General features: G+C 40.5%; 3 protein-coding genes across 3 annotated transcripts; 2 read left to right on the plus strand and 1 right to left on the minus strand.

Moving 5' to 3' along the window:
* The first annotated feature begins 20,236 nt into the window (after positions 1 to 20,236).
* Positions 20,237 to 22,283, plus strand: LOC121986055 (alpha-1,3-arabinosyltransferase XAT3-like). Its single transcript, XM_042539833.1, has 3 exons — positions 20,237 to 20,586; positions 20,680 to 20,760; positions 21,020 to 22,283. The coding sequence occupies exons 1-3, from the start codon at positions 20,469 to 20,471 to the stop codon at positions 22,231 to 22,233; spliced, it is 1,413 nt and encodes a 470-aa protein (XP_042395767.1). The 5' UTR covers positions 20,237 to 20,468; the 3' UTR covers positions 22,234 to 22,283.
* A 205-nt stretch (positions 22,284 to 22,488) lies between these two features.
* LOC121986056 (probable beta-1,4-xylosyltransferase IRX9H) lies at positions 22,489 to 34,818 on the minus strand. The gene is made up of 4 exons (XM_042539834.1): positions 33,893 to 34,818; positions 24,060 to 24,288; positions 23,092 to 23,280; positions 22,489 to 22,800 (listed from the first exon to the last, which is right to left on the minus strand). The coding sequence occupies exons 1-3, from the start codon at positions 34,522 to 34,524 to the stop codon at positions 23,101 to 23,103; spliced, it is 1,041 nt and encodes a 346-aa protein (XP_042395768.1). The 5' UTR covers positions 34,525 to 34,818; the 3' UTR covers positions 22,489 to 22,800; positions 23,092 to 23,100.
* A 31,792-nt stretch (positions 34,819 to 66,610) lies between these two features.
* LOC121986058 (phospholipase A1 PLIP3, chloroplastic-like) lies at positions 66,611 to 71,355 on the plus strand. The gene is made up of 5 exons (XM_042539835.1): positions 66,611 to 67,654; positions 68,346 to 68,843; positions 68,949 to 69,008; positions 69,664 to 70,080; positions 70,683 to 71,355. Exons 1-5 carry the CDS (start codon positions 67,037 to 67,039, stop codon positions 71,208 to 71,210), a joined length of 2,121 nt encoding a protein of 706 aa, XP_042395769.1. The 5' UTR covers positions 66,611 to 67,036; the 3' UTR covers positions 71,211 to 71,355.
* Positions 71,356 to 72,089: the final 734 nt, after the last annotated feature.

Below are 72,089 nucleotides of genomic sequence, written 5' to 3' on the forward strand. Positions count from 1 at the left end.
TGATCTAGTGATCTACAAACAAACTCATCCGATATGGAGGAAGGCACTCAGAGTCAATGCGCAAGTTTGTTTGCATCACTTACAAACTAGTAATGGAGACCGTGAAATTTATTTAAAATCCCTCTCCCACTTAGTTATTTAAAATGAGGAATTTTGACTATGCTAGTTTACTTAACATGCATACTAACAAGCACACACAGCACAACATAAAAGCAATAAATAGAAAAACTAATTTTCAACTATTATGGCTTTTATCTATTGTTGTCCTCCGTGTGTTGTCATCCCTAGCTGCTGCCATTTTTGGCCACCGCCACCGGGTCTAGTTGTCGCATCCATCTTGCTCCTTGTTCCGCTGCGCCTCTAGTCCTCAAAAGGTTCCACGCCTTGCAAGATTCGATCCGTGACGTAAATAGAATTTTACATTTTCGATCCTATATTCCTCGAAGGAATGTACATGTATCTAGATCAAAAATAAAATCCTAATAAAACTAAATACAACTCCTGCTGTATTTTATAATACAATCATGCATACACACAATAAAATGTCCTTGACATGTCCAAGGGTCCAATCACACACACAATAACTATAAGCCATAATAGTTGGATCCTGCATCCACAAAGTTAGCACATCCTACTATTATTCTGCCTAAATTATATATGACATGTGCATAATTAAACTAATACCAAATACACAGAGGTAAAACCCTAGCTCTGATACCAATTGTTGGTTGCTACTCGAAAAATCTATCGGTTCCACTGTACAAAAATTTTGTACAAAGGTCTGAATCTTTTTCTAGCTACCATGTGTTCTTTTAAATTAAACTTGGATCGCCTGCGGAACTTAACATGTTTGATCCTAAGTTTAATTTATTTGTTCTTTTAGGTTTAGACTTGGATCTCCTGCGGAACTTAACACGTTCGATCCAAATCACCTAGGTCACAAAGACAATTAAATATCTATTTCCAAAATCAGCTTCCAGTATTGCATGGCGAGGCACATGGCCTTCTTGGATATGGGAGTAACCACCACCGACTAGACAAAGCCTTTTAAGGAAATTAAATATTTAACCTTCCCATAGTAACCCTAGGTTAACCGCTAAGAACAATAAAATCACAAGGAAAAGAAAAAACAAAAGAACACAACTTCGAAAACTAATTCAAAAAACTAGAATCGCATGCCTCTTGTATTTGGTATTTTTACAAAGAAACAAAACTAACATGATGCGGAAAACAATTATTAGTTATACCTTTCTTTGTGAATAATAACCTCTTGATCTTCTACCGTATTCCTCTTCTAATCTCGGACGTTGTGTGGGCAACGATCTTCCGAGACGAGAACCACCTAGCACCTTCTTCTTCTTCCTTCAAGTTTCGGCCAAGCACAAAACCTCCAAAGGATGAAGAACCTTTTCCACCAACCAAGCTCCAAGGGATGCAAGCTTCCTCTTCTTCTTCTCCAAGCTAGGATCCGGCCACCACTTGATCTTCAAGAGGAAAAGGAGGTTCGGCCACAAAGATGGAGAGAATAGAAAAGGGAGAGGCCGACCACACCAAGGAAGAACAGAGGGAGAAATAGAATAGAGGTTGTGTCCATGAAGGCACCCAAACCCCCTCTTTTATAATCCTTAGCTTTGGCAAATAAGGAAAATTTAATAAAACCTTCCTTAATTCTTTTGCCATTGAAAAAGAAAATTTTAATTAATTAAAATTAAAATCCTTTTCTTAGTGTATATGGCCGGCCACATCAAACAAGCAAACAAGGAAATTTTTCGCTTGGAAAATTAAAGCTTCCTAATTTGCTTCTGGAAAAATTTTAAAATAAAATTTCTCTTTAATAATCCCTTCATGGTTGATGCTATAAAAGGAAATTTCTATAATTTTAAAATTTATCTTTTCAACATGTGGATGATTTATAAATAAGGAAAGTTTTTTTTACCAAAATTAAAAATAACCTTTTAATCTACAAATAAGGAAAGAGAATTAACTCTTCTCTTAATCTTTTATAGAATCTTATAAAAGGAAATATTTTAATTTTTAAACTCTCTTTTAAATCATGTATTCCACATAAGAAAAAATTTAAAATTAAAATTCCTTTTCTATTTTTAATGGCCGACCACACATAGGTTGAACCCATGCTTGGGCTGGCCACAATCAATCCCATCTAAACATGGTTTGGCCAGCCCTTGCTTGGGCTCCAAGCAAAGCTTGGTCGGCCCCCTTTAGATGGGTGTGAAGGTGAGTATAGGTAGGTATAGTACTCTATAATTAAGAGGCTACGATAGGAATCGAGAGGAGGAATTGGTTTTGGTCTCCCAATAAAATTAAGCATCCCGTGTTCGCCCCGAACACACAACTTAATTTTATCAATAATAATTCATTCCACTAGAGAACTATTATTGAACTACCGCACCAATCCCAAATTATATTTTTGGGCTCCTTCTTATTATGAGTGTGTTAGTCTCCTTGTGTTTAAGATGTCGAATGTCCACTAATTAAGTAAGTTATTGACAACTCATTTAATTAATATTTCAGTCCAAGAGTAGTACCACTCAACCTTATCATCATGTCGGACTAAGTCCACCTGCAGGGCTTAACATGACAATCCTTATGAGCTCCTCTTGGGGACATTATCAACCTAGATCATTAGGACACAGTTTCCTTCTATAATCAACAACACACACTGTAAGTGATATCATTTCCCAACTTATCGGGCTTATTGATTCATCGAACTAAATCTCACCCATTGACAAATTAAAGAAATAAATATCAAATATATGTGCTTGTTATTATATTAGGATTAAGAGCACACACTTCCATAATAACTGATGTCTTTATTCCTTTATAAAATCAGTATAAAAGAAACGACTTCTAATGGTCCTACTCAATACACTCTAAGTGTACTAGTGTAATTATATAGTTAAGATAAACTAATACCTAATTACACTACGACCTTCCAATGGTTTGTTCCTTTCCATTTTGGTCGTGAGCTACTGTTTATAATTTATAAGGTACTGATAACATTATCTTCTGTATGTAACATCACATACTATGTTATCTACAATATAAATTAATTGAACAACTACAAACAAATGTAGATAATTTGACCAAATGTGATTCTTTATTCAAAATAAATGTCTACAAAAGCTTAGGCTTTCAGTATACACTCTAACAATTCTCCCATTGGTTGTAGACATGTTCCCCAATTGGTCCTAGACACGTGGTCATGGACACGTTCTCCAATTGGTCGTAGGCACGCCTCCGATTTGTCCGTCGTACGATTTCCCTGTAGACCATGCCATGTGTCAGCAACGTCATCTCTCAAAAGTCTATCCAAATACACGTCAGGGTTCTCGCCGCTCGGCCGAGTTCTCCTCTGCTCAACCGAGTATTCCTCTGTTCGGCTACTCTTCCCTGCGACGACGAGTCTAGATAATATGTTCACGCCCGATCGAAATAGCGATCCGGTCATCTACACATGCTTCGCTTGACTCATCCTATTGCCGCCGATAGGACGACTCATGCCCGGTCTACCCTTAATATAGGGCTCCGCTTGGCTCCGGTGTCAAAAGGATTCAATTGCCTTCCCTAGTCAACTTGCAAATTAAACATTCTGTTTGCTCCATAATTATAACAGTTGACTTTCAATCCATGAATTCAAATCATATCATGGTATATAGATCAATAGATTGTACATGTACAACATTCATATATATATATATATATATATATATATATATATAATCCTCACAATCATCATGGTATCGATTAGTTGAATCCATAGTTCCTCCAGTCAATTGATCTCATACTATGATTCTGAATTCATTGGAATTTAGAGTTTTGCAATCACCATGTGTAACAGTCGAATGATACACCATGATTCAACCAATCTATTAGTTGAATCTCCTTAGCATCGAGTCTACCATCATTCTGCTATTACAATCTCTCAAAGCTCTCAGTTTCAAGAGTGTTATCTTATATGCCAAATGACCTCCATTTCGTATGGACTTTTGTGCCTAGAGGGTTCTCGTCTTTAAATCTTCATCTATTTAGCATTAAGCCTTCTTGGCCCATCAAAACTTTTTGTTAGTATTAATTTTGATACTAAAGGAGAGGGGGAGTGCGAATAGCAGTTTCATATATATCTACATGTCAATCTTCATGAAAAAGACAAACGCTCACGTTCTCCATTTCTTCGTTTGTTCTTTTCTTCTTTGCTGATTGGAAAACCTAATCATCATTAATTTCCATTTTGAAAAAGTCTGGTAGAGTATTTCACGTAACCTCATCTAAGGAGGTAGGTGGGGTTGTTGGAATGGTCCATAAAAGGGGCGAGGAGGGAAGGAGAGGAGACGTGACGAGAATAAGAGAATTTATAGCTAGTTAGGAGTACTGTCTATGCTCAGTTTACTAACACCGTCATTTTTCTTTTCAAAAGAAAAACAGCAAACTAGATTCAGATTCAGTTGAATTAACCTTACGCTACAAAAAAATTCAGCATTAGAGACGGAAAATTCCGTCGCTAAATTAGTTTAGCGACTGATTAACGACGGAATCATTGCGTCGATACAAATTGTGTCGCTGGCTGTATTTAGAGACGGAATATAAATTCCGTCGCTAATTAGCGACGGAATTTATATTCCGTCTCTAACTTTAGCGACGGAATATATATTCCGTCTCTAAAATATTAGAGACGGGAATTTAATCATCAGTCGCTAACAATAAAATCTTCTCTCTGATTTGATTAAAATTACGTCTCTAATTAGAGACGGAATTTAAATGTTCCGTCTCTAATTAGAGACGGAACGTAAATATTCCGTCTCTAATTAGAGACGGAATTTAAATATTCCGTCGCAAGGCATCGACATTTCAAACAATTTCAGGGCAATCAGCGACGGAAAATTAAAGTTCCGTCGCTAGATATCGTTATAACAGTATTTTCCATGGTGAAATTAGAGACGGAATTTTAAAATTCCGTCTCTAATACATAGAGATTTCAGCAGCACATTTCTGTTCCTGCAGTCATCCTTGTTTACATTTTATAATAATCTAAACCATCACATACAAACAACACAAAACTCACCAAATAACAATACATTCATACAAAAAACTTTATCCAAGCACAAAACAATAATCCAAGCACAAAACTTAAACTAAACATCCAATCAAAAAACATAGATAAATATCCAAACATCTCCAACCATAAACACCTGATTGTATAGTACTACAACATCTGAAATTTAAAATCACAATACAACACCATCTAGCAAAGAAAATCTAATCCTAAGCTAGCAAGTAGTAATCAATCCTGCAAAAATGTTAATACGATAGATTACTAATAAAACAAAGAATAAACTAATTCACAATTATGAATAACATATTAAATTTAATATTATGAATTTATTTTACATACCTGAAAGTTAGTTTGGTTATATGATGATGGTGTTGTATAGGCATCAACGTTCCTGAAAAGATATAATACAATGTTAGACATAGTTTCATTAGTGAAAAAAAAACTTAAAAAGTTAAACATCAAGATACCTATCACAATCTATGGATCAGGAGGATTATTAGGGTCTTGAGTCTCCTGAGAGGCAAAACGATGCGACGTTGCACTCATTTGATCCAAGAAGGCCTGCATATCCCGCCCAATTTTCTCAAGATCCAATCGGGATTGCCGCTCTACTCGAAATTCAGCCTCCAAGGTCGAGAGTCGAGTCTTCAAATCTGCGTTTTCCTGTTCTAAGACGTCTACTCTAGCAGATGATTCGGATGCACTCGATGATGTGCTGGGACGACCCCTGGCCCTCGGAGCCATCGCTTGATCATATACAACTCTCGCCTGAGCCCCAAGACCATATAGGGTGGAGGTCTTTTTCCTTCCACCAACCACATCATAATAAATTTCATTTATCTGGTCAGTGGATAGAGTCTGCTCCTCACCTCCCTCTAAACTAGGCTGAGACGTCTGTGCAACCCTAGCAGCAATTTCTTCCTATTTACATTAAAAAAATATTATCAGATATTTACTAAAATGATAGATAATCATTGTTAATAGTTATATATATATTCAAGTGTAGAATCTTACGTCTAATGCCGATGATCGACGATCTATAAAGTTGTCATCTTTTGACTTGTGTGTCTTGGTAAATATCTCACAACAAGTAGGAGGTCACTGTAGATCATGTTCCTGAATATTAAAGAATGTAAATAATTCCATTGATATAGTCTAGGTACAAAACTCTTATAGAATTTTAAAATTGGAAACTAACCAAGTCTAAGGCATGCTCAACGATCGATCGGGATCCAGCGGTATGTTTTGTTGCTCCGGTACTAGGGCCAGCCAGCTCACTCTTTCTATTGGCTCGAGCTTTCATTGCATTTTCCTGCCATCTGTCTGCAGCCCAAATGACTCGCCATGCATCCCAAATGTTCTCAGGTACATAGGATGGTTTTATTCCCTTTTGTCTTGCTTTATATAGCATGTCTTTGTATAGTTTGGCACAAGCTGCGTTCCAGGTAGCATAAAATTCTGCCTCGTGCTCTGTCTCCCAAGTATATCTTTTGTGCAATAATACATTCACAAATTATTATAAAAAACATAACAAAATCATGATAATTAAATTGGCTTACAAAAAACTCATCGTAATAAAATTGCTTCATATCTGGGTCTACCCGCTTCCATGTAGTACCAGCGGGACTAAATCGCTCTTTAAATTTCGAGGTGATGTATGCAGCTACTCTATGACCATCTGGGGTAAAACTGCATTTAACAAATAAAATAAACCAAATATGTTTAAAAAAATAGATGCAGCGAATAAGACTAATAACACCAATACTTACCAATCCCCGATAATCCGTAGAACAATCTGGCCACCAACATCAGACATGTCTATATCTGCAGAATTACATTATAACACATACGCATGCACACTAGGTTTAATCAAACAAATAATAATGACTAATAGAGTAAGACAAGTGATATAACTATGAATATTTAGATCTAAAATTTAACTGAACAATGCTTAATCTGGATATATAACAATTTTAATCATTAACATTTTGGAGATCCTCCTCACTAGACTCTGTATGTTCAATAAGCTCCTCACTGCTGGATATTTCTCCATCATCTATCTCCTCATAAGGTACATTAACATCTACAAGTAATTGAGATGTTGATTGAATCTGAGAATCTACTGAATATATCTCTACTGTATCATTTTGAAATGCATCGTGGTTTTGGTACACGATAGAGTTGGGCATTTCTATGGTAGAGCGTGGCTTTGTTCGGCAAACTGCTAACCATTCACTAGCTCTTCTCCTCTTTGTGGGATATTCAAGATAGAAAACCTACCCCGCTTGTATCACAAAAATGAAAGGTTCATACTTGTTGAAGCTTTTGTTTGCATTTATCTCAACTAAATTGTAGTTTCGATGTATTCTGGTACCTGTTCTTGGAGTCGGATCATACCAAGAACATTTAAATAACACACATCTTTTGATGGATAAAGCAGGATATTCAACTTCTATGATTTCTTCAAGTCTCCCATAATAATCAAACTCAGAATTATTGTTGTTGATAGATCCTTTCACACAAACACCCGAATTGAAAGTTAGTCTGCGTGAATCCCGTTGTGTTACGTGAAATTTAAAACCATTAACATAGTAGCTAGAGTAGACTACTATCTTACGGAGAGGTCCTAATGCAAGATTGATTATCCTAGAATCTTGCACATTTGATATTCTTTGATCAGACACCTATAACAATAGTAGAATATAAAATAAGCCTCTGATAATTTAATATGGATGTAAGAAATTAAAACTATCCTCTAACTTACATAGATTTGAAACCATAATGCAAATTCCGTCTCTAACTTTTCAGCTATCTCACTTGCACAAATTGATGGATTTTGTACTTGTAGTTGTTGTTCATACAAGCTGGAAAATAAGCTAATTTTTAGAAAATGACAATATCGGGAAACAACTTTTTTTTTGGATAAATGTTTGATTCCAGAAGTCAACTTACTTTATATAGGGTTTGACTTCATCACAGTTTAAGAGTATGTATGTCCTCGCAGCATGATATTCTTGTGGAGTTAACCATCTAGAAATAGATGCTCCCATTGGCTTGCCAGGAAACTTGAAAATAGAAAGCATAGATGGATCTATAGGTTGTGCATCATCTGAATTTCTAGGACACGATGTCTGGTTTTTATATTATCAGCAAAATAATAGGAGCAGAATGAGGATGCTTCTTCAACCAGATAAGCATTACAAATTGACCCCTCAACTCTAGCTTTGTTACGAACATTATTCTTTAATTTCCTTAAAAACCGTTCAAATGGATACATCCATCTGTACTGGACAGGACCAGCTATTCGTGCCTCGTATACTAAATGTACTGGTAGATGTTCCATTGAATCAAAAAAATTGGGTGGAAAAATACGTTCAAGCTTACATAGTATGAGAGGAATGTCTGTTTCTAGTCGAAGAATATCATCCATCATAATACACCTCGCAGTCAAATCTCTAAAATATAGACTCAATTCTGTGAGTGCTTGCCAAACATTTTGAGGAAGTAAGTCATGAAAAGCTACTGGAGTAAGTCTTTGCATGAATACATGACAGTCATGACTCTTCATTCCAAACATCTTTAACCTGTTCATATCCACGCATCGAGCCATATTCGAGGCATACCCATCTGGGAATTTGATTTCTTTCAACCAATTACAAAAAACTTGTTTACTGTCTTTGTCCAATGTATAACGAGCCTTTGGGAATTTATTGGTTGTTTCATCCTGATGCAACTCTGGTCTGCTAACTAGTTCTTTTAATTCCTCGCGTAATTTTGCAGTGTCTTTAGTTTTTCCATGCACATTCATCACAGTGTTAAAAATATTATCAAAGAAATTTTTCTCAATGTGCATTACATCTAAATTATGTCGAATAAGTAGATACTTCCAATATGGTAGCTCCCAAAAAATACTCCTTTTCTTCCAACCACACTTGCACTACCTAACGATGTATTTATTTATCTCATCAGAATTAGTCTCAGCTACTGATAGAAAACCATAACTGTCTATTTGGTCAAGGATTTCTTCACCTGACTTGATTGTTGGAGGAAGTTTTCTAACTACAACATTCCTAATGAAATTTTTCTTATTTCGCCTGAAAGGGTGGTCAACTGGTAAAAATTTACGATGATTATCAAACCAAGATACCTTCCCACTGCAGGGTAATGAAAATGCATCAGACTCTGTCATGCAATGTGGGCATGCTAATTTACCAGACGTGCTCCATCCTGACAACATTGAGTATACTGGAAAATCACTGATCGTCCATAATAATGTAGCATGCAATCTAAAATTAGTTTTACTTGCAACATCATAAGTTACTGACCTTATATTCCATAAATCATTCAACTCGGCAATCAGAGGTTGCAAAAAAATATCAATCTTCTCTTTTGGATTAGTTGGCCCTGGAATAAGTACAGTAAGGAACATGAATTCATCTTTCATACACATCCATGGTGGTAAGTTATAAGGTGTTATTATAACGGGCCAAGATGAATATTGCTGTCCAGACTGACCAAAAGGTTAAAATCCATCTGCAGAAAGTCCGAGTCTCACATTACGTAGCTCCATTGCAAATGAGGGAAATATTGTATTAAGATGTTTCCATGCAGGCGAGTCACAAGGATGACACATTATACCTTCTTCGTGTACATGCTCATGATGCCACCTCATGTAGCTTGCTGTTGCAGTAGATGCGTATAAGCGTTGGAGTCTAGCAGTTAACGGGAAATAATACATAACTTTCCATGAAACCTTTTTATTTTTCTTCGCTGGAATTCGACTACTATGCTTATAACGAGGGTGAGTACAGATTCTACATTCAATCAGTTCACTGTCTTCTTTCCAAAATATCATGCAGTTATTAATGCAACAATCAATCCTCTCTACCGGCAAACCTAAACCTCTCACAAATTTTTTTGTATTGTAGAAGCTATCAGGCATTATGTTATCCGCAGGAAGTAACTCAGACATCAATTGACAGATGTCATCGTAACATCTTTCTGAAAAATGATGCTCTGCCTTTATGTTCAATAATCTTGCAATAGCTGATAATTGAGAATGACCAGACGGAATCCCTTCCCACACTTCTCTTTCACTAGCCTTTAACATGTCATACATTTGTTGAACTTCAAGTGTTGGTACATCATCTATATTTGAATGATCAACAGCATTAATAGCGTCATAAACCATTGATTGCATTGCATTCTCATTAGATGATGATTTCCCTAAAGGAGTTGTGCCTGATGATGAAGCATCCGAGGTTCCAATACGGTGAGACAAATAAGGCTCTCCATGACAGTACTAGTTGTAGTAATTTGGAACAAATCCTTTTTTACATAGATGTACTTTGACAGTATCCTCGTCATGAAAAGCTTTATTTCTACATTTGGAATGATTACACGGACAACGTAACATGACACCATCCATACATTCTGGATGACTCTTCGCAAAGTTCACAAACTCTTCAACTCCAGCATAATAGTCATCTCGGATAAATCCATTTTCTAATCTATTGTACATCCAATCTTTGTTCAAGTACATTGAAACTTGTAGGTAAAAGAAGGAACCCCCGAATGGGAAAAGATTGCAAACGAGGCTGCAAGGACAATTCCTGGAAGGGAAAATGGAGGGAATTGTGACATCAAAAATATAAGTACAGGCTCAAAAGTGTATCTTCCAGTATTAGTGGAAGGAGCAAATACAAGTACAGGTGATATGCACTTTTCGCAAGGAGATGGTGAAATCACATTTTGTGGAGCAATACAAATGAGTGGATTCCTATAACTCAAGTAACTATTCAAACTCTCAGTTGCATTCTTGTTTATATGATTCTACATATACATGATTTCAATAAGCATCAAATATGAAGTCATAAAAGAAAATTTAACCAAAAGCAAGAAATATGGTAGAAATGAGTACAGCTGTTGAACATAACCATTGAGCAAAACTGGCATGTGATGAATTCCAAAAAAGCTTGAAGAATAAATTTCCCATTGGCACAATGGCACATTAAGAATACTCAAAGGCAAGCATGTAAGGAGATAATCATTAGTATCTTCATAGCTTAGTCAACTTAGAGTGTTAAGAGTGTTTACTCTTATCAGTAAACAAATATTTTCATATCGATGAGTGCTGGCCGTAATGCTTTTGTGATATGCATTTGTAAGTGTTCTAATACATTTGAAAACAACTATGGTGAAAAAAAACAATGAATGTGTGAAGAATATGATTTAGTAACTACTTCAAATTTATACTGAGACTAAAACATTGTTAGTATCTTTAAAGGCGGACATTGTTTTTACTGACTTGTAATATGTAGGTGTGAGATCATAAGAGGTGGCACAACAAAAAAAAGTAAAAGAAGGAATTGTGGTACTAGATTAATAACTTAGTAAGTATGCAATTAATAGAATAGAGGTACTAAGTATGCAATTAATAGAATAGAGGACCAACCAAAATCATACCATGAATACAAAATATTAAGTATATAATTAAGAAGTTGTCCTTAACTACTAAGTCCATGCTAAGAGTCTAAAGTAGGTATGTTTCACAAGAAATCAATTATTCTAACCTAAAACTACAAGTAAGAACCTAGTAAGAGGCATAAAAGTTCTCCAAATCTCCATTTGGCAATCAACATACAAAGAAAGCAATTCTCCAAATCAAAATTCTCTAAACATGCTTAAAGAGAGACATTCAAATTAAATGAGATATAAAAATTACCAGAGGAGTAAACTAGCTTAAAGAAACTGGCTTAAAACTAAACCTAGCAAAATCAAATGAGGAGATTACCGATCACACTTCTGGCAAGGATTTGGGAAGGAGACGAGCTGCTGCGGAGAGGAGATGAAAGCACCGCTGCGTTCTGTGGAGAGGAGGAGACGAGTGAGAAGAGAAACCAAGGTGGCACCGATGAGAAGAGAAGAAGCGAAGAGGAGAGGAGAAGGAGGCGAGGGCGTAAATTGCTGCGAACTAACCGAGAGGGAATTGAGAAGGAGACGAGCCGCTGCGGAGAGGAGATGAAAGCAGCGGAGAGAAGGAGAAACGCGAGGGATCGCCGACGAGAACACAACGCGCGTAGAGAGGAGCGCGAGGGTTCTGTTCTGTGCCCTAAATCGCGACATTAGCGACGGAACTTTATTTTCCGTCGCTAATTCTTCGCTGTCTAATATAATTTCATCCCTGATTAGAGACGGAATCAAAATATCTGTCTCTATTTAGAGACGGATAATTTATTTCCGTCGTTAATATTTACAGATTCATTTTTTTTCAAATTTAAAACAACCGAAATTCTCTAATTAGAGACGGAATTATACTTCCGTCTCTAATTAGAGACAGAACTATAATTCCGTCTTTAATATCGTCGCTAAATGCTATTTTTTTTTTTTTTTTTTTTTTTTTTTGTGTGTGTGTGTGTTATCTGTTTGCTTATGTTGAGTTATTTTCTTTCTTTTACTGACACAGCAAGTGTGGCTGCATCATAACACGACAAAATCGATAATATGCAAGTGGCACTAGTCTCAAACCAATAATAAAAATAGCTCTCCATAGCCCCGGAAATAAAATGTCTCTGGATAATGTGACAATAGATGATTTGTTATCGCAGTGCTAATTAATAAATAAGAGATAAATTATGGAAGATTATTTATCATTAATATAGATAATAAGGTATGATAATATCTTATGTTTTAATCATTATACCATCTTGAAGAAATAAAATGTCTTTAGATAATGGTATAGTCTTTTAATATATTAATAGATAAATTTTTCTTAATATGTGATTATCTAAAAATATTAGATTAATTAGTTGTTCTGTTGTGAATGATTTTTAATTTAAATTAAATTTTTTCATGAGACTGAATCAGTTATCTTCATAATTAATCAACCTAAATTAAATATATGGTACCAATTAAAAAAATAAAAAACAAGTAAAAATTGCATTTTTCTTCTGCACTATAATGATTAATTCTTTGAATGCAACTTTTAAAACGACAGCCCAATTATCATATACAAAATGGTCCTTCTTGTTGTCTTATGTATGGTTATATTCAATGATCGTACCTTTGCGCCGTCTCAATCTTTTTTTTTAGAAAATCCTAGACACAACAAATATTTAGAGTCTTAACATATTTTTCAAAAAAATTAAATACTAGTTTTTAAACGATAAATTTTTGCATAAAAATTAAATTTTCTGATTTTTATGTAAAATTATTAATTAAAATTTTAAATTTAAGTTTTTATAATAAATTTTTTTCAAATGATAAAATTATTAAATTATTTAATCTTTTTAAAAATATTATTGAGTGTAAATAAAATTTTATTATTTTATTTCAATTTGATAATACTTTAAGTTTAACACTATTACATGCACAAATACAATAAAATAATAAATAAATATTAATTTTTATTTGGACTAATTAGAATGAGCATCAATAAGAATGAGTATTTCAAAATAATTAATCCAAATTAAAAATATATATCAGAGATTATTTTGAAATATTAAAAAACGACAAATATCTAGAAACTTTTTCAAGAAAGAGATCACGCGGAGTAACAAAATAAAGACGCACAAAAAGAACAAATACCAAGAAGGAGAAGGAGAAAAGGAAGAAAAAGGTTACTATGATTCGGCGACATGCCTACTTAAAAAAAACAGCTAAAGCTTTATTAGAATTCTCTCTTCACAATTGAATCATATTCCATAATTCTTGTGATTGTACAATTGCTTTACAATGATTCCTATAAATAGTATATAAATTTCAAATCCGTTAAAATCATTACAGAATTTTATTAGAAAAAATCACAACAAAATTCTGTTATAAAAAACTATAACATAATTCTGTTATATAAAATTGTAACATAATTTTATTAGAAAAATCTTAACAAATCTTTCTTTCATGACATCTATTGGCGTTCATCCAAATATAAGTCACCCATCAACAATCTCCACCTTAACGAATATTTACCCCTTCGAAGAACACGAGTATCTAAACAAAACTCTACCTCGATCTCTGAGTCTGGGTTTCCTTTTTCTAACATCTAAAGATATGGATCAAGTTCAAGCAATACTTGAACTTCTTTGTGGTCACTGGCTTTGTCAGTATGTCTGCAGCATTGTCTGCAATATGAACCTTCTCAAGTTGAATTTCCCCGGACACAATCAACTCTCTAATCTTGTGAAATCTCACATCAATATGCTTGGTTCTTGCATGATACACTTGATTCTTTGCTTAATAGATAGCACTTTAAGTATCGCATAACAACTTGACTCCACCTTGCTAAACGTCCAGTTCTCTGACCAACCATGTAAGTCATAAAGCTTCCTTCGCTGCTTTAACTACTTCCATGTACTCCGACTCCATAGTAAACAATGCAACAATAGATTGTATCATAGATTTCTAACAAATAGGTCCCTCTGCCACAGTGAACATGTATCCTGTAGTAGACCTCTTGTTATCTAAATCTCCTGCATAGTCCGCATCTACATACCTAGCAACTGAAGAATCTTTCGGTTGTCTACTGAACATGATGTCATAATCAGTTGTATTTCTCAAATATCTGAAAATCCACTTTACTGCATCCCAATGCGGTCGACTAGGATTTGAGAGAAACTTGCTTATTATACTAACTGCTTGCGCCAAATTTGGTCTTGGCATACATCAGGCAACCAACTGCACTGGCGTAAGGAACCTTTAACATCTCTTAGATCTCGTCATCTGTCTTTGGACACTGTGTACTGGATAACTTGAAGTGATGTGCCAGGGGTGTGCTCACCGACTTTGCACTCTTCATGTTGAACCTATCCAGCACCTTCTCCACATAGCTACGTTGAGACAACTATAACTCCCTTTAGCCTTATCCCTATGAATCTCCATCCCAAAAATCTTCTTGGCCTCTCCCAAATTAAATTCCTTACTCAATAGCCTCTTCAATTTATTGACCTCTTTCATCTTTTTTACAACAATGAGCATGTCATCTACGTATAATAGTAAGAAAAATCAGTGATTCATCTTCAAGGCTCTTCACATATATACAATAATCATACTCACATCTCTTATATTCGTTTTGAATCATATATGAATCAAAACGTATGTATCATTACCTAGGAGATTATTTTAATCTATAGAGTGATTTCTTCAACTTACAAACCAACCGCTCTTGTCCAGGCTGAGTAAATCCCTTATGTTGTGATATAAAAATCTACTCCTCCAAATTTCCATGAAGAAATACTGTTTTCACATCCATTTGCTCCAGCTGTAAATCGTGATTTGTCACCAAAGCCAACACCATTCTAATTGACGTATGTCTTACTACTGGAGAGAAATTTTTTTCATAGTCAATTTCCTTTCTCTGTGAATTCCCCTTTGCTACCAAGCGAGCCTTGAACTTCACCTTTTCTCCCTTTGACATTTCTTCTTTCTTCTTGAATATCAACTTGCACCTTATAACTTTTTTCCTTCAGGAAGTTCCACTATATCCCACGTTTAATTCTTATACAATGACTTCATCTCCTCTATCATAGCACTCGTCCACTTGTTCTTCTTAGAGCAGTGTATTGCCTCCTGAAAAGGTGTAGAGTTTCCGCTACTAGTGATAAGTGCATAAGATACCAAGTCTTCGAATCCGTATCTGGTGGGTGGTTTTACGACTTATCTTGTTCTGCCACCAACTATAGTGTGATGCTCTGTGTGCTCTAAGCTAGGATCATCGGAGTCATGAGTCTATAGCTCCACCTACACAACATCTTTCTCCTTGTTACTCTATGGTGTTTTTTTCTATCTTCCTAAGTACACTATAGCATAGCCTTCTCGCCAAACACTATATCTCTGCTGATCACCACCTTGTTTGTCTTTGGATCCCAAAACTTGAAGCCTTTAACTCCTTTTTAATACCTCAAAAAAAATGCACTGCTTTGACTTAGCATCTAGTTTTGATCTTTCCTCACTAAATATGTGCATATAAGTTGGACATCCCAAAACTCGAAGATGAAAGTAATCTACTTGGTTTCCAGTTCATACTTCCTCTGATACTTCACCTTCTAGTGCTGCTCTTTATGATCTATTAATGAGATAACGTGTCATGTTAACTATTTCCACCTAAAAATTTTTTGCTAGCCCTGCATTTAGTCTGAGACATCTTGACTTCCAAATGATAATCTTGTTCAACCTTTTCTCTATCCCATTCTGTTGAGGTGTCATGTGAACCGAGAAATACCTCATTATCTCATGTTACTCATAAAATTTCTGAAACTTTGAATCTGTGTACTCAGTCCCATTGTTTGACCTAAGACATTTGATCTTCCTTCCGGTCTGGTTCTCCACTTCAGTTTTCCACAGTTTAAACTTTGCAAATATTTCTGACTTGTGACGCATAAAGTATACCCAGACCTTTCGTAAGTAATTATCAGTAAAACTAACAAAATATAAGTGTCCTCCACGTGATGTTACACTGGTTGGCCCCCAGATATCCCTATGTACACAGTCTAGAATCCCCTCTATCTTATTTGTTGTCATCTTGAATTGCATTTTACTATGTTTCCCAAGAACACGAAATTTGTAGAATTCAAGCTTGCACATCTTGACACCCTTTAATAAATCTCTCTTGTGAAATTCTAGCATCTCACATTCACCCATATGTCCTAGCGGCATATGCCACAAGACAGTACTATCTAATTCAAACTCCATCGAGGTGACTCCACATACAATTATAGTCTCTATCAACTTATAGATGTTATCTGCTACCGTTTGTCCTTTCATTACTGTCAAAGCTCCCTTACTGACTTTCATTACCCCACTTACTGATTTGTAATTACACCCATTACCATCTAGTGTACCTAGCATGATCAAGTTCTTCCTTAGCTCTGGTATATATCTGATATCACATAGGGTTCTGATTACACCATCAAACATCTTGATTCTGACGTTTCCTATGCCGATAACTTTGCATGACGCATCATTTCCCATCAACACTGATCTAGAATCCACTGCCCTATAGGTGTCAAACCAATCCTTGTTTAGAGTCATGTGATATGAACATGCAGAGTCTAAAATTCATGCATTCGTCATCCGCTTCGAACTCAACATAACTGATAGCATATCTCCCACCACTCTCTAAATTTTCCTCTTCAACTATCTTTACAGATTTTGTCGAACTACCTTTGTTCTCTGCAACATGTTTCTTTATCTTTGGCAATCTCTTTTGATATGACCTTTGTCTCCACACTTATAGGACGTGATCATCTTCTTCCTTCTTAACTTAGAACAAGCATTGTTGTTGTTACCGAATCCATGTCGAGATTTGCTCCTACCACGCTCTTGGTTGTTATTTACCACAAGTCCTCCCTGAGAAACTTCATCACTTGTTTTCTTCCTTTAGTGAAAATCTAACAACGCACCTGTGATTTTCTCTAATTTGAGAGTTTTCTTATCCTACATTAAAGTAGTAACTAAATTCTCGTACGTAAAAGATAAAGGTAGAGAATTCAACAGCATCAGCGCCTTATTTTCATCTTCGATATTCACATCAACCTGCTTTAGATCACTCATAATCTGGTTGAATACGTTGATTTGCTAGATCAGATCGGTTTCTTCTATCATCTTTAGCTCGAATAATTTCTGTTTAAGATACAACTTGTTTGTCAATGACTTTGACATGTACTGGCTTTTCAGCTTTTGCCAAACTGCCACCAGTGACTCCTCGTCCATGACATGGTATATCACATCATTCGTAAGACAAAGCCTGATTGTTGCCACTAGCTTCGCCTGAAGTTCTTCCTAATATGATCTCTCTATGTTTTCTGATTTTCTTTCTCCTAGCGCCTTCATCTTGCTTTGTTGCATCAATATGTCCTTAACCCTTCTTTGCCATAATTCAAAGTTCCCAGTTCCGGCAAACTTCACAAAAGTCATCTCTGATATGTTGAAGAAATTTGTAAAAACTTGTAGCTCTGATACCAATTATTACGTAAAGAGAGGGACAAGATCTCTCAACCTCTAATGCGGAAGAAGAGGAAGAGAGAAAGAGATCACGCAGAACAACAAGACAAAGACACACAAAAGGAGCAAACACGAGGAAGGAGAAGAAGAAGAGGAGGAAGAAGAAGAAGAGTTACTATGGTTCGACGACGTACCTACTCAATAAAAAAACAGTTAAAACTTTATTAGAATTCTTTATTCACAATTGAATCATATTCCATTATTCTTGTGATTTACAATAGGTTTACAATGATCCCTATAAATAGTGCATAAACCCCAAACCAGTAAAATCATAACAGAATTTTGTTATGAAAAATCACAATAGAATTCTGTTATGAAAAATTATAATAGAATTCTGTTATATAAAATAGTAATAAAATTTTATTACGAAAAATCTTAACAAATTTTTTTTTTCATGACATCCATTGCATTAACCCTCATCTAAATATGAGTCACCCGTTAATAGTTACTTTGTGGCAAATGGATGAGAAATCTTATTTTCTATTTCTATAAAGGAAAAGAGAGAGTAAGGAAGGAAAACTACCGACAAAAAAAAAAGGAGAAAGACATCCTTTGAAAGTCGAATCATCGACAAGAGAGGGGAAAGGAGGGGGATTACTAACAAGGGAAGGAAAGATCTGGGATTACCATGAGGAAGCAGAAAAATTTGGGATCACTATGACTGTGAGGGAAATGAAGGACATTTTTTTAGAGGTTCACTGAAAGAGAAAGAGAAAGAGGAAATGTTTATCCATTTTTAAAAAATAAAGTATATAATTAAAAAAATATAATAAAAAAACATTTAAAATAATTAAATAATAGGTCTATGCTTTGAGTCTCGTTTAAGATGAAAATATTAAAAATAAAGTCAAAATTATACCTATTGAGAAAAATTTCTGAAAGACATATTGAAAATGGTACGAACATATACTTAAATAATAAATAAATACTCCAATTAAATGATGTGAAACTACAATAAACATGTATGTCAAATGAGTAAGAGGAAAATTAAAAAAGATTTGATTAGTAATTATAAAATAAAATAAAACTTATTTAAATATAGATATGATATTATAAAAGATAAAGTTCAATAAAATAAAAAGATCTATAATCGACCTATCTACTAAGATAAAAATTAATTATTATTATTATTATTATTATTATTATTATTATTATTATTATTATTGTTAAGCTGGCCCACATCCTAGTCACGTTCTCTAAATAGGTTTTCCATCCCATTTAAAGTAGAAGTTTTTTTATGAGACAGACAAATTGGGAAGGACTACGGACCTGTTTAGCAAATTGGTTAGCAGCCACTCGAATTCCAATAATTTTTAAAGAGTAGTAGAAATCAAAATCACCATCTTTTTTTAATAAGAGCATCTATTTTAATTTATTTTACCAAATTTGACCCTTGTCTTCTTTTCTTATAAAAAAATAAAAAACTCAACCGAACCTCTTCTCGTCTAACACACCGTCCAAACTCATATAAATCTCACCCAAACAATACTTTTATCTCTTCTCCTTCGTCCTGGAGTATGCTGCAACTGGCATGTTGTCTCTGTCGACTATCACTAGACTTCTCTCTTAGATCTACACACTCATTTTTCTTCGTCTATATCTGTTTTCTTAGCCTGCCCAGCCCCTTTAAAGATTATCTAGACCAACCAAAAATTTGAGTAAAAAAAAAACCATTGTCCAAACTTTTCTATATACTAAGTATTTAAAAAAATCTTGAAATAAATAAATCCTTAATTGGAAAAAAAAAAAAAATCAACGGTGGCGTCCTTCTTCAACTCTGCGGGTCCTTGCTATAGATCGTCAAAGTCAATCATAACCAGCGTATAGTATAAATGACAAATTTAATTTGGTATGCAGATGACTTAAGAGAAGTCAAAGCAATGATAAACTTAATAGTATCTTGTTACACCACTTACCAATGACTAAGGGTAAACTAATCAATCACTAATCAACACCGGAATAATTAATCCTCCGAGACATTTTAATTAAACGTATTTTCCGTCTTCGTGTGAAATTCCCCATTTCTGAAGTATCTCCAGCCAATCCTCCATTGCCACGTAGCAACACGAGCATTCAATCGTCAAACGATTCACGTGAACTGGAGTCGCCAGTTTGTTCGAATCCCCCAACTTGATCAGATGACAGCAATTGACGCTGAACTTATTCCCTCGCTTTAAAAAAAGAAAAAAAAAAAAAAAAAAGAGAAAAGAAAGAATCGAACGGTTAAACAAAGGGAAGAACAGACAAGGCTCCTTCCGTGGAATTACACAGCCGACGGAAATCCGGTGCAGCATGCTGTCCTATCCCTCGTTATAATATTCCTCCTTTTATTTTCTACCTTTATTCCCTCCGTCGCTTCTGAGAGAAGTGGAACGAAGTTTGCTTCCGACCTTCAGGATCGATGAAGTTGGCCAAGAAGCTCCGGCCGCCGGTCGAGCCACGGAGCTTCGGGACGGGTTTGATCGTCGGATGCTTCCTGGTTTCCATGACCTATTTTATGCTGTCGAGGAAGCAAATCGGTTAGTATCTTTTCTTCTCGGAGCTTTGGTTATGGTACTACTATACTCTTAAGGAAGTTTTTCGCCTGACTCTGACTGATTGCGTCTTTGCAGTGAGTTGCTTGCCATCGTTGCTGACTGATGCGGATCCGACGAGTTCTGCAGTTCAGAGCAGCGAAGAATTTCATTTTTCAGGTACGATCCATCTTTCAACCATGAAAAAGTTCTTCCAGTGTTTGTTTGTTTTTTTTTTAATTATCTTTGGAACAAATTAAACAAAATATTGAAACGAACAAGCAAGGTTTTAGTAAAACTAAAAAATGTTTCGAAAAATTTTCTAAAACTCACAATAATTGAATGTCAAAACAGAGTACAGTTACTGAGACAATAATTGAAGCTAAACGAACAAAACGTTCGAAATTAATTTAGTAAATTTTCACTGTGTTGAATGTAGATGGAGAGGAGGTAATTGAGGCTGGTAAACCAATGTGCGATCGCTCCAGTTTCAGAGTCGATATCTGCGACATGGAAGGCGACGTCAGAATCGTCGGCAGCAATTTGTCCTCTGTTACGCTCATTGCTCCACCTGCCCCAGCCAGCGGCGGCGATGGAGGAGATTCATCCTGGCAGATGAAGCCGTACCCTCGCAAATACGACTTCTCCGCCATGGCCAAAGTCCGGCCGCTCAACTTCAGCTGGCGCCGAGAGGAAGAAGCCGCCCTCCGATGTGCAGTCAACCACAGTGTCGTCGGCGTCCTCTTCTCCACCGGCGGGCACTGCGGGAACTGCTTCCACGACTACGCCGACGTGCTCATCCCACTCTTCCAAACCGTCTCCCCGTTGAAGCGCCGCGTCCAGTTCATCATCTCCGACTACCAAGGTTGGTGGATGCACAAGTATCGCCCCTACCTCACCAACCTCTCCGACTACGACGTCATCGATTTCAATTCCGACGACAGAGTGCACTGTTTCCGGCGGTTGATAGTGGGCCTGAGAGCCGAGAGGGACTTAATAATCGATCCGAGTCCTCCGAGCCACTGCTGCTCCATCTCCCACTTCGTCGAACTAACGCGGACCGTCTACTCGCTGGGGCGTGACAGAGCATGGCGGCGGGAGGCGTCGGCGGCGGCGGCGTCCGCGACTAGGCCGCGGCTCGTGTTCATCGCGCGCGGCGGGACGAGGCGGTTCGTGAACATGGAGGAGTTGATGGCGGCGGCGGAGGACGTGGGTTTCGAGGCCGTGGCGTCGGAGCCGGACTTCTACGACGTGGCCCAGTTCGGGCGCGTGGTGAACTCGGCGGACGTGATGGTGGGCGTGCACGGAGCCGGCCTGACCAACTTCCTCTTCCTCCCCGCCGGCGCCGTGTTGATCCAGGTGGTGCCGCTGGGCAACCTGGAATGGATTTCGCAGCATTTCTACGCGGAGCCCGCCATGGCCAGGAATCTGTGGTACTTGCAGTACAACATAACGCAGGAGGAGAGCACGCTGATGGATTTGTATCCCAGAGATCACGAGGTGTTCAAGGATCCCGACGCCATTCACAAGCAGGGCTGGTTTAAGTTGGGGGACATCTACCTCAAGCAGCAGAACGTGAGGCTCGATGTGCAGAGATTTAGGCCTACGCTGGAGAAGGCCATGGACCTTCTCTATCAAAGGAATTTACACTAGAGCACTCTGTTTTCTTCATTAACTATGTTGAAAATCAATTAAAAGTTTTACATCTGTTATAAATCAAAACTATATATTTTTTTCAAAAAGAATTGGATTTTTTTTTTTGAGAAATATAAAATATATATATATATATATTTTCTGAGGGCGACAATCTGCCCTCAGATTGGACTTTGATCAAGAGTCTTAGACACAACTTGACCGAGTCTCACCTCCTAGCTAAGATAAATTTTAGGTCACTGCGTTCATGGGCTCTGAACACAAACAAACAAAATAGTTTGTTACCCACAATAAGGTATATACGTTGATATATCTGTACATCAAACTTTCTTAAATGAATTATGGTGCTCTCTCCACTTAAAGAATAACAAATGCAGACTATGCAATTAATGGAGTCTACAGGAAAAAAGCGCATCAATGATTGAAAATTTTTACTGTGATCTCCTAAAACCCGGGAAACAAAAGTGGCCATTTTCAGGCATCAGTCGCACGATTGCGGATGGATGTCCAGATTTCTTGTAGTGTGAACAAATGCTCTGCCGGGAAACCAAGTTCTACAACGGTTTCCTGCATCAATCATGAAACAGTCAAGAGACAGTGATTAGAGTTTATTAAAATAATTTCCATATTTTTTGTCAATGTTGCAACTTTCCAATATTCCCTATTTCCAACTACACATGGAGCAAAAAATCTATTTTATTTATGTTAATTTATTAAATAATTGTTTTGTTTTTCCATCGTTTTTCTCTTCTCCGAATTTCCAGAATAGGTGTTTAAGGATACCTTAGCTAATAGCAACAAAATGCATTTGGCAAAGTGGTCTACTGCAATAAAACTTAGGCAAAATAAGAGCTGAACCTGAATAAATTAGAATTCCTGATTTAAAGGAATAATGCCATTAAGGTTCTTTGAGATTTTCCACCCTTTAGGATAAGCAAGGTGTTTAGCTTCCAATTGTAAACGCCAATGCATAATCCTTGGGCAATCACGAGGAACAGCTTCCATTTGATATTCATCTTCAATTATCTGCTCAAGAAATCCTGTATCCTGCAGCGATATTTAGTAAGTCTGAAAGGCTGAATGACTATTTAGGTAGTTAACAAATGGCAATGCAAATTGTGCTAGTATAGGATTCAAGCAATAAAAAAAAAATGGAGGGGGCTTTAATAAGATTAAAGAGTTGGCATGCTACAGGATTCTATCAAACACTCATCTTTTGTTTATTAATTTTCATTTCAACATCTGACAAGCTTAACAGACAAATTTTGCCTATTTGTGCTCAAAATAATTCTCAAACTATTGATAATTCAATTCAGTATTGATGTTCAAGTAATAGAAAGAAACAAAATACAATTATCTCTCCATGTCAAACTAAACTCATACGCCATGATGATGAAGATTAAGGGTCACAAGTTATAAAGGGTCAACTTTGACTAAAGAGTAATATAACATTATTATCAAGAACAAACTCATATTTTTTAGCAAGCCAAATACGTAAGAACTGCCCACACATTACCTTGTAATCAGTTAGTCAAATTTTCAGTTCAATTACTAAATTAAAAAAGTGGAGGGCTTTTAACATTACAGTATAAGGATAAATAAAAGGAGAAACACAAAAGGAAATAAATTCATAAAAAGATCATCAAATCGTTTTAGCAAGTAAAGCACCTGAACTACTAACTATGTTTTGTTTTTATACTTCACATTGTGTTTTATCATAGTCTTCACTCTTAATAAACCTTTTTCTTTTACCATGTTAAGAATTTAGTGACAGTTCTGCTTGCAGCTAAATGCTACAATTAAACATAAAAGAGATGAATACATACTTCAAAATCATCTGTCACGGTATCCAGAAGCCTAATGACATCTTTTGGATGCCAAAGTATGTTGCTGTTGAATGCAAAACCTGACATATCAACAGGAAATCTTTGTAAAGTGGTGTTTTTCTCATTTATGTGCCACCCTACCACTCGGCGTCCATCGCATACTGGTCCTTCTACAGCAATCTTACTTTTGCTTTGAAGAAGCATTGCCACAGGCCAGGTGCCAAATCTCCTGTATAAGCAAATAAATTATTTCCATGAAAAAAAGTTCATGAAAACATATGTTCATTGCTTAGGAGTGAAAGTTAATTGATAGTTAATTAATCATAATTAAATTAAAATACCCAGTAATTTCATATGACTAATTGCACCTGAATGAACAAGACTGCACGACGTCACCAGTAATTTCATTTAAAGGATATTCCACATTGTCCCTTTCTGCCTAAGGTAGATATATTCTTTAGTAGAGTAACAATAACCACAAAAGCAGCAATCACAAAGATACTAGTACGACTACTTTACAAATCTTTCTTTAACCATGTAGAGTTCATTCTGGGCGTATTCTTATCATCCGTTACTCGGAAGCAACTCTCATTTCACCTATATGTATTATTAATTCATTCCTAGCATTTTTCTCTCTCAACTCTCAATTCACCTCATATGTATTATTAATTCATTCCTAGCCTTTTCCTCTCTCATTTCTTGTTCTGAATCAAAAACTACTAAAAAATAAGAAAAGGCATAACCCCTCTTAGTGAGATCATGCTCTAATCAGTTGTGTTCAAAAAAGGTGCTTTGATGTGTCGAACAAAGGGTTTAAGTTAATCTACTTGTAACTATAATATGTGTACATTGTGTAGGGACTTGGCTCGCGGAGCTAGACTTGGTGCTGACTCAATGGTTCAAAGGTTTGTTGGAGATCAAAGAAGAATGGAATGAGGCATCTGAGGGCCCCCAAGATGACAAGCATCGAGTTGGCAGCTTTGATGGAGCTAGAAACGACAAACTATGAAGATGAACGAGTAACGAATGTCACATGGAACAAATTGAGGATCGGTGCAAATGAGGGACTAACAACCTAATCGGAGATGATCGTGTGGGTGAAGTAAAGCTACAAAAGTAAGCTCTAACATGAGTTGTGCGAGTTGAGTGACTTGTAATTTGCGTTTCAAATAGTACGGACTTAGGAGATGACTCGACAAATAGTTTAGTTGTAATGAACGATCCAGTTGACTGAAGGGTAATCCCAATCAACTGGTATGTTGAGTCAACTTGGGAGTTGAGTCAGGCTGATGTACTTTCAAACAGAAACCACTGATAGTTGACTACTGAATGCTTGACAAGAGTCAGAAACAAAACCATTGAGCGAGCAGAGCAAAGTTGTAACCGTTAGACTGCTTATGTAATAACAAGGTTGAATCAACTGAAGTAATTGTTAACAGGAAAAGTAGTAGAGTGAAATTAAATTGATTCGACTATGAGATTCATTGTTAGGAAGAAGGCTGAAGTGAAAAAATAGTCAAGTCAACTCGCTTGCTGCAAAATAGAAAAGTGAAACATCTTTAAGGCTATAAATAAAGAATCAAAGAGAACTTGCAAAGGCTAGCAAATTGTACTTACTACATCCCAATGCTCTTTTGTTGTAATTCTAGCTTCAATTGTTGTGCTTACTTGCCTTTCCACATTGTAAGACAACCTCTTATAAGAGGTTTTTGTGCCTCTAGAAGATCCGAGAAGGAAAAAATTAATGGGATTCAATAGTGACTCACCTTAATCATCATATGCCATGGAATAGGAATCAGGGTTTGAAAACCACGTAAACTTATTGTGCCAGTGCTTGCGTATTTCCACTGCATTAATTTGTTTTTTTGACCATGTTAAGTATTAGTTAGAGTAAAAGATTGTTTTTTTTTGTGGCCCCGGGATTATGGTGCAGCGAAAAGGCGTCAAGTAGCCACCCAGTCACCATGGTTCAAGGAGCATTTGCAGGATTTTTCCTCCAAATGGGGCGCGCAACCACGGGATGCTAGACTTTTGGCCGCCCGCCGCGAGCACTTCCCGATTCCTGATTTACTCTAGTGGCTAGTGGGAAACTTCTATAGGGCCGGGCCGGTCGCCCCAAGTTCGGTGTTACCTAGTTCATCATTTCATTTTTAGAGTAAAATATTTTTTTTTGTCCCCGGTCTTGGTAAATGTATGGTAGTTAGTCTCACGAAATGCATCACCTATGTTCGTCTCTCCATACACTTAACACCTATGCTCCTGATGAACCTCCTTCCATCGACGTGAGGTCGTCGTGTGGGGGGTCGTTAATGTGGCAGTTCCACAATTTTTTCTACAGTCAAAGATTTTATGTGATGTAAAAAAAAGCCTTTGACAAGTGTTACTCACACCTCTCCCACTCCTAACAAGCCCTAGAGACCAGGAATTTGTTTCATTGTTGACTAGATTGAGATATAAGCAAAAAAAAATCACTCAGACATGTAAAAAATGTCAATTCAAACTATGGCCTAGATGATAACCACTTCAAACTCGAGAGATAAGATATTGATAATGCAACCTTTCCACGCATAGTTGGTTACTTGGTTATTCAAGAAAAAAAAAAGGAAATGGTAATAAATTCTGGATTTATAATGAAGCAATGATTAGTAATAACTAAAACATACACCTTATATATACACCTAGAGTAATTCAAGTTCAATTAACTTTTGGGCCTGTAACCAAATAAAAAAATTAAGGGTTGCTTTATGATTAAATACCCAATGTTAAAAATTATCTAATGATATGAACATGAAATTTATTTTTTGTCTAGACATAAGCTACCCTCAACTATGCTGCTACCTAGATACACAGAGTGGGCAAAGAGGTCGCTTAGAAAAGGCACATTACACTGGCTGCTCGACACATTATGCTGGCTGCTCAGTTGTGATGCAAAATTAATAAACATTCTCAAATTGTTGTGGATAATGCAAGTAAAAAAAAATTAGCCTACAATTATAGGTTTAGGTTAGGAACTTGGAATATAGAAATAATTCTTACTTGATCAAAATTAGGAGAAAATAATCATAATATGCCATATTATAGGATACAGGTTAGAAAGGTTCAACAAATAAGTAATATGGGCATCAAATTTGCTATATAATATATATATATAATAAAGTAGGTATTATGTAAGATAAGTATCATAAGTAAGATTGTCAAACATAAGAGATTTAGAGGTAGAATTATTTAGCAAAAAAAAGATTTTTGAAAATGAGATTGCTAAATATTAGTGCTTATGCCCTGCACAATTGGATTGAATAATCAAATCCGAAAGGAAGATTGGGACCCTAGGATAAATTCAGGGTGAACCTATGAAATGGTTCTTATTTATGATAATGTCATTAAGAAATAATAGAATATTTATTATTAAAAAATATGAGCATTTTTATATACAATTTGGGTTTAAACACTAAAATTTATGGTAAATTTAAAAATCATATATTAGTTAGTAGTATTGAATTGAATAAGGTTAAATAAACTTTGTATAGGTATATATTTGTAAGATGTTTCGGTTAAAGTTTTAAAGAGTTTATAAGATGATGGTATAATTTTATTCATAATTTCAAAGTTCCAACTGAGAATCAATAATGAAAGGTAAAGCCCAAACATATAGTTCCAAGTCATCAATATGGGGAAAATATCAATGTGTCAATCTATCACCCATGTTGATACAATTCATATCTTAGTTGATACAAGATATATTTAGGAAGATACTATCCAAAATGACCAAGAAAGGAAGATTCTATAGTGCAATCAGTCCTAAATTGGTCTAGTGTAACATCCGGGTTTGATGTTTGGGGCGTGATTTAAAATCCCGACCCGTACCAAGGTTGAATGATACACTTTCGTTACCGTATCGTGCTGATATGGTTTCGATATATATATATATATATTAAATTAATTGGATAGCTTTATTAGGGATACATTAAGCCTATTTAAATTGCCTCTATTATAACTACGAATTGATTGAAATTATTAACCTAAATTTTATTTAATTAAAAGCTAATTTCCTGCCCCTTCTTGTTCTGCATCGCCAATGATCATGGGGCTCGCCCAATGTCACCGTGATGGCGGCGGCGACCACTCGGCTCTCGCGACAAGTTTGCTATAGTTGCGAGCTCACCCGAATTGTCCGCAACAGCCTCAAGGCTCGCACGACGCCTCCGCAGCGACAGCGGAGCTCGAGCGACGCCTTTGTGGCAGTCGCAAGGCTCGTGCGGCGCCTCGGCGGCTCTCACGAGATTCACGCGACAGCTCCGCAGCTATCGCGAAGCTCGCGCAATGCCTCTGCGGGGCCGCGAGGCTTGCGTGACTCCTCTGCGACGATCGCGAGGCCTCGAGACCTCAGGCATGCTGATGCTGGTCAATAGGCTGAACGAAATGTTTCTCCTATATCGAACGATTCAGCACAAAATTTTAAACCATGGTTTGGGCAAAGAGTTTAAGATATGGTTTGTTTTGTGATTTGATATGTGTATTTGAGTGTGTATAGATTTGGTGGATATACACATGGAGACAAATTGATGTGGCAAAGGTCATGGTTACTAATAGCTCAAGGTTTGCTCAAATTGGAGAAGGATGTATGAGACATTCGAGAGACCGCAGGATGAGAAACAACAACGTGTTGTTGCGTCTAAGATAGCGGACTACATAAGTAGAGAATGAAAGATGGCATGGGGAGAGACTTAAGGGTTCGGTATATTCGAGAGACAAGAAGCTTGATGGGAGATGGATGAGACGGACTACGTAAGTGGAGCGTGAAGGTAGATCTCAATTATTTGTGAGTCATGGGGAGTAAGTCAATTGTTTGGTGCACCCACCTGGGGGCGAAAAGCTTGACAAGAGATAGCCCAGCAACGGAGAAAGCTATATGGTGAGTTGAGTGTTGAGAGCAAATGTACTCAAACGAAGGTAGATCTCAACTTAGGCAGACTTGTAATCAAGGAGAATTAATGGTCTAGTGCCTATAACGAGTGGAGCTCGAATGAAACGGTCACCAAAGGAAACGGTTGTAATCTATGGGAAACAATCAAGTGTGATCAATTAGTGGTGTATAGTAGTCGATTGATCGACAACGAGTCCTATTACCAAGGTTATAAAAAGGGAATCTACAGAGACTATGTAAGGTGAAATATAGTTAGTTAAACCCTATTAGAAGCCTTCTTTGTATTAAGCTCTCTTGTATTGCTCAAGTGTAATTGTGATCTTGTAAGAGGCTTCTCCACTTTCGGTACTTGACCATGAAAGAGAAAGCGGTTTTCTACGAGTGATCCACTAATAGATTACAAGTCATGGAATAAAAGCCAAGGGACTGCCTAACTATATAAAAGTTGTGTGATTAAATGGTATGTGTCTCCTTGTATATGTTTGTTTTGTTCCATCAATTATCTATTGCTTTATTAAATTGATAACAAAAGAAGTCTAAAAATTTTATTTGGACCCGACCATTTCTAACCCACGTGTTCTAACATATTCTCTTTTGTGACTCATCCCTTAATTCTATCTATTCATCTTAGGTAGATAATGAAAGACTTAAAAAAAGAAAGAGAAGCATCCGAATTATAGATTGAACCCTAGTTTATTTTGAAAAAAAAAAAACATTTTTGATGTTGGCAAAGAAAGAGAAGTAGGTTAAGTTAGGATCTAAATTTTCATAAAAGGAGAGTGGAGTAGGTTAAAAAAATTTGATTTACGGAAGAGTTTATTTGCAAGGGCAGCTAGGATAATTTTGCAAGCCTAGTATTGCTAAAACTCAAATATGGGGGGAGATTGTTGGAACTTTCAATCCTCAAAGGTCTGATGCTACCACAGGCTTTGGTGTTTATGCAAAGGGTTTATGTTAGGACTCGCTTTGTGTTTGATTTATGCTCCTAAGTCCAGGGACCAACATATTCACGCATAAAGTATCTGATGGCTCAAGGTCCATGGAAAATCAGTGGAAGATTGGAGAAGAGTGGTATAGGACAAACGAGAAACCATAAGATGAGAAGCATAAGAGGTAATATGTCTGTGAAGTAGAGTTCGCAAGTGAAACAAGAAGGATAGAACCAGTATGGACCCAACTCGGTACATCTGACGGACAAGCAGTTTAGCAAAAGATTATTGGAGCACATGAAGAGAGCTGAGAGCTCAATGCATTTAAGGGACAAGAAGCTTGGTAAGAGGACTCATGGCAAAAGGCAATTGCTCGTGAGCTTAAACTTGAGTGAAAATATACTTGGTTGTGGGATTTAGTCAATTGTCCGTCGACTGATGAACCATGGATAAAACAATTGTCGCAAGAATCGATTGCAAGCCGTAACTAATGGTGATTTATACTAATGGGTGCCACATCAGTAAGACCATGTCAAGGTTTCATTTCGTAGAGGGGGCTTTAAAAGAGGATTTAAAGGCAGCAAAGACACAAAAAATTGATTATTTTATTGTTTCCATTGTTATTTTACTGAACCACATTGCGAACGAATTTTGTTGTAAGCTTCCTGATCTATCCCTAGCAATTCTGTAAGAGGTTTTACACCATTGGCATTTTACCGAAGAGGAGAAAGATAGAGGATTCCAAGAGTGAGCCACCTAAAGCATCATAGGTCGTGGACTGACCCTAGGGGCTACTGAACTACATTATATTGCCTATGTTGTGTCACACTGTGGGGTATGTACTTGTTCTTTTTATTGTTTCCACTGCTAACTATATTTTTGTAACCTTGCTAAGATTCACAACAAGAGAAAAGATTCTTTTCGTTTACAGGCACATTATTCACTCCCTCCCCCTCTAGTGCTCATGTTCTCCTCACCATATCACTATGATCTAACAAGTTGCTTAAATATAAACAATCACTTTGCCGAAACCTGCATCTAGTCTATTTCCAATAGCTAGTCAACTAGCCTGCATCTAGTCAAGTGTCAACCTTTGACAAGTCAACTAGCACTTGAACAATCTCCTTACTTGCTTACAACCAATTATAAGCCAATTGCATGGTTAGAGAATTGAGTCAGATAACATACATAATTTGGTTACCTCCCATAGTCACAAAGCTTCAACAACCAAGCCTAAGAATCTCATCTAATTACTTACGCAATCACACATTATTACTTCTTGCTTGAAAACAAACCTATAGTCACGTCCATATAATACATAAAGGGTTCATATGTCTTCAGGTGTTCATCTCCTCAATCCAAACTACCTACCCTCAAGTCCACTCCTCCTGAACTCTAAATCCACTACTCAATCCAGGCTATCCAACCTCAAGTCCATATTCACATGATCCAAACTTCTTGCCACCAAGTCCATAATCTATGTAGCCTAACCTACACACTTGATATAGGTGCATCAAATAAACACCTAATGTAAGTAATATTAGCAAACTATTGAAACAATAGTCTAATCAAACCACAAGGGAAGAACCATTTTCGTAACAATCTTGCCGTGTTGAAAATTTGCTTAATGTGGTATTGATTAGCTTAAATTGGTGAAAATCTTTGATTTTTAACCAGAAACTATCTTTAAATATGCTTGCACCATCGAAGATGGTACAAAATCTGCATAAAATATATGTATGATGATTTGCAACTAAGTTGTGATATTTTTTAATCAAAATAAGTTTCATTATGCTAAAAAATTTTAAAATGTTTCTCTGAAAATGTTGGTAAGTTTAAGGAAGCCAAAATCTTTGATTTTTAGACTTTAAATTGATTTTCATATTAGCTTGCATGATCAAATTTACATAATATTAACATAAAATGCTTATAAACTGATTTGTTAATTTATGAATAAGTTTTTCATCAAAATCTTTTTAAGAAAAAAGTCCTACTATCTCTCTAGCAGTCTTGACAAGCTCAAAGTGGCTAAAATCTTTGATTTTCTAGACTACAACTGCACATTAAAAATTCCATCACAAGTTGATTTGCATCAAACTAACAAAATTTTAGCTTTTTGTACACAAATTTTAATATGCCTGTTTAGTGGTGCTGATAAACTCAAATAAAGAAGCCAAGATTTTGTACTTTAGACCACAAATATATTCTATCACATGCAATACATATGACTATCAACTCCCTTAGAAGTTAATGGATGACTTTTCAAAAAGTATATTATGGAGAGAAAAATGAAATTATCTTTATTAAAAAGTAAATGGTTTTATTGAAATTGTTCACTTTCATCAACTTAAGGTACAAATAATTCTAATTCAATAAAAAAGCATGTGAATATGTTCCAAACTCAAATTACTTATAGATGAAACTCCAAAGTTCCTTGTCTCAAATTAGCAAAAGCAAACCTTTACAATAAAACTATTAACTTTTGTTAACTTAAGAATATAATCAGTAAATTGCAACTATCAACAAATTAAGATAATAATATTCTCTTATAGAAAGTTAAGAGAGAATGACGCAACACAACAGACAAACAAAGGTACGATTCTCACCCAAAGGAAAGTTACTAATGCTCATCCAAAGAAAAAGAAATTGCAAATTGTATTAACTCAAAACTTGTCTATTACATAAGATCCTAATCCCCTTTTATAGTTTGATAACACCCCTTTTATAGTTTGATAACACGACCTAACTTTATAAAATAAAAGACTTTTCTAATAAAACCACAATTTTTCTAATAAAAGCAAACAAATTTAAAAAACTAAATAATTTTTTAAAAGTTCCAACAAATAATAAAAAAACTAATGACTTAGATAACTTTTAATAGAATTAAATTCTTATATGCATTATTCCCCTCGACCAACAAGAAGTTGACTCTGTCAAGTGGGTAGGTAGAATAGTTGTGGAGCGGAGTTAGCTTTTTAGCTGAATTGGATAGTTGTTACTTTATTTTTTTCGATCATTGCCTTTTTATGTCAATGTATTTCCTTATTTGGTCGAGTGAAAAGATAGAATAGTTGTGAAGCAGAGGTGCCTTTTTAGCCGAATCTGATAGTTGGTTTATTTCTACAATCATTGCTTTTTTATAAAAACATGTTTCTTTGTTTGCATTATTCTCCCCACTGAGGTATGAGAACTCAACTCCTAACAAGTTGTTGACTTTTCCTTCTCGGATTGCATTTTCTAAGCATAGGGAACAATTGCTTCGATAGATATATTTCCCATATCCAAAGTGGAGTTCTCAATTTAGTGAATAAAAGGATATAAGGTATTTAACTCAGCTGGTCGACAAGCATCAAAGATATAAGTAACTACAAAAGGACTCATGTCAAATGATCTGTAAATTTTAAAATTGTTATCATGAATTACTAGATCATAATGTATGATGACTGTTTTCTTTAGTTTCCTCATTTGACTTCTTTTGATAACATGAACGAATGAGTTATGATTTAAGAGCCTGAATCAAGCAGAATCAAATTTCCTTCCCTTCCTTGTCAAGCTCGGACTCTCACTTGAAGCTCTCCCACATGTTGGAGGCAACTCGTGACCACGAGAGAGATAGCTCATGGCCACAAGCGAGCTGCGGGCAGACTAGCTAGCAACCGCAAAGCCACAGGGCATTGCTAGCGACCGCGAGACCACGGGCAACCATGAAACCACAAGCAGCCTCGCTCTTGCAGCTTCGCTCGCAACCATAAGTTTCCCCGAATTTATGGCCCTCTTTTTTTTTTTTCTTTCCCTCTCTTCTTCTTTCTTTTTCCTTTTCTTTCCCTATGGATTTTTTCCCAGCTTGGATTCCTTTCCTTCTTCAATCCACACCTCAAAGTAAATAGAGCATAAATGAAGAACTAATTCGCTCAGTCACATATTCAGAAGGATGATCTACCAGTGTATGTTGCTGGAAGAATAATGTCACTATTTGATACCTGATCTGCCTCAATCGATGAAATAGGTCAAGGGTGTAGACATTGTCATCATCCGCAAAGTACACAATCCCGTCCAGTCGATGACGCTTGATGTGCTTGAGGGCAGTGTGGCGCTGGCGAAGGTCTCTGTGGAGAGTGATGCTGGTGTTCCTGCGGCAGACGAGGTGTCTGTACATGACTCCGGACCTCCTGAGGACGTCGGCGGTCTCCTCAGTGGCTGTCTTCATCTCAACCACGATCCACAGGAGGGGCGGGGGGACGAGCCGCAGTGTCTGGGCGAGGCGGGTCAGGTGGTATCCCTGAGCCGCCCTGTTGTAGGTCGGCGTCACGATGATCAGGAGCTTATTGAAAGGACTTCCGACCTCCTCCGCGTCCTCTACCTCTACGGAGATGCTGTTGAGAGAGGAAGCGTCGGGATCATGGAACAAGCCGTGGGGAGGGGAAAGCGTGGGACCCTCGAGGTCGGGAAAGGATACAAGGCCCCAGAAGAAGCCGGCGAGAAAGGACAAGAAGAGAGCGCGGACGAAGGATCGCCGGCAGCGGAAGTCGAGCAGAAGAGAGGGAGCGTAGTGCTGCTCCTTGCCCACCATAAAGTGGCCCTTTAAGGGGGAAGTTCGACGGATCGACGCCATGACCGCCGCCGCGATCGACGATTCAACCGCTGCTCTTCTTCCGGGAGGGGAAGAGCAGGCGCCACGCCGATTGCGGCATGAATAGCAGCGATATTATAGTGGAAGTTGAAGAAGGCTCGGCTAGGTCGAAGGTGGCAGCTCCGCCACAACAAGAAACACCGGGGAAAGTGACTCGGTACTCGCCGTCAGCCACCAACCCGAGGAAGAAAAGAAAAGATGTGATGGCGAAGAGGTTGAATTGTAGCTGTCTATTGCGTGGCGAAGAGGATGCTTAGAAGATGCCCAAGTTCTACCTGCTCCGAACATCAGCTCTCTTTATTTAATAAAAATTTAGGAAAAAGAAAAAACATCACCCTTTTTTTGCACATGCTTTATCACGTGGAGCAGTCAATAATTCTTTAGAAAAGCAAGTTTTTTGAGCTAGTGTGGTTTTCATTGTTTCGGATCTTCACGGATATACCGATTTTATAATTAGAGAGTACATTCCTACGAAAATAATTTTTTGGGAAATAAAATCTCACTTATTTAAAGAGTTCGTTTCATCGTCATAATTTATTCTATTCATTTAATTGTAGAGCCGATGATAATTTTTCGCCACATGTTTTCATTGTTTTGCAAAAGGCCTCTGCTTTGCACCATTCCATTCCAATCATCTTTCAAGATTGAAATTGCTACCGCCTTTTATTCATTTTGGAATAAATGAATAACGAAGTCGCATGAGTGAAGGTCCATGTTGTTGGATTGCTAACAGAGGCTAAGGAGTAAATAAAACTTTTCGAATTGTCTCTTCTTGTCCTCGTGCAAATCATTAGTCTAGCAATAAAAATAGTAGGCAAACAGAAAGATAGCATAGAAAAATAAAATGAGGGGGCGCTTGGTATATATTTGACAATAGGAATGATAATAAATTTTAATTGAGAGGTTAATGGCAATGAGATTGATTATTGGATTGATGGTGCTTGATATAAATACTATAATGGATATTATTTTTATTAATGTTACTTGCTTTGGCTTAAATTATGGAATGGGAATCTATAATGGGAATCGGTCAAAAATTTTATCATAGTCATCGTAGTCAACAAAAAATATAATTAAACTGAAGAATTATATGTGATTAAAAAATGTTTATCTTAAAAATTTAGTTGGAATGATATGTTTCACAACGACAATTAGAAATTAAATAAAGAGAAAATACCTTCTTGCCCATTGGCTCATTAGGAATAAGCAAGTACTGTGAAACATTGATTCATCGTCGTAGATTAGTAGACGCAGCAAGCTCTTGATCTAAACAAAACTTGATGAATATATTTCACATGGTCTCTCCACTTTAATTTTTTACATGATTAAAGAAAATATGTATGCTTTAGCAGTTAATTAATGCCATGGTAATTAATTTACTATGACAAATTTTACTGATGCGTACAGAATTAAAATGCATTCACATTTTACATATGACAAGTTACACAATTAATTTTATTGATACGTACACATAAAGAAATCGTCTGTCACAACTTACCAGGGGTGGCCCAGAGGAAGAGGCGTGGCGGCTGAGCAAGGGGGGGAAGCGTGGGTGATCAGGGAAGAAGAAGCGCAGGCGGGCGGATGCCCGGGGAAGCAGAGCTACGGGTGAGGTCGGGGAAGAAGAAGCACCGACGACTGGGCGGCAAATGAATAGGTGGTGGTGGGGGGGGGAAGAAGCGTGGGTGATCGGGGAAGAAGAAGCGCGGGCGGGCGGCCGAGGAAGCAGAGCCACGGGTGAGGTCAGGGAAGAAGAAGCACCGACGACTAGGCGGCAAACGAATAGGGAGGAATGAGTTTAATAATAACCTAGCGGTGTGTGGGTTATGAAATTAGGGGTATCAAATCCATATTTTGATTCCGATTAGAGCCGTCAATTTGGGTTAGGCCCGTCGGATTGGGTTGGAATTTGATTCCCATTCCAACATCCTAAACCCGCCTAGTTTATGACTCTAGTCACTCTTAAAATATAGTTATTATTTTCTTGAGACCCTCTCGAATTTATATATCTCTGTAATAATATCTCATATTAATAGATAGTTCTTCATCTTTTAAATTTATAATCTTTTTTTATATATTTCTAACATGGGACTTTGATTATATTTTCAACAATCCTCCTCTCAAATGAAGGATCATCATTACTCTTTGTAAGCATCCGGTCACTCTTGATCTACTCCGGACCTCCCCTCGACTTCGTTCAAGGTCACTATATATGTCATCTAGTCTAGACCATGACTCTGATACTACTTATTATGGCCAAAATAATTCATCATAGATTTATTTTTAAATTCTACCTAAAAGACCTCTTATCAATGCGAATATTTTCACATTTTAAACTTATAATCTTTTTAATGTATTTCTAACGGGACTTTAATTATATTCTCAAAAACTTCTTATAGAAAGAAGGGCTTGCCCTTTCGACGACATAAATAAAGATGCTTTTTTGATTTCCTATAGTATATTTATATATTTATATAATTAATATTTAAGGATGCGTATTCAGTTAAAACCAAATTAAATTGAATTAACTGAATCGATTTTTTTAAGTAATTGAACCGATCGAATTTTTAATAAAAATCTGAACAAACTGAACCGATAAAATATAAATTAATTCGGTTGAAAATCGAATTATTTATTTATTTTAATTAGGATCTAAAAATTTGATTCGGTTTTAAAAAAAATAGGTTTAGATCTAAAAATTCAAAATTCGGTTTATTGGTCTATTTGTTCAATTTAACCGAACTTTTATCCACCTTTACTAGTATATATAATCTAAATCCAGCAAATGAACAAAAGAGATAATATTATCATCATGATTAGGATTCTTGATGCTTTTATTTCAAAAGTTTATGCTCCAAAAGTTATGGTATTAGAAAAAAAATTATATATACACCATAAAATCTACTGAGTTTTGTAGATTTTATGACACAAAATTCATGGAACCAGAATTGTAGAAATACCCTTTATTAGAATTAGATCCATATATAGACGCCAAGGGATGTGTCGTCGACCGGCTTCTTAATGGAATTGAATTATGCCACACATCTATCATGGGTACCTCTTTAAGCACCAAGTGTTATTTTTTTTTAAAACAAATTTTTTAATTTATGATATAGTATTTAGGTTATTTTTTTAAATAAAATATCCTTGTGAGTTGTTCTCGCGGTGTATATATAAATTCAGTGGAAACATCAAGTCCAAATCATATTTATGATGATAATATTATCTGGTATATTATATTCATTTGTTAGATTTAGATGGTATATACATACACATCAGGGAAGAATATTAATTATATGAATTTTATAGATGAGCTTAAAGGAGCGTTTTTCATTATTCATATCCTGAAAAGGGCACATCATTCTTTTAAAATTTATAGAAAGAATGCCCTACTTAGATAGATGACTATTATAATTGATCCGACGGTACGGATGTAGGATCCCCTTTGAAGGGAGTCAACGTCACGTGCAGGTCAAAGGTCAGACAGCCGACCAGAAAAGGGGGGACCGACCTGCCGAACGGGGTTTAAGCGGAATCAGAGACAACCCGACGAGAACTCGGATTTCCGACGCTCATAGGGAATAGGGTAACCAGGCCGAGCGGGCAGCCTGCTCGGACCGAGGCTTAGAGCGGCAATGCTGTGAACAGTTAGCCGAGCAAGTGACCGAGAATCTTCCCGGTCAAACCATCACCTACGTCCGGTCGGACGCGACGTAGCCGTCGAGCGGCCGGACGCTCGACACAGGGACAGAAGAGACAAAAGGACAAGGGAAACATCGAGAAACATCTTCTGACAATAAGCGTGTTCGACGACTAACCCATATGCAGAAACCTATGACGGAAGGTTCTACTGTCCCATCAGAGAGGTGCTCGGACTGTAGCAGTATGGTGTCAGGCAAGCTCCTCTGACAAGCTCATACTGAGGTATGATAAGAAGACACGTATTCGCCTCGGTATGTGTGCATAAGCCTCTTCATAGTTCTATATAAGGGTCCTCATACTTCGCCTAAGGTACGCAATCTTGGATCTTCGAAGCCACTTCCTTAGTTTCCTCTTGCCTGACTTGAGCGTCGGAGGGTCGTCGCCGGGAACCCTTTCCCGGCCCGACTTCCTTGCAGGTTCACCGGGGCTCCATACGACCGGCGGAGATCCACGTCATCAGTTCGGAGAGGGCTACGTGCCCAGCGTCCATCAATTCAGCGTTCGGACATGATCAAATTGGCGCCGTCTGTGGAAACGCACCTGCATCCGAGCAGAATCGATGGATGAAGCTGGACGACCGCACACTGTGATGCTCTCCCAGGAGGAGCTCGACACTCTAATCGAGGCAAGAGCAGCTAAGCTCGTGGAGCAACAGAAGCAGAAAGCGCAAGCCGAGCGGATGGAGCAGCAAGCGACGTCCGCGTCGGGAGGCCGAGCGGAGGCACCGCCTGCCATGGTTCCATTTCATCGGGCCCTATTCCGTACGCCTCCTGAAGTCACAACAGTTCACCGTGATCGAGGATCTTCATCCGACGAGGCGCCTATGCGAGACAACAGAAAAGGCAAGGCTCCCCGAACGGACGCTTCCCCCGAGCGGATCAACCGGCAGTTTTCAAAAGCCATCCTGCGGGACCCTCTGCCAAAGCACTATGTGCCCCCGGCGATCGGGGAATACAACGGAACCACCGACCCGGACGATCATCTGGGTAAGTTCGACAACACAGCTACCCTACATCAATACACAAATGGAGTAAAGTGCCGAGTGTTCCTTACCACCCTCTCAGGATCGGCGCAACGGTGGTTTCGAAGGCTGCCGGACGGATCCATCACAAGTTTCAAGGACTTCCGCACGGCCTTCCTCCACCATTTTGCAAGTAGTCGGCATTATCAGAAGACCAATGTTAGTTTATTTGCCATCAAGTAAGAGCCCAGGGAACCACTCAGAGCGTACATCCAACGATTCAACCGAGTGGCCATGGATATTCCAACGGCCACCTCAGAAACGATGATGAATGCGTTCACGCAAGGCCTCGTGGACGGTGACTTCTTCCGCTCACTCATTCGGAAGCCGCCTCGAGACTACGGTCATATGCTACACCGGGCCAATGAATACATCAATGTGGAGGAAGCCCAGGCGGCCCGAAGGAAATAAGCTCTAACCGAGCGGCTAGACCCTGCCGAGCGGAAGCCTGGCACTCGCCAGGAACCGCCCAGAAGACCGCGTGCCGAGGCAATCCGCTCTCACCACGCGAGGTACCATGTTGTCCAAGAGGTAGCTGCCGAGCGACCCAAACCAAAGAAGAAGGTATGGACCCCCTATGTTTTGCTCGTTCCACCGGACCGACACGCATAACACGCGAGATTGTCGAAGCCTTCCCCTGATTGCTCATCCCGCTCCTTGGAGTAGCCGTCGTCGATCGCCATCATCCGACAGGCGACAGCGACACTATGAAACCGATCGGCGGATATCCGACAGGCGACAACAACTGTCTCCCGAGCGACATCATCCCCAGAGGCACGAGGACAATCCCCGGGTGTCCAAGGAACGACCTACTGTTGGGTCTTTCGGGCCGCGAAAACTGCTTTTTGCGTCGCAGAAACCCCGAATCACCCAAAGCCGTAGATCCGTGTAAGGAAAACCGAACGAAAATTACGAGTACGAGGTTTTAAAACTTTAGATCTACTCCTAGATCTATGTGTTAAGAAGTATACCTTGAAGCGTGCCCTTTCGAGTTCCCGCTCGTCCAAGGAATTGTCGGATCTCTAGACCGTCAAGCGTCGGTCCTCTAGAAGTATCCACACGGACACGTAGGTGGAGAAAACCTCACCCAAAGGTGTGCTAGCACCTTGGTAAGATTCGGCCAAGCAAGGAGGAGAGGGAGAGGGAGAGGGAGAGCTTGAGAGGAAGAAGAAAGGAGTAATAATCACACTTGAATAAAATCAAATTTCATTCACCACTTTTGTGTGGCCGGCCACTCCATGGAGTGTAACTCCCATTCCACATTAATCACAATTAATGTGAAGCCATTAAGAGGTGTTTTGTAACTCCTATGATGTGGCACATCATGAAGATGTGGACCATTACCATTGGTCCACATCTTGCCACTTCACAATGATGTGGCAAATGAGTAACCTCCACTCATTTAATGTGGCTAACTCACATTAAATGCAATGGAGGCTTGTAACCTCCATGAGGTGGCAAAGCAAGATGATGTGGAGCAACACTATTGGTCCACATCTTGCCACCTCACTCATGATGTGGTAAAGAGTCAAGTCAAACTTGACTCTTCCTCTTCCTCTCTAGTCAAGTCAAACTTGACTCAATCTCTCTCATGGTTGATCTAATCTAAGCATTTGATTCAAGCCAACTTAATATAATGAATCTAATTCATTAAATTAAATTGATCTAATTAGTCATAATCTAAATTAAACTCATTAAATACATGAATCAACTTGAGTCTAACTCAAGTAGCCCAATTTGGATTACTCTTAATCCAATTTGATTCATCAAATGAATCTAATCCTCTTGGTTCATCGTATGAACCAAATCTCCATCTAATTGTCCTTAGTGTGTGACCCTATAGGTTCTTGTAACGTTGGCAATGCCCTAAATCCATTTAGTAGCATAAGTAATGAGCGGTATCTAGCAACACATCATTACTACCCAAGTTACAAGAATGTTGAGATCCAACATCACCTTGTGACTACTAATTGTGACTCCTCACAATATGTGACATTTTCCTTCTATCCTAGACATCTAGATTGATCAATGTGAGGCATAGACCGTGCCATCCTCTAATCAATCTAAATCTTGAACTCCAAGTAGACTCACTCGATCAAATGAGCTCAACATCTAATGTTGACTCATTTGGGCATGACCATGCACTTAGTGGTCTCACTCTATCAAGAATACCGATGTCGCTCCCGTCATATGGGAGGGATAGATCCAATTTATATCACTCACATCCCTCTACATAATTTGTTATATACCCAGTAATCGCCTTTCTAGTCCACCCAGTTACGGGTGACGTTTGACGAAACCAAAGTACATAACTCCTTATGTAGGGATCCATGGTGACTTCAGGTCTAAGGACTAATAATCATACTAATAGTCACATGAGAAAGTATATGACACTCATATAACGATCCATGATACTTTCTCATGGCGGGTCATTCAGTATACATTCTCCAATGTATACCCATGTGTCAGCTTGATATCTCTATATCCATGACTTGTGAGATCAAGTCATCGAGCTGACCTACATGCTAGTCTTATTGTATTAACATTGTCCCTGAATGTTAATACTCGACTAGGAATGATTTAGAGTAGTGTTCCCTATATCATCTCACTATCGATTCAACTAATCGATTGATATAGGTATGAACCTTCTACTCAAGGACGCTATTATACTTAGTTTATTTGGCACTAATACAAATAAGTTTAATAACCAAATAAATGCCTTTATTAATATACAAGAATATGATACAATGAGTCCATACAATCATCAAATGATTGGCTCTAGGGCTCTAACTAACACTAGGTCGTCCGCCCGGGAGGAAGAAAATAGAAGCAACACGTCCCGCGGCGAAATCAACATCATCGCTGGCGGGCCGACCGGAGGTGACTCCAACAAAGCAAGGAAGGCAAGTGTTAGGCAGCTCCAGATCCATGCGGTCGGCTGCAGTCAAGAACGGGCGAGCGGGCCCGAAATCAGTTTCGGACCCAGGGACCAGAAGGGAGTCGAAGTACCACATGACGACGCTCTCCTCATCAAAGTGGTAATAGCTAACTATAATATTCACCGCGTTTTCGTCGATACAGGCTGCTCGGTCAACATCATCTTCAAGAAGGCTTTCGACCAACTGTAAATTGATCGAGCCGAGCTGCTGCCCATGACAACCCCCCTCTACGGGTTTACGGGCAATGAAGTTCTGCCGGTCGGACAGGTCTGACTGGCTATTTCGCTGGGAGAAGAGCCGCTCAGAAGGACGCAGACGGCAAACTTCGTCGTGGTTGACTCTCCCTCCGCATACAACGTTATCTTGGGGCGACCGACGCTCAGTGAGTTCCGGGCGGCCGTTTCCACTGTTGATACAGTCTGACCTGGATGTTGTTTTGATGTTGACACTGATTTAAGTTTCAATCAGATATTGAATTAACTCAGACAAATCAGGGTTGACTTGGTTGACCTGATTAATCTGATTGGGAAAAGTCCGAGCAAGGAGCTTGGCACGGGAGAAGTCCTGGTGAGTGAAGCCAGGCAATTGGAGAAGTCCTGGTGAGTGAAGCCAGGCAATTGGAAAGTCCTGGTGAGTGAAGCCAGGCAATTGGAAAAGTCCTGGTGAGTGAAGCCAGGCAATTGGAAAGTCCTGGTGAGTGAAGCCAGGCAATTGGAAAGTCCTGGTGAGTGAAGCCAGGCAAGGGAAAATCCAGATGGATCAAGGGTGATCGGACATCTGGTATTGGGAAGTCCAAGTATGGAAACTTGGCATGTATAGTCGGAGAAGAGCTCGGTAGCTCGGTCTCTTGACTGTCAGGATTAAGGGTAGCAAGCTTGGAAGCTTGCCTCTTAAATCATCAGACCGATCCAGTGGCACAAGTGGCACGGGTGATCGGTCGGCAGACCGATCCAGTGACACTAAGTGTGCCCTGATCGGTCTACGGACCGATCAGTAAACACTCAGTAGCATACTGTGTTGTTACTGATCGGTCCGCCGACCGATCAGTGAGAACTCAGTAGCATACTGCGAATACTCAGTATGCTATCAGATCGATCTTGGACCGGTCTCGGACCGGTCAGATTGATCTGATCGGTCCGGAGACCGATCGGCGTCTACTGATCATCATCGTTCGATCGACCGATCAGGTTTCTGATCGGTCCGCACCGATCGAACGATCGAAAAGAGATTTGAGCGTATGGATCGGTCTGCAGACCGATCCATACTATAGTCTGTTTTGCATGCACTTTCTCTGATTCTTTCTGATTCAAAGTTGCTTTTGCCTAAATATTTCTAACCATCTGCTGCAAGATTTTGAGGTGCAGGTTACTGGTAATTTGCAATTGGTTGATTTCAAATTGAGCTTCATTAGTAGAGGATACCAGAGAGACTTTTGCTATGTTCCACTGTAAACCTGTTAAAGCAGCAAAGTCGTGGCTGCGATCTGGCGGTGATCTGGCATCGATCAGCTCAACTCATGGTGATTGGGTGGAGCTCAGAGACACCAGTGAAGACCAGAATTCCATTGGTGTGAGCTCAGATGATCAGATGAGAAAGAAGCGTGATTGGCGATGCTATGGCTGGATGCAGAGATTTGCTGCAGTTTGGCAGGGATCCGTTGCGGGCAAAAGGCAGAGATGGCAGAGACATAAAAGGCTGGTTGAAGAGAGGGTTAAGGAAAAGTTTTTTTTTGGAAGAAAAAAAAAAACCTCTGTCGATCGGTGCAAAAGCTTTGACGCTCGGGGCTGAGAAGCGGCTGTCTCGACTTGCTCTCTGTTTCACTGACCTTCGCGTGACTGTAAGCTTAATTTTCATTCTCCTAAGTCACCAAGCTCAGTAAGTCTTGTGCTATATTCTACATACCCGTTGAGATTTTGTTGAGAGGTCACTCCACCGAGAAGGAGAAAGTTCATAGCCGGGTGTTCACCGGGGTTGATCTACCGAAGATCGGCTTGTCCACCTTACGGACACCGAGGAGTAGGGGCAAGTTATCCCCGAACCTCGTAAACACTTGAGTCACTGTGGTTTGCTTTGTTTCTTCTCTTATTCTTATTCTGTTCTTAACTTGTTTTCCGCTGCGCTAACCACTCGTGTGAGTTTTATCTTTAAGTTTTAGCTTTTGAAGAGGCTATTCACCCCCCTCTAGCCATCCAAGATCCTAACAAGTGGTATCAGAGCTTGGAGCTCTTCATCCGGCTTAACAACCTAAGAGCAAAGAGATGGCCATGAGGGAAGGTTTTAGCACAAATCGACCACCTTACTTTGAAGGGGCAGATTTCCAGTACTGGAAGGGACGCATGGAGTATTACCTAAAGACGGACATTGCCATGTGGTTCTCAGTCAAGGAAGGCTACACACCACCAAGAGATGAGGAAGGTAAGGAGCTCGAATCGTCAAGGTGGTCTACCGAACAACTCCGCAAAGCACAAGCCGATGCCAAGGCCATGGTCACCTTGCAATGTGGAATCGCCAAGGACCAACTAGTCAAGGTAGGTCCTTTTACTAGTGCAAGAGATCTATGGAACAAGCTCATTGAGCTTCAAGAAGGGACTCGGGACTCTCGAATTGCCAAGAGAGACTTGTTCCTCAACCAACTCCAGAACCTCACCATGAAGGAAAATGAGAATGTAAGTGAACTTCATGGTAGGTTTAAAGAGATCATTAACGGTCTCCATTCCATAGATGAACATGTAGAAAACCGCGATCTTGTAAGGTATGCACTTAAAGCTTTTCCTAGGAATGCCTTGTGGTCATCTATGGTAGATGCCTACAAGGTATCCAAGGATCTTTCAATTGTCAAGTTAGATGAATTTTTCTGTGAAATGGAATTACATGAACTTGCTAACAAAGGCCAAAAGGAGAAAGGTATTGCTCTTGTTGCAGGAGAAAGGAGCAAGGATGGGAGAAGGAAGAAGGAAAAGAAGAAAGAAAAGGAGATCTCCTCATCCACCTCTTCCTCCGAGTCCGATGACGAAGGCGAATCATCGTCATCAAGCGAAATGGCGAATTTCGTGAGGAGGATCATGAGAAGAAGCCGAAGATACAAAGGTAAACCTAATGATCCGAACATTGATAAATCTAACGTTACGTGCTATGAATGTAGTAAGAAAGGGCACTACCGAAGTGAGTGTCCTAAGCTCAAGAAGGAAGAACGAGCCAAGAAGAAGGAAGAACGAGCCAAGAAGAAAGAAGAAAGAAGCAAAAAGAAGAAGGCCCTTAAGGCCACTTGGGATGAGTCATCTTCAAGCTCATCCGAGGAAGAAGAGAAGAAGGAGAAGAGCACTCGCCATTTAGCACTCATGGCAAGGGAGGACTCCGGAAGCGATGGCAACTCAAGTGATGCTTCAAACGCGGCCTCATCATCCTCGGATGATGAAGAGGTAACCTCTTCCCATGTAGAAAAATGTTATAAGACTATTACTCATTTATCTACATTGCTTAAAAAATCGAAAATAGAAAATAAATTGTTAAAAGAAGAAGTAGAAATGCTAAAGGCTCTTAGGGAAGATGAGGTTGATGACCTCCATCTAGAGCTTCTTGAAGATGAGAACAAGGCTTTGAAGAGTGAGGTTGAGAAGCTCAAGAAAATGCTTGAGAAATTCTCAACTAGCTCTAAGACATTAGACATGATCTTAAATGCCCAAAGGGCAGTCTACAACAAAGCCGGGATAGGTTATCAACCCAAAGAATCGAGTTTTATCTCATTAGTGTCTAGGACCCAATACCATAGATCAAATGATTCTAGGGTTCATGGAACTAGGAAGGGTATGACCAAAGCATGGGTTCCTAGGTCACTTCTTGTAGATGCATTAGGTCCCAAGATTTGGGTACCTAAAACATCTATCTTTCGTATCTTGTAGGCATTGATCGAGGGGGAGCACCTATCAACTTGGTTTGTTGATAGTGGATGCTCCAAGCACATGACCGGGGACAAATCTCTATTTGCTTCTCTTCAAAACAAAAGTAGAGGTAATGTGTCCTTTGGTAACAATGGTAGTCTTAAGGTAATAGGAGTTGGAGACATTCATATATCCGAATGTCTTCATATCAAGAATGTCCTTCTAGTCAAGGGAATGACTTTTAATCTCCTAAGTGTCACTCAATTGTGTGATACGGGTTACACAATTGAATTTCATTCAAGTCAATGTTTGGTTAAAAACATTGACACACTTGACACAGTACTAGTAGGCACAAGGGTAGACAATATTTATCAAGTATCATTTAAAAGTGCTACTAATGCTTTGATTAAGTGTTTCATGTCAAAAGAAGAAGAGTCTTGGCTATGGCATAGAAGGTTGGCACATGTAAACATGAAGAACATCCGGAAGCTAGCAAACAAAGGATTAGTGCGAGGCTTACCAAGCATCAAATATCAAAAGAACAAACTATGTGATGCATGTCAAAAGGGTAAGCAAACAAAAGCGGTTCATAAAGGTAAAAGCATTGTAAGTACTTCTACTCCGTTAGACTTATTGCACATGGACCTATTTGATTGCAGTAGTGTAATATCTTTGAATGGAAGTAGATATTGTCTTGTGATTATTGATGATTTCACTAGATATACTTGGACCTTCTTTTTGAAACATAAGGACCAAACCATAGATATTTTCATTTCTTTTTGTAGAAGAACGGAAAATGAAAAATCAACCACAATTAAAACCATTAGGAGTGATCATGGTGGTGAATTCCAAAACCATAGGTTTTTAGAGTTTTGTCAAGAGAAGGGTTATAGACATGAGTTCTCTACTCCGAGGACCCCACAGCAAAATGGGGTTGTGGAGAGAAAGAACCGAGTCCTACAGGAAGCTGCACGAAGCATGCTCAATGAGTACTCTTTGCCGAGCTACTTATGGGCCGAAGCTGTGAGTACAGCTTGCTATGTGCAAAATCGAGTCCTAATACACAGATTTTTAGGGAAGACCCCTCATGAACTTTGGTTTGGGAAACCACCTACAATTAAACATCTTAGGGTGTTTGGTTGTAAGGTGTTTATCTTAAACACAAAGGATCATCTTGGGAAGTTCACGGCTAAGGCTGATGAAGGGATACTGGTCGGGTATTCACTCATCAGCAAAGCCTATCGAGTCTACAATAGTAGGACTAAATTGATTGAAGAGTCCTCTGATGTAGCTTTTGAAGAAATCCCTAATTTAAATGATCAATCAAGGGATGTAGAACAAATTCAATTCGAACTTAGAAGGCTAAGTTTGAATGACCAAAACATCGAAAGAGTCGAAATTGACTCTGATAATGATGAGCAAGGACAACAAAGAACTCAGGTGGATCCATTGCCTGATATTGAGTCCTTGTCTGTGCCAAGTGAGACCACTCATGAGGCACCATCAGCACCAAGGCAGTCTAGGCTAGACACTAGTCACCCCCAAGACCAGATTGTGGGAGACATCCATCAAGGGGTTAGGACTAGGTCATTCTTTAGAAATGAGTCCAATGAGGTCGCTTTGATCTCAGAAATTGAACCTAGATTAATTGATGAGGCATTGCATGATCCTGAGTGGATCATAGCTATGCAAGACGAATTAGGTCAATTTGAAAGGAGCCAAGTATGGGACTTGGTTCCCAGACCTAAGAAGACCACCATTATTGGAACCAAATGGGTCTTCAAGAACAAATTGAACCAAAAGGGAGATGTAGTTAGAAACAAGGCAAGACTTGTAGCCAAGGGCTATAGTCAAGTTGAAGGCCTTGATTATGATGAGACATATGCTCCAGTGGCCCGATTAGAGTCCATTCGCTTAATGCTAGCTTTTGCTGCACATAGAGGTTTCAAGCTCTATCAAATGGATGTAAAATCGGCCTTCTTAAATGGTCTCATTAAGGAAGAAGTTTATGTTGAACAACCACCGGGATTTGTGAATACCGAATCTCCAAATCACGTGTACAAGCTCAAGAAAGCACTTTATGGGCTTAAACAAGCACCACGAGCTTGGTACGAAAGGTTGTCAACATATCTACTAGAGAAGGGCTTTGTTAGAGGACAAATAGACCCAACACTATTTCTACGTAGAGATGGTGAAAATATTTTTGTAGCCCAAGTATATGTCGATGACATAATTTGTGGCTCAAACAACAAGGGCTATTTAAATGAGTTCATCACTCACATGGAGAGTGAGTTTGAGATGAGTCTAGTGGGAGAATTGACTTTCTTCCTTGGACTCGAAATCAAACAAACTAGAGATGGTATTTATGTCCATCAAGCAAAATACACTCAAGAGATGCTCAGAAAATTCAATATGAGTGACTCTAAGGAAGTGTCCACTCCAATGGCGACAAACACTCGCCTTGACAATGATGAGAGTGGAAAACCAGTTGATCTAACGCAATATAGAAGCATGATCGGTAGTCTTCTATATCTCACAGCCAGTAGACCCGATATACTTTTTGCTGTGGGCATGTGCGCTAGGTATCAAGTCTGTGCAAAGGAATCTCATTTAATTGCAGTTAAAAGAATTTTGAGATATCTTAAGGGCACAATAAGAGTAGGTCTTTGGTATCCTCGTACCGAGTCTTTTGACTTGATAGGTTATACCGACTCCGATTATGCTGGGTGCAAATTGGATCGGAAAAGTACGAGTGGGGGTTGCCAATTTTTAGGTTCATGTTTAGTTAGTTGGTCAAGTCGGAAGCAACATTGTGTTGCTCTCTCCACGACCGAGGCTGAATATATTGCCATGGGAGAGAGTGTATCACAGTTGTTGTGGATGATACACACCCTAGAGGATTATGGACTCTCTTATAAGGGTGTACAAGTGCTATGTGACAACATTAGCACGATCAACCTAACTAAAAATCCAGTCCATCATTCAAGGACCAAGCACATTGAAGTGCGTCATCACTTCATTAGAGATCACGTAGCTAGGGGTGACATTGTGCTCACATATGTGGAGTCAAAGTCAAACCTAGCCGACATTTTCACCAAACCCCTTCCGGAAAATGAATTTAGTCATTTAAGGAGGGAGTTGGGAATGTGTTTGGCTCCTTAGGTCATTAGAACTTCACCATGATCAATAAGGACTATTAAAATGACAAGAGTAATTGGGAAACTGATTTGGGCAATTTGGGGACATCTCACACAAACGATAAGGTTTAACAAACTGTTTTTTTTTGCTAGAAATGGGGTGAGATGCTAGGAACAACCAATTTATTCAAAATGTATTATGCATCCCTTGAATAAGTAGGTTGAAGAGACATAAATTGAGTATGGGGAAGGTCATTACATAATTCATGTGTATTTGACTCCTAGATCTTACTCATATATTCCAACCAAGGAATCTTGGTTGGACTTTTGTCTAGAAATTATCTAATCATGATTGATGTGTTGATTGATACTTTGGATTGGTATTTTTAATGATAAGATGAGTTGATAATGTAAGAATAGTAATTTAGGATATATTTTGACAAATTTGAAACTAAACATGACAGGGTTGGATATTTCAGGTTTTTGAAACTCTGAAATGTCTGAAACTAACTTGTAACTTAATAAAAAAAACCTAGAATGTTAGGACTTTCAGAGCTTGCAATTAGGAAATGTTCTTGTTCGTAGATGTTTAAGTTCTGTGTTCTGAATTTGAGAAGTTCTGAATTTTCAGAATTCTCGAGAGAAACGACTGCGAAATCAGTTGCTCGAATTCAGATATCAGAAATCTGAATTATCAGACACTGATCGGTCTCACGACCGATCAGGAGACTCTCTGATCGGTCCACAGTCCGATCAGGGGTCCTCCAGATATCTTCGTCCTTTCTGTTGGCTCACTGAACGGTCCAGTGACCGATCAGGAGGTTCTGGCACGCGACAGACACATCTGATCGGTCCAGGGACCGATCAGGAGGATCTCACGCGACACATCTGATCGGTCCAGGGACCGATCAGGAGGATCTCACGCGACGATTCACATCTGATCGGTCCAGGGACCGATCAGGAGAGTCTCAACCTCTTCAACCTTTCTGATCGATCTCTGATCGGTCTACAGACCGATCAGGAAGTTCCCTGATCGGTCCGGGGACCGATCAGCTTCGCTGAATGCTACTGATCACCTTCTGATCGGACAACCGTCCGATCCCTTCTTCACTGTACACCCATCTTAACCCTTAAAACCTCCCGATCCCCTCTTTCCCTCATTCACGCGAACCCTAGCCGATTCTTCCCACCAGCCCTCCCTTTTCTCTTCTCCTTGCACGCCGAAGCTCCAGCCCTCGGAAGCCCTAGCCGAGAGTTCCATGGCTCCAAGGTAACTCCTACCTCTATAGAACTTGGCATTGTGTTTTCATTTCTCATCTTCTGTTGTTGTGTTTGTCTCGGTTCGTATTTGTTGGTGGCTCCGGTGCTCACTCATTGCCCCATTTTACCACATTGAATCCCCTTAGGAAGAAACCCACTGATGGTGAGGGAACCTCTAAGGAATCAACCAAGAAATCCAAATCCAAAACTTCTCCTGCTCCCTCTCGACCCCAACCAGCTAGTTCCAGTAGATTCCCAAACCGCCAGTCTGAGCAAGCTTTTCAACAAAGGACTTTCAAATTACTCCCTTGTAGGTCCGTGGATAGAAAATTCATGGACGAATTTTGCCCACAAGTGTCCGAAATCATAGCATACTACAAACTCGATTCACTAGTCTACTTGGAACGAGATATCAACTATGACCTGGTCTCTGAGTTCTATAATAACCTTCATGAGACTAGTGATCAAGGTTTTAAAACAAGAGTTGCTAAGCGGACTCTTGATTTCAGTATCTCATCTTTCTTTGAGTATCTCGATTGTCGGAGGTGTTCCGGTGATGTTTTTTCGATATTTCCTGACTTACCAGAACAATTACTTCCACCGTTTGATATCTCATCTGACGACATATATGAGTACTTCTTCAGACAGCCTAGACAAGGGCTAGATGAGCTAGATGTTGACTTCCCTACTTTTGCAGCCTTGAGATTATCTCCTCAAGATTACATTCTTTTTAAAATTGTCACGAACTGCCTTCTACCTATCACATCTAAACCCTTATCTGAGATCCGATCATATCATTGTCTTATGCTCTATGGTTTGCGTCGGCGTCTCGATTTTGATATCATGTCGAGCATCTACTCCTCAATCATATCCTATTCTCAGCCTAGCGGCTTCACTATTTATATGCCTTATGGGCATATAATTACTGATTGGCTTGAGACCCTTCAGGTTGATGTCTCTAAGGGTAGAACAATCAAAATGGTCAGGCAGGATTGCCGACTTGGAAAAAGGGCATTTTCCAAGTCTGGAATCATAGGGCGAAATGGGGATGTTCAGTGGAAGGATGGAAGAGCTTTAGGTGAGTCTGCTCCTGTTGCTCCTCCTGCTGCTCCTCCTGACAATGGCGAGGCGGATCCCGATCTGCGCTGGCAGATCGCCGAGCTGGAGAGTCGCTTTGATCGACACGAGGAGATGGTGGCTGCTGAGTTCGATGGACTACGTATTCGGATAGACCAGCGCTACGATGACCTGCGCGGGCATATTGACCAGCGCTTCGATGATATGCGTAGTCATCAGGTGGTGACACAGCAGTTGCTACTCGGATGGATGGCACGCTACCCGCCTCCGCAGTCTTACCCAGGCTATCCATCCTCCAGCGTGCTGCCTCAGGATTTCACCCTTCCTGCCGATGATGATGATGCTCCTCATGTTGAGGACGTTGATTGATGTAGTCTGTGTGTCACCTAGTCTGTCTGTATTTTGGATGCTATGTGTTAGTCTGACCTGGATATTTGTACTTCTGATGCTACTCATATATTTATGCTTCTCGGTTTTATATTTGCTTGCTCCTTATTATGCTTCATTTTCTATGTTTTTTTCATATATATATATGATGTTCCTATGCCATGATTTGATTGTATCTTTTGTCTTTCTTACTGTCGTATTGTGACCTTAGAGGGAACTCTAGGTCAGTTAAAAGAAGGCAGTATGGATTAAGGGGGAGCCTTTTCTAGTTTTTGTCACCTCATTTGCACCTTTTCGGTGTTTGACAAAGGGGGAGAGGATACCTAAGTTTAGAAATGTATGAAAGCTTGATTTTAGGGGAGAAGATAACGGGAAGAATCTTGATTCCCGTCATTGACTTGGTGGTGTATCCGTCTTAGGGGGAGGGTCCCGATTTCCCTAAAATTATGGATATGAAAGCACTTCTGATCTAAACTTAAATCGTGTTGTCAAACAACAAAAAGGGGGAGATTGTTGATACAGTCTGACCTGGATGTTGTTTTGATGTTGACACTGATTTAAGTTTCAATCAGATATTGAATTAACTCAGACAAATCAGGGTTGACTTGGTTGACCTGATTAATCTGATTGGGAAAAGTCCGAGCAAGGAGCTTGGCACGGAGAAGTCCCGTGAGTGAAGCCGAGCAATTGGAGAAGTCCGGTGAGTGAAGCCGGGATTGAAAGTCCTGTGAGTGAAGCTGGGCAATTGGAAAAGTCCCGTGAGTGAAGCCAGGCAATTGGAAAGTCCCGTGAGTGAAGCCGAGCAATTGGAAAGTCCGTGAGTGAAGCCAGGCAAGGGAAAATCCAGATGGATCAAGGGTGATCGGACATCTGGTATTGGGAAGTCCAAGTATGGAAACTTGGCATGTATAGTCGGAGAAGAGCTCGGTAGCTCGGTCTCTGGACTGTCAGGATTAAGGGTAGCAAGCTTGGAAGCTTGCCTCTTAAATCACAACCTTGGATCGGTCTGATGACCGATCCAGTGGCACAAGTGGCACGGGTGATCGGTCGGCAGACCGATCCAGTGACACTAAGTGTGCCCTGATCGGTCTACGGACCGATCAGTAAACACTCAGTAGCATACTGTGTTGTTACTGATCGGTCCGCCGACCGATCAGTGAGAACTCAGTAGCATACTGCGAATACTCAGTATGCTACTGTATCGATACTGACCGGTCTCGGGACCGGTCAGATTGATGCCTGATCGGTCCGGAGACCGATCAGGCTTGTGCGCGCGACACCTGATCGGTCTGAGGACCGATCAGGTTAGTTCCTGATCGGTCCGCAGACCGATCAGTAACGATCGAAAAAGAGATTTGAACGTATGGATCGGTCTGCAGACCGATCCATACTATAGTCTGTTTTGCATGCACTTTCTCTGATTCTTTCTGATTCAAAGTTGCTTTTGCCTAAATATTTCTAACCATCTGCTGCAAGATTTTGAGGTGCAGGTTACTGGTAATTTGCAATTGGTTGATTTCAAATTGAGCTTCATTAGTAGAGGATACCAGAGAGACTTTTGCTATGTTCCACTGTAAACCTGTTAAAGCAGCAAAATCGTGGCTGCGATCTGGCGGTGATCTGGCATCGATCAGCTCAACTCATGGTGATTGGGTGGAGCTCAGAGACACCAGTGAAGACCAGAATTCCATTGGTGTGAGCTCAGATGATCAGATGAGAAAGAAGCGTGATTGGCGATGCTATGGCTGGATGCAGAGATTTGCTGCAGTTTGGCAGGGATCCGTTGCGGGCGAAAGGCAGTAGAAGTTTCTTTGGGAAGAAAAAAAAAAAACTCTCTGTCGATCGGTGCAAAAGCTTTGACGCTCGGGGCTGAGAAGCGGCTGTCTCGACTTGCTCTCTGTTTCACTGACCTTCGCGTGACTGTAAGCTTAATTTTCATTCTCCTAAGTCACCAAGCTCAGTAAGTCTTGTGCTATATTCTACATACCCGTTGAGATTTTGTTGAGAGGTCACTCCACCGAGAAGGAGAAAGTTCATAGCCGGGTGTTCACCGGGGTTGATCTACCGAAGATCGGCTTGTCCACCTTACGGACACCGAGGAGTAGGGGCAAGTTATCCCCGAACCTCGTAAACACTTGAGTCACTGTGGTTTGCTTTGTTTCTTCTCTTATTCTTATTCTGTTCTTAACTTGTTTTCCGCTGCGCTAACCACTCGTGTGAGTTTTATCTTTAAGTTTTAGCTTTTGAAGAGGCTATTCACCCCCCTCTAGCCATCCAAGATCCTAACATCCACTTTCTACCAGAAGGTTAAGTTCCCGGTCGAAGATAAAGTTGGAGAAGTACGAGGAGACCAGCTGGCGGCTCGACGATGCTACGTCGAGATGGTCCGAGCCGAAGCTAATTCCGCTCGGAAGACACCACGGATCGAGGTAACGTCATAACCGAAAAACCACCCTCTTTGGTTTATGAAGAAAAAGAGGAGGTGCAGATCCACCCGATCCGATCGGAGGCCACCACATTCATTGCGGCCGATCTGGAGGCAAGCCAGAAAAAGGAGGTGATCAAATGTCTCCAGAGAAATTACGATGTCTTCGTTTGGTCGATGCATGAGCTGCCGGGGATTTCGCCAAGTATCGCACAGCACGAACTTCACGTCCGACCGGACGCTCGGCCGGTGAAGCAAAGAAAGAGGGACTTCAGCGCTGAACAGAACGTCATCATCTGAGCGGAGGATGAGAAGCTCATGGAGGCCGGCCAGTCGGCCACATACGTGAAGTGCAGTTTCCGAGCTGGTTGGCGAACGTGGTGCTAGTCTCCAAGCCGGGCAACAAGTGGAGGGTTTGCATTGATTTCCAGGATCTCAACAAAGCATGCCCAAAAGATTTCTACCCTCTGCCTCGGATTGATCAACTGGTGGACTCCACAGTCGGGTGCGAGTTAATATGCATGCTGGACGCTTATCAGGGCTACCATCAGGTGCCGCTCGCCCGAGAGGATCAAGAGAAGGTTAACTTTGTCACAGCCGACGGCACTTACTGCTACAATGTAATGTCGTTCGGACTGAATAACGCAGGAGCCACTTACCAGCGCTTGATGAATAAAGTATTCAAGGAGCAGATCGGGCGCAACTTAGAAGTATACGTGGATGATATTCTCATCAAGTCAGTCCGAGCGGCCGATCTTGTTACGGACATGGAGGAGACCTTCCGAACGCTGAGGAAGTATAGAGTCAAGCTCAACCCTCAGAAATATCTATTCGGAGCAAAAGGCGGGCATTTTTTGGGCTATATAGTGACCGAGCGGGGCATAGGCAAATCCCAACAAAGTAAAAGCGTTGCAAGATATGCCGCCCCCAAGAAATCTGAGGGAAGTACAACGTCTGACCGGTCGGATAACGGCATTGTCTAGATTCATCTCTAAGACTGCCGACCGAAGCCTCCCTTTTTTCAAGATCCTCCGTAAAGCTACTAAGTTCCATTGGGACGAAGAATGCGATCGGGCGTTTGAAGAACTGAAGACATATCTGAACTCTTTGCCCGTGCTAGCCAAGCCAGCTATAGGTGAGCCGCTCTGTATTTATTTATCTTCAACCGAGCAGGCAGTAGGCTCGGCATTAGTGAGGACGAGCAGAGAAGAACAACCAGTGTACTTCTTGAGTCATATCTTAAAAGACGTTGAATCTCGCTACACTGGGCTCGAGAAGCTGGCTTTTGCTTTGGTCCTCGTCACTCGGCGCCTTCGTCCTTATTTCTTGGCACATACAATCATCGTCCGGACAAATAGTCCATTGGGAAAAGTGCTGTTGAACCCAGAAGAGTCCGGACGGCTCATCAAATGGACAACAGAGTTGAGCGAATTTGACATTCAGTATCAACCCCGTCCGGCGATAAAAGCGCAGTCCTTGGCAGATTTTGTCACCGAAGTGCAAAAGCCCGAGCCCGAAGCTATGTGGAAAATTTTTGTGGATGGGTCGTCCACTCGGCTCGGAAGCGGAATTGGGGTGCTATTGCTCTCTCCATAAGAAGAACGGATGCATCTATCCGTCCGGCTAGAATACAGAGCCACAAACAACGAAGCGGAGTATGAAGCCCTCATAGCCGGCTTGCAGGCAGCCCCCCCCCCCCATGTAGGAGCCGGTCGGGTGACAATCCATTCGGACTCTCAGTTAGCCGCCCAGCAACTCTCGGGCACTTTCGAGATTAACAACGCTCGGCTCAAGCTCAAGCTCAAGCTCTACGCTGAAGCCTTCGAAAAGCTCAAGGCCAACTTCAGAGAGGTCATCATCCAGAAGATACCCCGAGTGGAGAACCAGGCTGCAGATGAGTTGGCCAAACTTGCAAGTTCAATATCACCGGTCGTCATACAACAGCCAATTGAACAAGTATCCCTGGTGGCGCATATCGATCGGATGGAGGGCCTCGAGTTTCCGAGTGATTGGAGGACAACCATCATGGAGTTTCTCCGCTTGGGTGCGACACCGTCCGATCGGGAGGAAGCCCATCTATTAAGAAGGAGAGCCGGCCTGTTCACACTCGTTGGAGACCAACTCTACAAGAAGGCTTTCTCCCGCCCGCTGTTGAAATGTGTGAGCTCGGAAGACGCGGCGTACATCCTCCAGGAATTGCACCAAGGATCGTGCGGGGGACATTCGGGCGGACGATCGCTGGCGAGAAAGATCCTGCTGGCTGGGTACTTCTGGCCAACACTGCAAGAAGACGCCGCTCGGACCGTCACAACGTGCCTCTCCTGCCAGAAGTACCACAACTTCTCCCACCGCCCGGCAGAAGAGATGAAAGCATCTATGGTATCCTGTCCGTTCGATCAGTGGGGAATGAATATCGTGGGTCTGTTCCTTATGGCGACCGGTCAGCGGAAGTTTCTACTGGTGGCGGTCGACTACATTTCCAAATGGGTGGAAGCCGAGCCGCTAGCGAAGATTACCGAGCAAATGGTCAAAAAGTTTATCTGGCAGCATATAATCTGTCGGTTCGGCATTCCTCGGCGGCTCATATATGATAACGGACAACAGTTCGTCGGGAAGCAGCTCGAAGAATGGTGCAAAAGTTATGGCATTGAGTAACACTTCATTTCCGTGGCGTATCCCCAGAGTAACGGTCAGGCGTGTTAGGACCGAAAAGTAGCTAGAGGGGGGGGTGAATAGCTTCGCGTGTGCTCGTCGTGCTTCGTTGCTTGTTTCTTCAGAGTGATGCGCAGCGGAATACAAAGAAACAAACTACAACAATGCTAACAATAGGATTTTACTTGGTATCCACCTCACAAGAGGTGACTAGTCCAAGGATTCACGCACACACACACACACACCTCCACTAATAAACACTCCTTTTCGGTAACTACCGAAGGCGGAGAAGCCCTACAAGACTCTCAATACAAGTAGAAGAAAGGGTAGTAAAGAATAAGCAAAAGCTTACAAGAGATGCAGTAAAAACCCTAGCTTCTTCTTCTTCTCGTTGCAACTCGCCTCTTGACTTGGATGAACCTCCAAGAACCTTCAAGAACTGGCGGTGAGGAGCTTAGAGAGTGCTGAGGAGGAGCTGTGATCAATCTGGAATGAAACGGTGTAGAACTACTGAAGGAATCGCACGCCAACAGCTATAAACGACGCCAACGGTCGAATCCCAATCGATTGGATTGCTCCCAATCGATTGGGGAGGCTTTGGATCGATCCACGGATCGATCCAGAGCGCCTCTGTGCTCTGAAAAAATGTCTGGATCGATCCACGGATCGATCCAGCTCTTATCGCGCGAAGCAGCAGCGTCCCAATCGATCCACTGATCGATTGAGACCTCTGGATCGATCCACTGATCGATCCGGAGGCTTTCTGTTCGCTGGGAAAAGCCTGGATCGATCCACTGATCGATCCAGAGGCTTTCTGTTTGCTGGGAAAAGCCTGGATCGATCCACTGATCGATCCAGAGGCTTTCTGTTCACTGGGAAAAGCCTGGATCGATCCACTGATCGATCCACTAATCAATCCACTGATTGATTCAGCTCTTGGTTTTTACCCAAAACCAAGTCCCAAGCCTCCCAAACCAACATCCGGTCAACCATGACTTGTTGGTACATAAAACCTAGCATCCGGTCACCCTTGACCAGCTAGGACTCTCTCACCAAGTGTCCGGTCAATCTCTTTAACCCACTTGGACTTTTTTCTTCTTGCCAAGTATCCGGTCAATCCCTTTGACCTACTTGGTCTTTTCTTCCTTGTGCCAAGTATCCGATCAATCCCTTTGACCTACTTGGACTTTTCACCAAATGTCTGGTCAACCTTGACCCATCTGGATTTCCCTAGCCTGGCTTCACTCACCAGGACTTTCATACTGCCTAGCTTCACTCACTAGGACTTTCTCTTCTGCCTGGCTTCACTTACCAGGACTTTCCAACTGCCTGGCTTCACTCACCAGGACTTTCACCTAGCTTCACTCACTAGGACTTTCCTCGTCAAGTATCCAGTCAACTTTGACCTACTTGACTATTCTTCATCCACACTGATCAGTCCCTGATCAGACTCTTCCCACATAGACAACTGCACCTACATTGTCCATGTGTCTACCTGTATTGTCAAATATCGAAACCATGACCAAGACTCAAGCTTGGTCAACTAGGTCAACCTTGACCTGACGGATATTGCACCAACAAGGCGGAAGTTACCAACAGAGAAATACTCAGAATTCTTCGAGCTCGACTTGACCACATAGAAGGAAGTTGGGTGGACAAGCTGCCGGGCGTCTTATGGGCTATCCGCACGACCCCAAAGGAGGGAACGGGTGTCACGCCCTTCCATTTAGTGTACGGAGGCGAAGCAGTTATCCCGATTGAAGTCGGCGTCGAGTCCGTCCGGATCGAGAACTATGATGGTGACAACGCCGAGCGGAGGAACATGGAGTTGGACTTGATCGACGAAGACCGAGACAAGGCGTCCGTCCGACTAATGGTGTACCGGCAGAGGATGAAACAAAACTACAACCGTCGTGTGATCCCCAGAGCATTCCAGGTCAGCGACCTAGTGTGGAAGAAAGTAAAGTCGGTCGGGGATGTTGGCAAGCTGGAGGCTCCTTGGGCGGGCCCCTTCAAAGTCATCGAAAAGCTCCGCTCGGGTGCCTATTATCTGGAGGATGAAGACGAACGAACGATGACTGGATCGACCATGGAGCGCAAACCATCTCCAGCTTTACCGGGCGGGGTGAAAGGTCCGCCAATGTAATATATGTGGTATATTTTCCGTTCGGTTGTATATTTGAAATGCAGGAGTAAAAGATCCGAAAAATTAGCACAAGTATAGGGCATCATCAGCCGAATCGGAAGACCGTCGAGCTCCGACGTTAAAAATTGAGAGTCGCGCCGGCGACTATAAACCCTCCGGCCGGAAGACCGTCGAGCTCCGACGTTAAAAATCGAGAGTCGCGCCGGCGACTATAAACCCTCCGGCCGGAAGACCGTCGAGCTCCGACGTTAAAAATCGAAAGTCGCACCGACGACTATAAACCCTTCGGCCGGAAGACCGTCGAGCTCCGACATTAAAAATCGAGAGTTGCGTCGGCGACTCTAAACCCTCCGGCTGGAAGACCGTCGAGCTTCGACGTTAAAAATCGAAAGTCGTACCGGCGACTATAAACCCCCCGGCCGGAAGACCGTCGAGCTCCAACGTTAAAAATCGAGAGTCGCGCCGGCGACTATAATCCCTCCGGCCGAAAGACCGTCGAGCTCCGACGTTAAAAATCGAGAGTCGCGCCGGCGACTATAAACCCTCCGGACGGAAGAAGACAATAAAGAGGTAACTTTTTAAGTCATTTGGCCGATCGATCAAGTAAACAAAAGTACTTCGTGAATGTCCGGCGGAAATCCTGTTGTAAAACAGGATATATTCAGCCGAGCGGACTATCTATGCAAAATACTTCGTAAAAATCCCTTTCGAACACAAGAAAGGTGGGAGGAGAGACGAATAGCGAGGAGAATTAAGGGAACATGAACGGAAGTCGGGAAGCCGAGCGGACAACACGCGTATTGATTAGCAAAGGAAAAATGCAAGCAAAAGGATGGCACATCAATAGAGAAAGTAAGGCCGAACGACCGAATTACAAAAAAGATAGAGGCGACCGAATTACATATAAATTTCTATTCTAAATAATCGTAAAGGTCCTTCGGGATGGTGTTGAGCAGCGTCACTTGGTCCTGGGCCGGTATGATGGCTGAGTCGGGAAGATGACCCTTGGACTTCAAGTAATCTGTCGTGGCAGCCATGGCTAGTTCAAAGGTAGTGTACATCCGTTCGTAAACCTTCTCCGAAAATTCGGCCGAACGGATGTAATTCTGGCTCAGGGCGGCTACTCGGCTAGGCTCAGCCTCCTGGTATTCTTTGAAGGCCGCTCGGGAGGCATCGGTGGCGGCCTGATGTTCTTGCAAGGTAGCCTCGAGCTTCTTAACCTCGTCTGATCGGGCCACCTTCTCGCCGGTCAGCTGGTCCATCAGCTCTTTAACCTTTTGCTCCAGGCCCCGAGCCTCAACATTCTTCTTCTCCAGATCGGAGATAGCCGTTTTATTCCGCTTGGTGGCTAGGCTTATCTTGCGATCCAGTGATTTGTTTAGGCGATCGAGTTCGGCCAGATTGTGAGCCTGCTCGGCCGTCTTCTTCTGCTCGGCTGCCAGCAAGTCTTGGGCCTTCTTGAGCTCTTTCTGTAGCTCGGCGTAGGAAGGGCCTTGGTAGCCGGACGAGCCGCTCAGAGCTTTCGGCCTTTTCAGTTCTTCATCTACCATCGCCAGACGATTGGAGACAGCGATATCCTCTACCCATCTCTGCAATTAACAAAATCATTAATAGCCGATCGGAAAGAATGCGTAAAAGACTTAAGGAAATACGCTTACCCCAGTGGCCTGTTGCATGTGGCTGTTGGCCAAACTGCGGGGTGGAATCATAGCGACGCGCGCCCGAGCGTCAGCCCACATTTCAGCTAGAGGCCCTTCAGGGTGATCGTGTGCTCGGGCGCGGTCGGCCGATCGGACTCGGGTAATAATTCTTCGGTGGGGAGGTGGAGTGAGACCCGGACGGTACGGTGCCGACCAGGAGTCGTCTGAGCGGAGGCCGGGGAAGGATCGGAGGTCGGCGCAGAGAACTGGGACAAAATTGTTGAACGCTGGACTTGACGGGGAGCGGGCGGAAGTGCGCTGACTGGAATGGCCTCGAGAGGGTCCGCAGACGCATCCAGATGGGATGGGGTCTGATCGGACGAAATCGCCTCGACCACTGGAGCTTTGCCGCGAGAATCGACAGTGGTCTGTTCGGTCGGCTGGACCACGGAAGTGGCCGAGCGGAGTGGGGTCTCCGTTCGGCGTCTCTTTTGTCGAAGAGGGCGCTCTTCCTCCTGAGCGGAGCCTTCCTCTTGGATTGTTGCTCCCCCATTGGGAGTGGCTCCTCTTGCTACATCCTGGGGAGAGGCCTGAGCGGCCGACTCTCGTTGAGTCCCGCTCTCCCCTTCATGTGAGCCGACCGGTTCAATGCCGAGTGCCTCCATCTCTTTGGCAGCCGCGGCCTCAAGCGCCGCCGCCTTCCTCTTCAAAATGCCAGCCATCACCGACTCCATGACAATGTTCGCTGCAAAGGAAAAAAGGAGAAAATCAGTTAGCAATCAAGGCAAATGTACAAGTAAGATTCTTACCGAAGCCGCTCGGGAGGGGAGTCCTGATCGGACTCAGGCCGAATATGTACATCACCCCTTCGGGTAGGAACTTAGTGATGTCAAACTTCAGACCGGCTAGCATGTTTGCGGCGTGAAGATAGTCCGGTCGGGTCTTGAACCTTTTGAGCTCTGGTGAGATTGGCGGTCCGACCTGCCACTGGGTTCGGAAGGGGGCCCGCTCGGGAAGACGGATATAGAAGTAGAACTCTTTCCAATGTTTATTGGAAGAGGGCAATTTATTAAAAAAGACTAAACCGGACCGAGCCTGGAACATGTAAGTGCCCAGCTCGGACTGTTTAGGGTAGTAGAAATAGTAGAAGATCTCCGGTCGGAGGGGAATGTTGTGGATTTTGAACAAAACAACTACGCCACACAGAAGGCGGAAAGTGTTAGGGACTAGGCTTCCAAGCGGAATGCCGAAAAAATTACAAACTTCAACGATGAAGGGATGAATGGGAAGTCGCAGACCGGCAGTGAACTGGTCGCGGAAAACACAAAAAGCTCCGCGCGGCGGTTTGTGTGGCCGAGCGAAAGGTGAGGGTAGGATAATTTCAAGGTCGGAAGGGATGTCAAAGTTATCTATCAGAATATCGGTGTCGCGCCGGTCAAAGCGCGACTCCATGGTGATATACCATGGGCCGAGGGCTCGGTCTTGAGGTTGAGAGGAGCTAGTCATTGTCCGAACGGACGAAAACAACAGAAGGCAGACGAAAGAAGGAAGAAGGAGGTAGATGAAACAATACCCAAAGGACCAAAACTCGGGAAAGAAACGCAAAGAAATTACAAGAACCAAAGAACAGAAGGAGAGCCTTACAGAGAAGAATGAGGATCGATGGAGAATGCGGAATCGCTGGAAAGAGAAGAAGCAGCAACGAGATCACCGGAGCAGGAATGACAGGGAAGTTTCTGGGCACGCGACAGTAGAAATGCGGCGAAGGCGAAGAAAGCGAAGGCTTTATAGGGTGGAGCCCGGGCGGCCCCCACCGTCGGATTCAGGTTGCGAGAACCGGAGCACGCATCTCGCCGTCCATTTCGAACCGCCTCGATCCCGTCGGACACCACGCTGCCGCCGTACGATGACGGCAGCATCGCCACGTGGTGTTCAGCTACTTGGGCGCATTTAATGAGCGCGTGCTCGTCCTTAATGATGGAGATTGGCGAAAACTTCGAAAAGATACCGAGGAATGTTGCCGTTGACTGGCGTTATAGCTGCCCCCATGGGGCCCGAGAGGAGGATAGCTGCATATAGACGCCGCTCGGCGTGACTGATGGTCTAGTCAGTCGGACTAATCGCCTCCTTCGACTAGACTTGAAGGGGAGGCAAGTGATCCGACGGTACGGATGCGGGACCCCCTTTGAGGGGAGTCAACGCCATGTGGAGGTCAAAGGTCAGACAGCCGACCAGAAAAGGGGGGACCGACCTGCCGAACGGGGTTTAAGCGGAATCATAGACAACCCGACGGGGACTCAGGTTTCCGACGCTCATAGGGAATAGGGTAACCAGGCCGAGCGGGCAGCCTGCTCGGACCGAGGCTTAGAGCGGCAATGCTGTGAACAGTTAGCCGAGCAAGTGACCGAGAATCTTCCCGGTCAAACCATCACCTACGTCCGGTCGGACGCGACGTAGCCGCCGAGCGGCCGGACGCTCGGCGCAGGGACAGAAGAGACAAAAGGACAAGGGAAACATCGGGAAACATCTTCTGACAACAAGCGTGTTCGACGACTAACCCATACGCAGAAACCTATGACGGAAGGTTCTACTGTCCCATCAGAGAGGTGCTCGGACTGTAGTAGTATGGTGTCAGACAAGCTCCTCTGACAAGCCCATACTGAGGTATGGTAAGAAGACACGTATTCGCCTCGGTATGTGTGCATAAGCCTCTTCATAGCTCTATATAAGGGGCCTCATACTTCGCCTGAGGTACGCAATCTTGGATCTTCGAAGCCACTTCCTTAGTTTCCTCTTGCCTGACTTGAGCGTCGGAGGGTCGTCGCCGAGAACCCCTTCCCAGCCCGACTTCCTTGCAGGTTCACCGGGGCTCCATACGATCGGCCGGAGATCCACGTCATCAGTTCGGAGAGCGCTACGTATCCAGTGTACATCGATTCAGCGTTCGGACAGGATCAATAACCTTCTCTATGTGATAATGATCTGAATAGTGAAATAGGATAAGCCACTATGTTACAATGCTTGCACTTGATAAAAATATAGGACTCACATGTTTTCTTGCAGGAGGAACAAGAACTTTGATCTCTTTGCCGAGCAAATGATCATAGTAGATTAGCAATTGTTTGCAGTTATTGTCATAGAATGAAATCATGTTGTCTTTTTATACGAAGAGTAAGATCTAACCTTTTTTTAGATTTATCTAGTCATCAATCAACTGGATGGTAGCTCATTAGTCAACTACTCTGTGATTTGGTCATAATTCGAACATTATAGTCGATCTTATCTTTGAAATTTCCATTAATGATTTTCTGAAATAAACATCAATTGACTCTTTGCCAAGGATTAGTTTAATGTTTCACGTACAATCGACTGCCACAATAGACAAGCAAACCTTCTCTTTGCTGAAAATTCACCTTAGTCAATTGCTTTAGTAAACTCATGTACATGATCTGTTTGCTACGAGTTCATCTCAAAACGACTGTCTCAATCAACTTGCAAACATTCTATATGTTATGAGTTCACCTTAGTCATCTACCTTAGTTAACTCACAAACATTATATTTACTGATTAAAATCAATTGATTGCCCTAGTTACTGGCAAACATTCTATTTGATACAATGTCAAACGATAAAATTTGAATGACTTAATGGTTTCATAGTTGCCTATATTGAAACCATAAACCTTACCAGCATTTGTGGTAACCTCAGCTGACTGCACCATACCACAAAGCCTGATGAACTTAAGGTGTTGACTAGTTGCATATTTGAGATTCATCAGTCAATTCTTATCAAACATCTAAATTTAAGGATTTTCATTTCTTCATATGCACTAGTCGACTTGTAATTTATATCAGTTAATCGATGTACTTTAACTCAATCATACTAAAGATCAAGTCTGATGTTTGAGTTCTACCCACACTTCAAGTGTCGTAGTTCACTAAAAGCTCATTCTCATCATAACTTCCCGCATGCTAGAATGTCTCCATGATTTTTGGACTTTCGTATCTAAAGTCTGTTCGCTTCAGGTCTTTGCTGTGTAGCATTTGATCACTTTGACTTGATCTATTAGGATTTCATCTCTATTAAAAATTTAATCCTGGACTTATTATAGGATTGAACACAGCGATAGAGGGGTGAATATTGTTTGCTTTTAAAACTCTTTTTTTTTCAAAAGATCATAATGCAGCAAAATAAATGAAAACAAAACAAGAAGCAAGTGATATAATTTTTTACTTAGTTCATAATTTCCCAGGATTGTACTCTAAGCCTACGATTTGTCAAGTAGATCACTTCTCGAAAAACACCTTTATATTTTTTCCTTCCTAAAATCATCCAAAAAAACGGAGGAACCACTTTTAAATGAAGAGATCACAATAATATATCAAAATGACTGTGATAACAAAATATAATAACAAAACACTTGTTACAAAAGTAGAGATTCGAAGCTCAATGGAGCTATTGAAATTTATTCTATATATGCATAGAGGTTACTTTATAGGCATGGATGAAATTGCTAAGATTTTGTTATGCTCAACCTACTCAAACTCAAGAACATCTAAGGGTTTATGCTTATAAAACAAAGGGCAAAAAGTCAAAAGTATACCCTTTTATTTCTAAATCATCAAAGGAATGCTCCACCACATCAATTCCTTGTAAAATAACATAAATATGCTTCATTACATTGTTCACTTTTGACACATACTTTAACTCCTGACATACTTGGTCAACTGTATGAATAGGATAAACTCGTATTGTAATAACTACGATTTCATAACTGCTACAAATACAATTGTTCATAGTTCTAGTAGCTATGAAACATTAGCTGCTACAACTATAAAAACTATTGTAATTATAATATTTTTCAATTTCATAATTGTTACAATAGTGATTAAATCACATTGTAGTAGCTATAAAATCATAGCTACTATAATATGAATATTTTTGAATGTTAAGTATGTCAAATTCATTGTAACAATTACGAAATTATAACTATTACAACACATCCAACTAATTTAAAAATTAGACGGAAGATCATAGAAAGAATAGTATTGGAGGAAATTTGGGTACGTACATGGTAGAACATGATTTAACACTCTTTTAATAAAAAAAAAATTAAAATTGTGTGTTCTTTATGATTTGAAAATAAAGGGACGTGTTTTTGATTTTTCCCATAAAACAAAGGCTGTTTTTTTAACAAACTCTTAGTAATTCTCCTCTCTTCTAGACTTATTTGATTATTTCATTTTAAGATAAAAAAAATTACTTGCACGTTATACTTGATTCCCATCTAGTAAAGAAGAATTTTAATAGACTATAAATAAGGATCTAAATTAAGTCCTAGTTTATTTACTCTTCCCTCCAGATTGTCCAATCTATATATTCAATGATTCACTCTTAAGGGTTTTTGAATATAAAACTAAAATTAAAGGAACAAAAATAAATTAATAAATAATTTTGTCTGTCCAATGTTTTTTTTAATGTTTTATTCACAAATATTAATAACTCAAATCAATCATCATTAAAAATTTATTTATTTTATATATTGATAGAGTAAGGGAAATAAGTCTGATCAATCAACACTCAATTTCCGAAGTAGTTGCCTACAAGTCACGAAAATAAATAAAAAATAATATTAAATTATTTATTTTGCATTTTTTTAAAATAACAAAGAAACGTGTACAAAATAAAATGAAGCAACGTTTTGACCCAACCAACAAAAGCCAGCGCACGGCGGAAGACTACGAGAAGAAAGGTAGAATACAACAACGCAACAGTCTACAAAAAGCGGGTGAATTTGGTTAACCTTCGAACCCTATTCAAGCATCGCGCCATCGGCATCGCCATCGGCGTGTCCAGGCCGTGACGCGTTCTGCTTATCGATCTCGGTCGGTCCCCAGAGGTGACGTGTTCCGCATATCCATCCGCGCCTTTTCCGCCTCGATAGTCGGCAGCGGCCGCGGCCGCGGCAGCTTGCCTTCCTATATTTTTGGGTTAGGTGGCGCGCGCAAGTTTCCAATCGCGTCTTCAAATATCTGGCCGCCGGAGCTGCAAGCATTGAAGTCGATAGAGCATCGTCGGGAGAGCAAAAGTTGCGTCTTTTCTTACAGGCTGTCTGCTGCTTCCTTCTACCGCGCTCATCCTTCAATAAAACTTGAGAAAAATCAAGGTCGCACCGGTTTTGAGGGTAAAGTCGGAGACTTTCAGGGGGTTCGGGTGGGGAACGGTGAGAAAATGGACGGTACGAGGTGGATGAAAGCCGTTCGAGTGCCGTCGCCGGGAATCGCTCTTACCTGCGATGCCACATTCCGCCATCGACACGAAGTTGCTTCTTTGGCGCCGCGAGCCAGCGCGGTAGGCGGCAAGAGCGCGACGGAGACATCGTCGACTTCCGCTTCTTCTTCGATGCCGTCGAGGCAGTCGTACGTGTTTCCGATTAGGACGATGTGGTTGTGGCCCAGGAGCCAAGGGCCGGGGGTGGGAAAGGAGAGTAAAGCGGAGGATAAGGAAGATGCGGAGGACAAGGAAGATGCGGAGGAGCATGAAACGGCCACCGAAACACAAAGGGTCAGTTGGGTACAGAACATACTAAGAGTGGGGTTAATCTGGGCGGGGAAACAGGAGAAGGCGACAGGCTACTCGGACGAGGTGGAGGAGGAGGAGTTGTGCGTAGGGCAAGATTGCGTCCAGAGTTGCCAAGGATGCGCCAACCCTGGCCAAGTGGCGGACAGGATGGAATTCGACACCGAGTCCTTCTCGCGCCTCCTCCGAAGAGTAACATCCAGGGAGGCGCTACTCTTCGGGAAGGTGGCTATGCTCAGCAGCCTTGCCTATGATATTCCAAAGATAAAGGTTGGGTTTTTTTTTCATGTAAAGATATATTGGTTGAGTGCCTATGATTCTCCATTTCTCCATTCTTGTTCTTTTTAAAAAAAAAAAAATTATCGCCACAAAGTTTGGCGTTGCCTAACTTTGCAATTCCATGCTGTAAATTTTCCATCAACTTTTACATTCTTTTTTTTTTAAGTTCATTGCGATCGAAGCTTACTTAGGTTTTGAATTGCTATGCGTAAAAATGCATTGTCTGTAGCTTAAGGGTTTAATATCAGAGAAAAGCTATGTATGATGGATGGATAACCTTTTTTTAAACTGTAAACACGATAAGTTATCCCGTGTCTAATTCATTGTTGTTGTGAGACCCTTTGAAATGGAAAAACTGAGCTTTGGCATATTATGGAGACATCTAACTGCACTATTTGGTATTTTTGGTACCAAACCTCTGAATCATCTTTCTCAGTTCATGCCTTCATCTCTCTATTTGATTTGGCAACTATTTGTCATGGGTATGTATTTCCTTGTTGACAGAATTTTGTCGGTCCATGCCTTCATCGCTCTTATTTGTTAAGTAGTTATTTGTCCTGGATATGCACTTCCATGAACAAGACATTCCTGCATGAATATTGAATGTTCAGTTTCTGGAGTCCATATTTCAAATTATGAGATCATGAGTTCACTTTAATGGGATTTTTTTGTACTTATGCAGCAAAAAGGCCTCCTTAAATGCTATGGTTTGCGATTTGTGGCCTCTTCATTTGATATAAGAGGTGAATCATTAACTACTGTTGAAGATCCAACACCTATTCAAGATAAAAAATCGAAAGAAGTCAACAGTGAAGAACAGAACAATGATAATCAGAAAGATGAAACAGTTACTGGGTTGAATGATTTTGCTGCCTACCGCATTGCAGCTTCTGCTGCCTCCTATTTGCAATCCAGGACAAAGGGCATCCTTCCTTTCAGTTCAATTCAACAGAAATCAAGGAAAAATTCAACTGAAGCAAGCAAACAAAATGAAGGAAAAGGTATAAGTATCAAAGAAGTATCTTTCATCGCCACTACAAATTCAGTTACTGCTGTGGTTGCTGGAAAGGAGGAGATGAAAGATGCAGTTGCAAAGGACTTGAATTCAGCCAAGAGTTCACCTTGTGGTTGGTACATATGTGATGACATGAGAAGCAGTACTAGATATTTTGTAGTTCAAGTAGGTTATCTCTTTCGTATCACATAACATGTCTAACTCTTTTTTTCTCATGAATTCAACTAAAAACTTATTGGGTATAAATTCCTTTCTTTTTTTGTTCTTTAGGGTTCTGAAACACTGGCTTCTTGGCAAGCAAATCTTCTGTTTGAGCCTATCCAGTTTGAGGTAATTCATATAAAGCAATGTTTAGTAGTCATGGATTCTCATTTGTGGATCATATGCAATTCTCAGTTCTCTGTGGATAGGATAGATGACTCAGCAGGGGAACAATTATCTCACACAACAAGAAATAAAATCAATCACACAGAATCAAAATTCACATCATAAAAGATCACTCAGAGTGAACTTTTTTTATTAAACTGTAGAATTAATTAGATGAGCAAGAACCCCTTTATCAAATGATAAAAAGACTAATGCAACTAAGACTGCTAATTTTTTTAGCTGGTTTGTAGAAAACGATAATACCCAATAAAAACAATAATGACTATAACAAACTTTTAAAGCTTAAAATTTAAACTTCCTAATTGTAGTTGGAATTGCTTCTCCAACTTTAAACATTTTACTTTAAACCTAGTTTTTTAAATTGCATTTGTAGATTGCATTAGATATGAATTATCATCTATTAAGAGTTTGACAGAAATTTTTATCGACAAATTGAGATCAATCAGGAAATTACATGCCTGAAACTTTCATTTGAAAAGAAAAATGATGCATGTTTCAACCTTCTAAATCTAACTAAATTTTTCCATTGATAAAATACTTTCAAGCATTTAGTTTCATGCCTATTGTGCCTATTAAATTTGTTCCTTGTTTGATTTAGGATCAAGATGTGCTCGTACACCGAGGAATTTATGAAGTTGCAAAAGGAATTTACCAACAAATGTTGCCTGAAATCAGAGCTTACATAAAGTTTTATGGTGATTCTGCAACTCTGCGCTTCACTGGCCATTCTCTCGGTGGAAGTGTTGCATTGCTTCTGAGCTTAATGCTGGTAATACGTGGAGAAGTACAAGCCTCATCCTTACTGCCCGTTGTAACTTTTGGCTCCCCGTATGTCATGTGTGGTGGTAATCATTTGCTCCACAAATTGGGTTTGCCCACAAAGCATGTCCAAGCCATATCAATTCATAGGGATATCGTTCCTCGAGCATTTGCATGCCACTACCCTGATAATGTTGCCAACATTCTAAAGGCTATTAATGGAAACTTCCGGCATCATCCATGTCTGATGAACCAGGTAGGTTCTCAGTTATCATGTTTTCTCTGTTTAAATCCATCGTACCTAACCAATGCTCTTTATATAGCTTCTGTATTCTTTCTTGGAGGTTTCCCAATTATCGATCAATTAAATACATCTTGAGTTTTTAACCAGTTAGCCCTGATAATATGCCCAACTGTGGTACTAAATGGCAACATGATGCCATATGAATGGCCTAAGGTGATAATGAACGTTATCGTCAAAATCATGTAGGCTCCCTACCTTTCTAATCATATCTTTGGTCTGCTCTATAGCGTCGTCTATAGAATTCTTACCTTAGAGTTGCATACAAACAATTCCTTTAGTTCAGTATAGAATTTCTATAGTTCAAGGCATCACTTGTAATTGTGTGACACATGATTTTCATACGAGGGTAACGTTGCTCCATATCAATGAACATGGGGCAAAGACTTTTGTGTGAAGGGTAAATGTGTTTCACTGATTTTTGTACTAGTGTGAGTCTTAAGTGCTAGGATGACTGTTTTTAGTGGATTATTTTATCACTATAATTGAAACCAAGCCCGGGTATAATTTGCATGATCCATCTGTTACTAATTCTTTTTCAATTATTTTCTTAACAGAAACTGCTATATGCTCCTATGGGGAGTCTTTTGATCCTACAACCTGAAGAAAAATTTTCACCACACCACCACCTTCTTCCACCAGATACAGGCCTCTACGTCCTGGGAGGTTCATCGCCCTTGAATTCAGATTCTAAGAGGCTATTGCAGGCAGCATTGTCAGCGTTCATCAATTCTCCCCATCCTCTTGAGATCCTGAGCGACAGCTCTGCTTACGGCTCAGAAGGAGCAGTGTCTAGAGACCATGATATGTCTTCATACTTGAGATCCATCCGTACAGTCATCCGTCAGGAGCTAAAACACATTAGGAAGGCGAAGATGGAACGACAACGCAACATCTGGCAGCCGCTTGTGGCCTTATCGAGCCTCCGGACGAGCATTGCCCCTCGTCAGAATAGCTCAATTAACTCCTCTCAACAGCATTCCTTGGATGGGGTAAGGAATCCAATGAAGTTATTCAGCTGGCTTGTAGCCTCAGGGCATTTGTTCTTGCTCTTGAGATCCATTGATTTCAGCCAGAGGGTTTAATTTTTATCTGGGATTCATTCTTTATTTTTTATATATTTTTTTTTCTATTTTTTTCCCTCTCACATGTCATTGTAAAACCTATTGTTCATTCAATCAGCTGAATTAACCCCAAATGCTTGAGCATTAGCCTTCATTTTAATACAAAGAGGACTAAGTTGATTTCATATATTTCATCTGCTTGGAACCTCTTGCATGGCACAATGGGACTTGTGACTAATAGAAAATTGTAAAGAGAATCACTAACTGAAAATGATAATTTTGTTAATGAAATTGTAGATGAGTTTAATTTGATTGGTGATCACATAATTAAATGTATACACAGTACAAATTAAATGTGCATTGTGCCTTTAGAAGATTCTTAAGGAGATTAGAATGCATGGTAATTGTTGTGTTAAACTTATTTATAGACATCACCACTTCCAAAATAGTGGAACAGTTGTTAGAGATCGATTAAGACATTGTGTATATAAATTGATAAAAAAAGGAATTTTATGCAAAATGAAAGAGCTAATCATTTAAGAAATCCTATCACTCTTTTTGAGTGCCTATGTATATTTGCACGCATAAAACTCAAAAAGTCTCGGCATATGAAGCATGTACAATAAAGGAAGATTAAAAGATAATTAAGAGTGCATTTTCTTGATAATTAAGAAGGTTAAAAGCATGTACAAGCATTTAATTCATTTAAGGCCCTATTCTAGTAGTATCTTTCCTTTTTCCATTATGAGGAGATTCATCTTGCTGTCACAAGATTCATTTTCCGTTTTTTACTTCATCTTGTTGGATGGTGGTATCTTACAGCAACCACTATATCCTGATTGAATTTTGATAGAAACGGTACGTGATACCATAGTCAAAGTTGATTAGTTTCATATCGAA

The sequence above is a fragment of the Zingiber officinale genome, chromosome 5B (genome assembly GCF_018446385.1).
Source record: "Zingiber officinale cultivar Zhangliang chromosome 5B, Zo_v1.1, whole genome shotgun sequence".
Taxonomy (NCBI): Eukaryota; Viridiplantae; Streptophyta; class Magnoliopsida; order Zingiberales; family Zingiberaceae; genus Zingiber; species Zingiber officinale.

Coding starts and splice junctions, on each gene's coding strand:
- LOC121986055 (XM_042539833.1), top strand. CDS start 20,469: ATGAAGTTGGCCAAGAAGCTCCGGCCGCCGGTCGAGCCACGGAGCTTC. Junction 20,587..20,679: donor GCTGTCGAGGAAGCAAATCG/GTTAGTATCTTT, acceptor GCGTCTTTGCAG/TGAGTTGCTTGCCATCGTTG. Junction 20,761..21,019: donor CGAAGAATTTCATTTTTCAG/GTACGATCCATC, acceptor TGTTGAATGTAG/ATGGAGAGGAGGTAATTGAG.
- LOC121986056 (XM_042539834.1), bottom strand. CDS start 34,524: ATGGCGTCGATCCGTCGAACTTCCCCCTTAAAGGGCCACTTTATGGTG. Junction 24,289..33,892: donor CATCGATTGAGGCAGATCAG/GTATCAAATAGT, acceptor TTGCTTATACAG/GAGATTTGGCACCTGGCCTG. Junction 23,281..24,059: donor CCGTGACAGATGATTTTGAA/GTATGTATTCAT, acceptor ATATCGCTGCAG/GATACAGGATTTCTTGAGCA.
- LOC121986058 (XM_042539835.1), top strand. CDS start 67,037: ATGGACGGTACGAGGTGGATGAAAGCCGTTCGAGTGCCGTCGCCGGGA. Junction 67,655..68,345: donor ATGATATTCCAAAGATAAAG/GTTGGGTTTTTT, acceptor GTACTTATGCAG/CAAAAAGGCCTCCTTAAATG. Junction 69,009..69,663: donor TTGAGCCTATCCAGTTTGAG/GTAATTCATATA, acceptor TGTTTGATTTAG/GATCAAGATGTGCTCGTACA.